The sequence below is a fragment of the Tachysurus vachellii genome, chromosome 12, assembly GCF_030014155.1.
Source record: "Tachysurus vachellii isolate PV-2020 chromosome 12, HZAU_Pvac_v1, whole genome shotgun sequence".
Lineage (NCBI taxonomy): Eukaryota > Metazoa > Chordata > Actinopteri > Siluriformes > Bagridae > Tachysurus > Tachysurus vachellii.
The window spans coordinates 4784340-4853432 of NC_083471.1; the positions used below are offsets into that span (position 1 = coordinate 4784340).

Here is a 69093-nt window from a genome sequence, read left to right on the forward strand (position 1 = left end):
TATATATATATATATAATAAAAATCATGGATGTTTTCTTTGAACTTCAGGATCTAACAAACTTCAGTTGCTGTCAGATGATCAAGCAATATCATAAGTCTTTTTCTGCTAAAAGAGCAGGGAATTCAAAGAGGCAGTCTTCTCGCTAGATCTTTAGTTATTTACTTGTCAGGAAGTCAAATTCTTGGTGTTATGACTTTGAAGCGAGTCTGTTTCATTACTCGGGCTACGCTACTGAAAGAAAAGACGATATACTTCTAAGTTCATTCATGTAATAAGAGTTAACTTAGAGCTTACAGGTTGCCATTGTATTGAATTTTACCAACACAACAGCTTCAACAGTCAGTACTACACAAAGACAAGGACCAGGCTACACAGACTGTATTATACTTACAGCATGCTTAAGTGTGCACATTTCATACAGGACACATCCCAAGGCCCAAATATCACTAGCAGACACAGGGACAAGAAAAGAGAAAAAACAAAACAATACAAAGTTTTCTTACATTAGGCACATTCAGCACGGAAACACACGCACACAAGCATCAAGCACAACATAAAGACTTATAACTTATAAAAGATGAAATGCGCCTCAGCGTTTAACCTGGTATACGGCTGCACTTTCCCGTCAGCACGTAGGATAGTTATGATATCATAGTGTATCGTGTACATCAAGCTGACCTTTCACATACATTTGAAGAAACCCTACCTTTTATTGTTGTACGGTTTATTTTCACAGATCTCAGGGGAAAGATAGTAAGGTGTGCCGATGCAGGTCCTGGCCAACTCCACGGTACTGCACACAAAAATAAATCGTCATAATATTACAACTTGTGTTCAACAGGTTCTTTTGTGCAAGCTGGTACTGTATATAAATGGTGTTTTACCTGTTTAAAACTCTGGCGATCCCAAAGTCTCCTAGCTGTACTGTACCATCCTTAGTCAGGAAAATATTCTGTTTATATATTAAAAAAAAGAAAGTATAATAATAAATTGACTGTCGATTCATTTGTATGCAAATAGATTTGACTGCTCGACTCTAACTGGTACCTGTGACTTGATGTCTCTGTGAAGGATCTTACGATCGTGTACGTGTTTGAGCGCCAGACAGATCTGCACGAACCAGTCAAGAATCTGCAGGAGAAGGAGAAAAAGAAAAAAACTAATGAGTGAGGTGCTGAAAATAAGACTTTTTAAAACTATAACGCATGTGGTATTATGTACAGGATCTAAAAGGTCCACAATTTTGCGCTCGTTTTCATCGAACATCCTTTTCTCGCCATAGAAACAACATGATGACGTTTTTCTCCTATTTCTACTTTATATAGTTTTGAAATTGACGTGTTCCTTTTAGCGGCAAGTAGAATGCTAGTTGCACAACCCGCTGATAAACGTGTGTTACTATAGCAACAGGTAGAAGGAACGGCTTTTCATGACTTCGTACGTGGGAACACATCAGCACTGTTAAATCACCTGACCCTAAGGTTTGTGTGATTTTCTTAACATATCTTTTGTATTGTTAATCTGGTTCCGTACTTCATATATACAGTGTGTTTGTCCCCCTTCCTGATCTTTTTTTTGCACGTTTGGTCACACCATGTAAGTTTGGATTTTGTTTTCCCTTTATAATCAAAACCTTCATTTAAAACCTTCATGTTGTGTTTACTTGTTATCTTTGACTAATATTCAAATTTGTTTGATGATCTGAAACATTAAAGTGCAACAAACATGCAAAAATAAATAAATAAATAAATAAATAAAGAAGGGGGCCAACACTTTTTGACACCACTGTATTCTTAGGTTAGAGTGAGTAGACTGGTGCTAGGATACCAATTTGTAGGTCACATGATTCTGCAAATATAGCGCCAGCACTGGTTAAGCTCAAATCTGTAAAAGTCAATAGCTATTGAAAGGCAGAACAAACCGCACACACAGACACACACAGACACACACAGACACACACAGACACACACAGACACACACAGACACACACAGACACACACAGACACACACAGACTCTCCATTAACCTGTTCCTCAGGGAAAGGTCCTTTCTGACTATTGATCTTCTTAAACAGGTCGCCTCCTTCACAGTAATCCATCACTATATACAAGCAGCCGCTCTCTGTGGAACAGAAAACAAAAGAGAATCGAGATGACGCCTGCTGAGTGCCGCATCGATGCACTTTCACGCTTTCTCACGTTCTCTCTTGAGCCATTAGTTCATGCAGATACGCTCTGTAACTCAATTCAGAGACTTGCAGCTTCCTCCAGCGCTCGAGCTGAGTGCTGAAATGACTAACAATTCTTATTGCCTGAGTCTTATGACAGGGTACATCGATATAAGACCTGAGAATCAGTGAGGAAAAACAGAGCAATTTGTTCTTTAACAAACCAAATGTTTGTTTTCCATTTCAGTCTAAATCAAGCTCAGCTCTGCACTAAGAGTAAGAAATGACTGCTCAGTACACATCATCACACACAGCATGTCCTGCATCTTCACCTCAGAGCTGTGTGGTTCAGTTACTTAGCATGATATAAATACATGGTTCAAGAGTTGCAGTGAAACGTGATTTAATTAAAAAACATGAAAGAATTTTACCTTCAAATGACTCCTTGTACTGGACAATGTTGGGATGACTCATGTTAGCCAACACGGCCACTTCTTTGCGTGACTCCTGTCTCTCTTTATTAGACATCTGTAAAGTGTGAAATAAAAGGTATCAGTGCATGCGCGTGTGTGTGTGTTTTAACATTCAAAGTTTCCAAAAGGTTGTGAGCAGCTCACCTTGGAGATGCCGATCTCCTTGATGACATACTGGTGACCATCCTCTCTGGACCTCACCAGGATGGCCTTCCCAAACGAGCCCTCCCCGATCTTCTTCACCTTCTCATATTTATCCATGACTGGCTCGATTGGTCATGCTGTAAAAGAGACAGAGAAAAAAATAAATAAATCATACTATTCAAACTATGATTCCTCATTCGCACCAAGTTCCTGGTTTCCATCATGTTCATTCATACTTCCTAAAAAATGTGAGGAAGTTCACTGGCTTTGCTAAATTGCCCCAAGTGTATGTGAATGTGTGTCTAAACGATGCCTTGTGAAGGATCCACCTCAGCCTGGTGTTCCTGGGACAGGCTCCAGATCCACTACCAGCATAAAGCTCTTACTGAAGAGTAATCTGTAGGAAGTGTTGTAATTTATGGTGCTTTTACACAAACCCAGCTTCATTCACGTCTCTTCAGCAAGTCCACATAGAGCTAAAGTGGAAATGCCAACAGAACCATTTACAACAGGATTACAATAACAAGTCAGGTAAAGTTGGAAGAATTTATAAAAACAACAACCAAATATTGTTATGGAAAAAAAAAAAACAACCCCGAACATTTCCACAAAACGACATGACACAGAAAAATGGTGGTCAAATATCATGGACTGATGATGATGCTACACATAAAATACTGAGATTAGAAAAGCGGGAAACAACAATACAAGCGCCTTATCGTAGTGTAGATCAAGAGACTGTTGCGTTAAACTTAAAGGGAATTTCATATCTTGAGATTTGCTGAATAATGAATCATGTTTAAAAATCACGGGCATTAACAGAGCTATTAAATATTCAGTGCAGGAGAAACTGAAGCGGCTGGATGATGGAAGGAGGCAAGTGAAGCGTGGATAATATTCAAGAATCCATATCTAAAGTGGATATACAACCAAGTACTAAAAATGACCATTACATTTATGATTATGTTCTTTTGTCCAATTAACAGGAGAGACAAACATGTATACAGTTTCCACACTGTTTACCCAATTTAGCTGTAAATACTGTACCTGATTTTGGATGCATTTGTCTATATACAGATATTTGTATAGCCTTCTGGTGCCCTTTGAAAAAGTTTTGGCCCCCCTAAAGCGAGTTTACACTCATGAATATTAATTAATTAACTAATTAATTAATTACAACTTCCAACCTCAACCAGAATTTACAGCAGTAAACAATTAAATATCTTCTGTTTTTCATGCTAAATGCTTAAGTGTCAAGAAAAAAATAGCCGTTTTTAACTTTAACTCAATTAATATCCTTAATAAATATCCGTTGTATCTGAAAGTCTGCTATATAAAGGAGGATATTTTGAGGCTGACAGGAGCAACACTATCGCTCTCGAGATTATATACAGATATATCATACATAACCTTTAGATTTGTTAGTTAATAGGTCGTTTTTAGGTAGTTATTTCTACCTAAATATATATTAGAACACACAAACAGGAGCTTCCAATCAGCTAAATTAGCAAACACTCATCTAACTAGCTAGCCAGCGGTACTATGGAAACAGTTTCGCAAAAAACAAATAAATAAATACAACATTTTTTTCAAAGTACACAGTAAGTACTTTGTTCAAAGTACAGTAATCTTCAACAGACAAGTGTTTGAATCCGATTAACAATTTTTTTGTTACCTCCTTTAACGTGGACAAGTCCAGCTGCATCAAAGCCTTTATACTTACAGCGTCCTAACGTGACGCTGATATTTCATTGGTTGATATCTGTTGTCCTGCTCTGTGATTGGTCCGTCAGCATGTCTGTTTATCTTAAACCGCAACGAGTTCGTGTGTCCGTGTTTGATACAAACGTCTCCTAGCAACCGTCACTGGTTAAGGATGCTGCAGGAGTAAATCACAGATACAGATATATATATACACAGATATGTATGTATATATAGCCTTCCAATGTATATATCTTTAGTATTATTAAAGATAATGGTGCAGTAGTCGGTTTGTTGTTGTTATTATTATTATTATTATTATTACTTGTAAAAATGACCTGTAAGAAAAAACGTTGGGAAAACTCGTTTGGATTGACTGCCGGTTTGACTTCCGGTTTGTTTGTGGACGTACTTCCTGCTTTATAAGCTATATCGTGCATGCCTCCGCGGATCCTGGGGTCGGAGCCAATTTTTTTTCTCTTGGCCGGCTTTCAGTCTCTTAACCAATCAGATCACACGATGGGGCACAAGCATGAACTGTAAACAATGAGTTGAAAAATGAAGGTCAGGGAGATAACATTAGGAGGTTTTTCACCAATTTTCCCTTTTATTTTATTAGTTCTCACTGATCAAAACCTGTCCTGATAAAGAAGACCTGAATTTAATGAAACCCCTGAAATCATCACAGCAAGTTTTATCCCAACAAACATGAGCATGGTGTGTTGTTGATGAGGAAAACAAGACACATTGCTAAGTCAGTCTGAATAAAGGCTTATGCTAAATATAAATGTAATGAAAACAAACAAACAAAAATGTGAACCACTTAAAATAGATGCCATTAAGTAAAGAATAGGAGGATAATTAATAGAAAAATAATAAATCAAATACAAGATTTAAGGTTAAATCAATAAAGTAATCTAAACAGATCCTAAAGCTGAATCTCTTTGGTTCTTTAATGCAACCACCACATTCTTGTGTACTGAGAAATGTCTTGTTTTCTTGGAAACAAATAAAATAACTGTAATACTATCCAACCTATCAGCAGGTGGCGCCCAAGTACTATAAATACATGGTTAAGGAAGACCTTTCTTTCTTTTTGTGTTTTTTTAACTGACCAACAAGAGTTTGGTTGGTTTGAAGACTGAATTGATTTTTAAACGCATGTCTGTATTTCTGATCAGAAATATGACTGATAAGATCCTTCAAACACACTTTCTTTTATACCTAATGACCTTGGACTTCCTCTGAGCTCTGAGACGCTACTGGACAAAACACAAAACATGTTACGCTCCTTAATACTGCTGATAAAGTAGACTTAAAAAAGTTTACACACGTTCAAGGGCTATTGTGTGATAGTCCAAACAAAATAATTCAAGAGGAAAACAAAACTTCTATTGGGCCAATGAACCAATCATATTCAGACTCGTGTTAATTTGCCTCTCATCCATAAAGTGATGCTGTTTAAACCCAAATAAAATCAACTGTTTCAGTTGGATTTTCTTGGCATCTGCTTCATTTCACGTGAACGCTGAAGCCAAAGCGCTTACAAAGTATATACAGGATTGCAGTGTTGAAATGTATCTGGAGTGGGGTACACAATAATTTCCAAACCATTAGATGTACATTGGAACAAGGTGAAGACCATCAGTAACAAGAGGAGAAAATGGGGCACCAGAGCCCTTGCAACAGATCGTCCCTGCAAAACTGACAAAAGGACAAGAAGAAATCTTATCAAAATGGCTGCTAAGAGACCTACAGGATCATTAAAGGAGCTGGCAGAAATATCTGTGAAGTAGTGCTCACTCCCTAGATGTGACCATAATCACTCGTATTCTTCACATCTTTGCTAACGAGTAGGGTGATTAGACCGTAGCCTTTCGGGAAAAAGCGTCCAAGTTTGCCTGAACCCTATGGCAAAATGTGTTACGCTCTAAAGAGTCAAAGATAGAACTTTTTGCATACACTTATAAAATATATGAAAATCTTTAGCCAAAGATCACCATACCCACAGTGAAGCATGGTGATGGAAGCATCATTCTATGAGCCTGCTTCATTTTAGATAGAACTGATGCTCTAGTCAAGATAGAGGGAATCATGGATAGCTCTAATTTGGCACAAAACCTTCAAGCCTCTTTTCGACAGCTGAAGATAAAGAAAAAAAATTCATGTTCCAGCATGATGATGAGTCAAAACAGAAATTAGAGAACAAGAAGAAAATCTCAGTGTTGGAACATCCCAGGCAGAGCCCAGATCTAAATTCATTTGCAAACCTGTAGAATGACCTGAAAAGGATTAACTACAGGAGATCTGGAGCATTTTGGCCAATTAAAGTGAAAGAAGCTGCAAAAACAAAACAGTGTATCACCCGAAGTATTCCATACACAGAGTGAAGCATAGTGGTGGCATTATTATACTACAACCGTGCTTCTTTTTCTCTAGAACTGGGACTGTAATCAAGATAGAGGGAATTGTGGATTTTTAACACAAATCCATAATAAGATCCCGCTTCTAAATCCTATTGAAAACCCTGTGGAATGACTTAAAGAGTGCTGAATTACAGGCATGAGGTACAAAGTAGAAGTTAAGGGAAGTACACAGTCAGTTCCTAAAATTAATGTATTTTGGTAAGAATTATTGATTTCAAAAAGAAAAAGAAAAAAACAACACAACTTTCAGTTCTACCCCCAAGCTTTTGTACTTCACTTGTCATTTCAGCTCTGTGAAGCTTTGACTTTCATGCAGTCACTTTTTAAGTCACTGAATGCAAATCAGCAGTGCCTCACACACACACACCTAGTAACTTACAGGTGTTTGGCATTCATCAACATACATACACGCGTGTGTATAAAGAGAATCAGTGTTTTTGCAAAATTTCAGCAGAAAATTTCACTTCAGCTTCACTTGTGCTAACTTTTACGCAACATTTTATGAAAAGATTATCAAATGCTGCTCAGTGTTCAGAACTACAGTTTAGTGTCACTTATCACATGTTGCTTGTTCTAATTGGTTTAAAGTAATCCAGATACACCATGGTGTATAAACCCCTAAATAAGGATAAATGACTGGTCAAGGCTTTAACAGATCCTTTCCTAGGAACTGCACATGACTGAGGAATACATCCTAAATGTGATCTCTATTCTCACACACTGGATTTGCATAGGGGGAAATTTAGAGCAGCTAATCTACCTAACTCTATTTTTTTTTAGATGTAGAACAAAAGGAAACTCACAATAGTCAAGTTGAGAAATTGTGACTCTTCCAAATTGTGGCTCCAACTCAGGGGAATGAATGAATGAATGATTTCATTTTACATGCATGCTTGATCACTAGTTCTTTTTCTTTACAGAGACATACGCAAAAGCATAACCTGATCGTGTGGAAGAAAGTTGTGTTTGAATTGAGATCTGAAGTGATCAGGGATATTTGAGGGGTGTCCATTACCAGGACAGGGTCTGGGGTTATTTCTGCACCTGGATCCATCCCTGGTTTATTGTTCTGACCAGTGCCTCTTACATCCCATTCTCTCTCTCTCTCTCTCTCTCTCTCTCCCCCCCCTCTCTCCCCATCTCTCTCCCCCCTCTCTGTCTCTCTCTCCCTCCACCCCCTCTCTCCCTCCCCCCTCTCTTTTCCTCTCTCTCTCTCTCTCTCTCTCTCTCTCTCTCTCTCTCTCTCTCTCTCTCTCTCTCTCTCAGTGACTTAGGGAGAGGGAGCTCTCAGGGCCGTACTGGCGGAATGCTCTGCGAGCTGAATTCTGTGCCGTTAAATCACTGATCAGGGTGAGGAGGTTGAAAGAGAAGGTGGAAATGGCTTCTAAAGACATCGCTGCACATCCGTGTTTCCAGAGCGTATCCAGAGACCTAACAGGTGAGGAAAGATGAAAAAAATTAAATAATAAAAAGCAACAACAACAAAAAATATGGATCAGAGCATCCTCGCTTACGTTTGCTTATTCTGCACGAGCTTCTAGAGCATGTCGGGTTCATGCTGATCGTCGGTACGGTGAGATCAGACGCAGTGGCGTTAACCTGAATGTGTAGATTCTATGAAAGGAAATACTGTATGGGGAAATATGCCATATGAACGGTGCATGGATGGGCGCGTATGATTTAATAGTAGAGCGTGTGTGATCGGTTAGTGTGTGTGTGTGTGATCTGTGTGTGTGTGTGTGTGTGTTCAGTGTGTGTGTGATCAGTGCGTGCGTGTGTGTGTGTGTGTGTGTGTGTGATCTGTGTGTTCGATGCAGGACCACTGCTCAGGTTAATTATTCCGAAGCGCAAAGGAAGGGCTACGTTAATAAGGCGCGGCCGGGCTTCCCTATGTTTGTGTGTGTGTATGTGTGTGTGTGTGTGTGCGCATGTGTGTGTGTCTGGTGTAGAGGATGCACGTAGGCTCGCTGCACGTTAATATACTGTTGGAGCAAATTCGCACGTGCGCTTTTTCCCTTCACTATCTCACATGAACGTGAGCTGTTGCGTGCTCTCATTCCTTAATTACTCCTAATCGGCCCTGTGCTAATAGGCTGTCATAAGTAACACTGGTGCATCCCGTGTCTCTCACTCTTTCCCCCTCTTTCCTACGTAATAGCACGTAAGATCACATAATACTACAGCAGAGTACAGTATGTATGTATGTATGTATGTATGTATGTATGTATGTATGTATGTCTTGGGGTTTTCTGACTCTAAACTGAGCATACAGGTGATGAACATAGGCCACATTTGCTCTATTACTACTATAGGCTATAATACGAGGACGTCAGGTGTTTGAGCTCATGCTATAACCAAGAACAGAGGTTGTTGCTGATTTCCTTTAGCCCAGACTATACAATCATACAGCATCTGAGTGACGGTCGTGACAGGTGATTGCAAAGACATAACACTTTTATTCTTCTGTTATTGAAAGGTGTAAAGAATCAGAACATGAGTGAGCAAAGTGTTCCCTAATGTAATCTTTTCCCAATGCACCAGTTTAAGTCTAAGGCAAATGATAAAAAATACTTTCTTTATGACATCATTAATCGCCTTCGCAACTGTATCTTTTACAACTGCTGGAATCTGACAGTGCGTCCATTTTTAAGTGGGAGGAAGAACGGAAACCTACATAATCACAGGAAGAAAGTCCACTCGGAGTATAACGAAGCTCAGGCGATCATAAGTTATGATGTTTAACATTTTTTAAATTGTTATTTTTACCTTACAGAAGATGTTTATGTGCATGCTTGACTTTTGGAGTGGCCACTTGGGTGGCCAGTGATATTTCAGGGGTGGCTACAGCCATCTCAAATGAATCTCTATGAACTGTTGCTCTTGCTCTGTCAGAGGGCTGTGGAACACACACGAGGAAGCACATTTTACTAGCTTTTGCATACATGAGCTGAAAAACACCCCTGGTTGGCCTGTGTCTTTGTGGTTGATGTTGAGGGGAAGCGCTTCATTCATTTCTCCCAATCAGACAGCACAGGCAATTTTGCTCTCTTGGTTCCTGGAGGTGTTGTGAGGATAGGATACATGCGATTTCTGGATGATAGAGTGAACATGTCTTTCTCTTATGACACCCAGAATCCCCAAGATTCATTACGTTATTTATTTATTTGTTTGTTTGTTTATTGCTTATTTCTTGTTCTTTTTTAATGTGAATTAATTTATTTAAAGTGCATTTGGAAGAGTTCCACATTTATTTATTTATTTATTTATTATTTTTTTGTCTTCTTCTTCTTCTTCTTCTTCTTATTATTATTATTATTAATTATTGATGTGAATTCATTTATTTACAATACATTCAGAAGAGAGTTTCACAGTTATATTTATTTTAAACCAAAAGGTTACAACTTGATATCTAATCCTGTTGACAATCCATGTTTGCTTTGCTTCCTCAAAGTGTTTATATTTCATGTAGAAATTGATGTGCTGACATCAGGCCCAGGCATGAAAAGTTCTTCGTCTCTGGATTGCTGATGCATATCTATTTGATGTACTTGGTCGACTCTGTGTGTTTCTGTCGATCCGATTGCCAGACGGAGGGCGCTTGCAGTAATGTTTTTGCTTTTTTTCTAAACAGACAGCATCAGGAAGTTTGTCGACAAGTCGGCGATCAAGTTCGCTCGTGGTGTCAAGCTCGAAACCAAAAATGGCAAGTCAGAAGACAGGATTCTGGTAAGTGTCTGAAATATATTCTACTCCAGGATAGCAGTCAGTAAAGGGAGTGTTTTTACATGCAGTATTTAGTCTGCCTGGATTAAAAACCACAGTGTTGGTGCAGGTGTAAATATAGCGAGTCTTAAAAAAACGACTACACTGCGAGCTGTAAATCTTGAGACCCCTGTCAAAATTGCAGGGTTTAATTTAATGTAAAATATAAACCATGTGAAATCTCAACCATGCCAGAACTTTTTGTATCTTTTCTCTGACATAGTAACCAAAATATTTCAAGCGAATAACAAGCTTGAATATTATTCAAGGGAAAAGAAACAAAAAACAAGAACATTTAGAATAACCTGCTTGAAAAAGTATACACATGCCTTAACTAATCCTGTGTTAAAGCACCTTTTGCTTGGAATACAGCTTTGATTTGCCAATTTTTCACTCAATGCTCCAAATCTATCAAACTTTGAGGGATCCTCCTGTGTCCATCTCTCTTCAAGTCATTCCACAGGTTTTTTGATATGATATAGATCTTAGCTGTGTCATTTTTCTTCATCTTTACCTGTCTGACAGAGTGCCAAAATTGAGCTATCCATGATTCCCTCCATCTTCATTAGCGCTCCAGTTCCAACTTTATGCTTCCACCACCATGCTTTACTGTGCGGATCAAGTTCATTGGGTGATAAGTTGGCTTGTTTTCTTGAGAAACATATCTTCAGCCCAGTGACGTGCTGTCTCGTTTTCTTTTGACAACTGGTTTAGCGTGCTTGGAGGTTTGTTTGGTGTTTTTTTTTGGACTAGCAACCCTACTCCGTAGCCCAGACATGCAAAGAATATGAGATGAATTCTGTCACAATTTGTCATATGATTTGTGGTGTGTGTGTTGTGGGTGTGTTGAAAGGGCTTTGGTTTAGCTACCGCACACACTTCAGCTAAAGAGATACAGCTCCATGCTTTGATGATGCCACCACCATGCTTCACAGCAGGTAAAATGTTCATTGGGTGATAAGCTAAAGATGTTTTTTTTTGTTTGTTTTTGTGATAAACAAAAATTTCTGTCTTGGTTTTTTTTAGAGTGTAAAGTATTTTTTTTGAGACAAGGCTTCTGTCTTGCCACCCTATCCTGTAGCCCAGACATGTGAAGAATTGGGAGTGACATGATTGGACAGGATTAGGAACGAGTACATCAGAGGGACAGCTCATGCTGGACGTTTGGGGGACAAAGTTAGGGAGGCCAGATTAAGATGGTTTGGACATGTTCAGAGGAGGGAGAGTGAGTATATTGGTAGGAGAATGTTGGACATGGAGCTGCCAGGCAGGAGGCAAAGATGAAGGCCAAAGATGAGGTTTATGGAAGTAATTAATGAGGATATGAAGCTAGTGGGTGCAAGTGTTGAGGATGAGAAGATAGGGATAGGTGGAGAGAGATGATTCGCTGTGGTGACCCCTGAAGGGAAAAGCTGAAAGAAGAAGAAGATTGTCACATCTAAGGAGTGAGAACTACTTGACAGATACTCCTACCAGCACCTTTATAGGTCTCTCAGCAGCCTCCCTGATAAGATTTCTTTTTGTCCTTTCATCAAATTATGAAAGTCCGTCCTGCTCATGGTCACATCTCTCTGGTGCCCCGTTTTCTCCACTCGGTGGTGTATACGTTGGCCTTCTTCTTCATGATGGTGTCCCATGGCACATCTAATCTATTGGAAATTCTTTTCAACGGAAATGAAATGATTTTTTTAATACTTTTTAAGAAGATCATTCTAGAGCATTACTGTGTAACGTCAAACTCGTCAAACGGCGATTAACACGCTGTCTTTAATATGGAAAACTTGGTTTCAGAGTAGATTAAGATGTACTGTAGATGATTGCAGTAACAAATTCAGCTTAAAATTCTAGAGATTTTACCTAAAATGGTCTGAGATGTGGTCTGCTCTGCTGACTCGTAGTGCAGTTAAAGGAAAAGAAATCCACCTTGGATTAACATCCATTCTTCAGTCTGAGATTTTTTTTGATAATGAAATGCTGAGTTGATTTTCGTTTGTACATAAAGAAAGCGATGCAGCAGCGCTTTAGTCATACAGTAAGTACCCTCCGCTCACCAGATCAGTGTCTAAAGCTTCACTAAGAATACTGTTGCAGTTACCGCCTTCGCAGTTGTCATCTCGTACGTCGCTAACTAGCCGAGCCGAGCGTCTGTTGTAACTATGTAACTGTGTCTAATATTTGTATTGCATTATGTGAGATTATTAATGACCTCATTAGGACATGGAACGGAATAGGAAAATGTCGAGTGAGAAGAAAAGTTATAATAATGTGCTTTGATCTGAGATATTTTTCCTTCAGGATGTGGACCCACAGAGCAAGAGATACCAACTAGAGTGATGCGTTCATTAGAACTCAAGATTTCTTTTGATCCATGAAACATGGCACCATGTGAGGTGGTGTAAAATTGCTCTGATAATATGATCTCGCTCTCTCTCTCTCTCTCTCTCTCTCTCAATTTCTTAACACTCACTTGCCCTGGCTGGGTACATTCTGTTTGTGTGTGTGTGTGTTGGGTTTCTCCCAGTCTGGTAAATGATTCATGGCTATACAACAGTGTGTGTGTGTGTGTGAGAGAGAGAGACAGAGAGAGAGGAACAGAGTGTATGTGTCCATCTGCCATTTGTTCTTTTATATACAGGGCTTTTCATGACTGTTTCTAACTCTCAGCGCAGACGTGTGTGTGTGTTAAAAAGAAATAAAGAGACTCTAATGTGCTGTAACCTGTGATAACCCAAGGTGTACATGTGTGTTTATTATATGTGTGTGTGTGTGTGTGTGTATTTTGTGGTTGCTTTGTGTTTAAGGCATTGGATTATTGATTGAAAGGTTGTGAGTTCGAATCCCTCAGTTGCATAAAAATGAGATTAAATTTGAGTCGCTCTGGATAAGGGTTTATAACAAATGCCATAAATGTAAAATGTTTGTGAATGTGTGTACGCACGTGTGTATGTGTGTGCGTAGGCACATGTGGGATGTGTGTGCTTCTAGATCCAAATCCCCTGCTACCCACTGTACCGCTGTGTTGCCTAAGTTATGGCAGTGACATCAATTTCTCCCCTCATACCCGTTCCTCTACTCGCCCTGCATGCCTCCTCTCCTCTTTTCTCTGCACCCCAATCCCAGAAGTCACTGCAGATTCACTGACACACATACAGCTGTGGCACCGGCAGTGTCATATATGCAGTATATTGCAACACATGTATTATTCTTATCTTAGACATTTTAGACCATTTTACTACACTTGACATCAAGAAAAAAAATCAGAAATCTCCAAGAATACAAATGTTTATGTAAAATTAGGCCAAAGGTAAAACTGCTGAGATTCCCAGAGAAAAGTAAACACTTTTTTCTTGGTCGTCTGCTATGCACACATCAGTGAACCGTATGAGAAGGATTTATGCAAATGTAAAAGAGAAAACTTTAGCTGGCTCACAATGTTAGCCTAACGTTAGCTAGCTAGCGCTATTTGAGTAGAACATAAAAATTCCAGAAGCTTTACTTTTGGCCTAAATTAAATTTTTTTAAACATTTTTTTGTATATATTTATATATTTATATTTATATATATATAAAAACTACAACTAATAATAATAATGATGTAATAATTTATATATAAGTAAAAAAAAGTAAAAAATAAGTAAAATAGTAATTAATAAGTAAAAAATGGAATTTATATGAAGGATTTTTTTAAAAAGTAACTTTGTATTTGAAAAAATCAAAGACCTTTTTTTAATAAAAAAATAAATATAAGGTAGTTTTACATGAAAATATTGAAAAATGAAAGTTTTTAAGAAATTAAACTGTCATTTTTACATAAAAAATTTTAGACTCATAAAAAAATGCTAAAATGGCAAGAGAACAATTGATAGTTTCATGATTACTGTTTTTGTAATTTTACTGTTTCGTAATTAAACAGTATTTTCGTTTTGAAACTTGACTATTGCTGCTTAAATCTGTGCAAAACAACATCTCCACTGATCTCCTCAAAGAAATGTAAACTTCCCCAACCCAGTCCTCGGCGCTGTCTGTGGTTTCAGCAATTTAAGAAGAGAGAGCGTCTGATTTATATTTAAATCTATCAGAACTTCAGAATCAAAGCTGCCCCAGAAAAATCATAACAAATGCAGCAAAGCAGAAATAATCCTCTTGAGCCTTAAAATGGGAATATATACTTATTCTAAAATATTTAAATGTTCTTCTACATATAAATACATATAAAATTTGGCGTGTAAGGCAAAATCATATCAAAAAGTAGGGTGCCAAGAGTTTTGAACTCTGTAGACATTTTTAACGGAACTGTTATGTTCAATTAAGGCTAACAGTACCATTTTGAGGTCCCACATGTCAATCCTGATGATATCACAGCCATCGGTGTCTGAAATACAAGACGGCAAAAATGCTGGAGAGAGTGAAAAAGCTTTTTGTTTATTGTTTTGCTTTTTGTTGCTCAAAAACTCTACCTGTAATTACATTTGCCAAAAAAGTACATTCTTTCATTCATTCATTCATTTTCTACCGCTTATCTGAACTACCTCGGGTCACGGGGAGCCTGTGCCTATCTCAGGCGTCATTGGGCATCAAGGCAGGATACACCCTGGACGGAGTGCCAACCCATCGCAGGGCACACACACACTCTCATTCACTCACGCAATCACAAACTAGGGACAAGTTTCCAGAGATCAAAAAAGTACATTTATATTGAAATTCATTCTAAGCATTTTTTACATAAAAATTAAATAAAAAATGAAAAAAAGGAATTTTACATAAAAAAGTAATCAAAAAAATTTTCACATAAAAAAAAAAAAATAAGTCAATTTAACAATAAAAAATAATTTTTACATTAAAAATATATGTACATTAAAAATGTAAACAAAAATATTCCTTTACTTTAAAATTTAAAAGTAACATTTACATAAAACAGTAATGTTTATTTTACAGAAAAACAGTAAAATAAAAGTCATTTTTCTATTACAAAATTTCAAATTACAATAAAATAAAATAAAATATACAGATGTTTACATTACTAAGTGTTTTTAATTAAAATTGTGAAAAGTGAAAATTGTGAAAATTTTTTTTACATAAAATTTAAACAAATTTTTAAATCAGAAAGTAATAAGTACATTAAAATAATTGTTTAAGTTAAGTTTTAAATTAAGTTAATTAATGTCACATGTATATGATCCAGATAGAATAAATGTACACAATATATAAACTATATATAATGACTATTATTATTATTATTATTATTATTATTATTATTATTATTATTATTATTATTGGTATTTAGTTTCATTGAAAAAACTAATTTACTGTATACTATGTATGATCTGAATCATAATGATTGACAAATAAAAAATTGCTACAAAAAAACAGAAGAATCCTTTATCACAATAATAGGAGGTCTTAATCAGACTGGTTCAGTATATTACACATTACCAACAGGATTAACACTGGATTGAATTTTTTATTTAAGTAATTAAACATACGGTAATTAAAAAAGCAGGTGAATCATCCAGTGTGTCGTGTCATATTGCTCTGAGGAATTGTGTTTGTTGTTAAGACAGTATTCTGGGCTTTCTGTTTTTCTGTTTATAAAAGCCAGAGATTTTTGACACTCTACCAAGAAAAGAAAAAAAAAACAGACGGTCCACAGTGAGAAAAAACATGCTTGCAAGCTGTAAATGTTTCATCGTTTTATAAGCCTCAGTGCTTGATATGATTTCTTAGCCTATCCGATCCGATCACTCTGCAATCAGTGCATACAGGCTTTCTGGTCTTTTGTTGCTTGTTTCATTGATTAATCTCTGGGAAATGAATGTCTTCCTAATAAATAGTTCAACCGAAAAAACCCCAATAAAAGCAGGCATTGTGTGTTAAGAGTGGGAGGCACAGCAAGTGTTAAAAGAGCCAATATTAGCAAATTAACTAAAATGACTCAGCTGATATGATTCATATCTGATTCATTATTAGAAATAAACAACCAGAAATTGTGTGCTGTTTTGTTATTGTTGTTGTTGTTGTTGTTGTTGTTTTTACCATATAATATTCACTAATATGTCTCAAATAATATGATTTCCAGGACCGTACAGATAGAAAGCACATCCTTAAGCGGATCTGAGTAACAGCTCAGTAAAGTGATCATTAGATCATGAAGTTATGGTTTGTAGGGCCCAACTTTCTAATCGTCTTATCAGTACAGTTTCCTGTTGTGCGAAACACATGAAGCTGTTGCTAATGTTTGCTGAAGCACTTGCTGGATGTTGAAAATGATGGACAAAAAGAAATACATCTTCTATATAAGCCATTTCCTTTTACTGTGTTTGTCTCAATAAATATACATTTTACTTCCTTTTCATAACAATATATGATATAAAAATAGATTCAATTAGCAAGAACTAGCAAGGTGTGTAATTAATTGAATCTGAAAATCACTTCAGGAACAAATAATATGACAGTAAAATATTTATCTTAAAGTAACATCTCAAAGTGAATACATTTCTTCCAATTATGGCAGTGTAACTTGGCAAAAATGTTAGATATTCAACACATTTATTTCACATTAAATGTTTTTTTTTTTTTAATTTCTTCTAAATCCAACCCAAACCCAACCCTAATAAAGTGTTTTAAACACTTTAGGAAAATAGATGAAGGAAATCTTTTGAAGGAAGCATATTAAAGACATTTTTATTTTAAATTAATAAACAGTTTAATTTTTCCTTTACATGATACAATCTCGGGGGGCACGGTGGTTTAGTGGTTAGCACGTTCGCCTCACACTTTCAGGGTTGGGGGTTCAATTCCTGCCTCCGCCTTGTGTGTGTGGAGTTTGCATGTTCTCCCCGTGCCTCGGGGGTTTCCTCCGGGTACTCCGGTTTCCTCCCCCGGTCCAAAGACATGCATGGTAGGTTGATTGGCATCTCTGGAAAACTGTCCGTAGTGTGTGATTGAGTGAGTGAATGAGAGTGTGTGTGTGCCCTGTGATGGGTTGGCACTCCGTCCAGGGTGTATCCTGCCTTGATGCCCAATGATGCCTGAGATAGGCAGAGTCTCCCCGTGACCCGAGGTACTTCGGATAAGCGGTAGAAAATGAGTGAGAGAGTGAGTGATACAATCTGGATTTGTTAGAGTTATTAAGAACAGTTAGCATCTACAAAAACCTGAAACAGAAGACTCCACCTTCTTTGTATGCAGTGTAATTAACCCAGTTGTCCAAGAAAACGTGTAATTTATAAGCTTCATTTTTTTTTTTTTATTTGACATCTTATTTAATACGAAGTACCTAGAGGAAATAAACTGGGAAAATCTTTCCGTTTTAGAGACAGCGGGCAGCATAACAAATGATAGTGTAGAGCAACAGAGCAGAAAGACAGACTGCGACAAACCTAGCGGAAGCGGCTTCGGTTTAAAGTGCAATAAATAGAGTTTATTGGAACAAGAAGCAGACAGTCCAAAATGGCAGACAGAACAGTAAATGTTAATGGAGCAAAAAAAGGTCAAAGTCATACAATCAATAAAGAAGCAAATAGTGTGAGGAGAATCAACCAGAACAAATAAAAGCAGAAATCAAATACTGGAAAAATGGGAAATGACATGGAGATGACAAAAGCTTTGAAATGTAGGCATGAGGGACAAGCAAGACTTGGCAGCAAAACTGCCTTAAAGAAGTAAAATTATATAAATTTTAATGAGCTATATTGTATCTGAGTTGATAAACTTATATACTCATTATAAACTTATACCAAGGCTGACTGACAGAGATTGGGGAAAGGGGGTAGCTGGAAGTGCCTCTGCCATGCAAATTTTCTCCACATGCTCTGACGATTTGCTTGTGATACTCTGGTTTTCTCCCCAGTCCAAAGACATTAGTGGTAGGATGATTGACATCTCCGAACGGTCCATATTGTGTGGCTGTGCCCTGCGATAGGTTGCCCACAATGATGTCCTTGCTTCATGCCGCCAAGTCCTTGATAGGCTCTGGGTTCCCCACAACCCTGTGTAGCATATTCAACGCAGATAAAAATGAATGGGAAAACTGAAATATCTTAATTAGATAAGTATTTATTCTAAGTTGAGGTTTGCCTAGACTTGTGGATCTAACTTGACTTGAGCCTACCTGTGGAAAAGGCAACTGATTACTATGCATGATTCTTAAACCAAACCATGAGGCTCAAGACATCCACCGACATCTGACATCCATGTTTTTCAAGACATTCCCAAAAAAATTTCAAAGCTTTGAATGTTCCCAGAACCTCAGTTGGGTCCATCAAGAGGTTTGGAACCACCTTAGAGCTGGCCAAACTCAGTAACCAGGCTAGAAGGGCCTTGATTTAAGAGGTGACCATGTGATCACTCCACACCAAGCCAATGATCACTCTAAACTTATCAGATATTAGAAAGTCTGTTGACAGGACTACCATCTGAGAAATACTCTACCTTAATGGTAGTGGCAAGATGGAAAGCAAGAAGTCTTAAAAAAATGAGGAAAAAAATCAATGGTTTAATTTAACTTACAACAAATCTTTGTAATCTCCTTGAGTGGCCCTACTGAAGCCAAGACTTGAACCCCTTAGAATATCTGTGGAGACACCTGAAGATGGCAGTTCACAGACACTTGCCAGTCAACCTGTATGAGCTTGATGAGATCTGCCCAGAAGATTGGGAGAAACTTCTCAAATCCATGTGTGGAACGTTTAAATATGACTTGGTTGTAAATGCTGCCAAAGGTGCTTCTTCAGAGTACTGAATTAAGAGTTAAAACACTCACATAAACTAGAGATTTTTTACTTTGTCAATATGAGTTATTGTGTTTAAAGTCAATTAAATCCAGTTTAATTCATGGCAGATAATGAGAGAGCTCTGAGGAGAATTGTCATGTCCTTTACAACCATCATGAGCAGAAAAATGTTGGGTAGAGGTGATTCAACAGTTCAGGCTCTGGGGTATTGATCAGTAGGTCAGGGGCTTCAATGCTTTGCACCACCAAACTGCCACTTTTGGGCCCTTCAGCAAAGCCTTCAACCTTCTCTAAGCTTGGTCTGCAGCATCGTGTCTGATTCTGCTCTCCGACCCTAGCTTTCTAACTAGGTGGCACATATGACAAATATGTGACAAATAAAGGCTTCGTCATCTTCATTTGAAAACATCTCAGAATACAGGGAACATAGCAAGAACTGCTGAGGACCAAATATTGTTGCTGCTTCACTTCTGTTTCTCCAAACATTCCATGTTTAATGTAAACATTATATAGAATAACAGGAACTGGTAACCTGTATCTGGATGACTTTCTGAATTGCTCTGCAGCAAACAACATTGGGTTGGTTGGCTGTATAATTGGGTAAATACATAGGTGTACAGATGGGCCAATTTCTGGAAAGAATCAGGTGCATCATATCAAGTGGATCAGTGTCCCCTGTGCTATTTGGCTATGATTTACGGATGCCTCTAGGCTCAAAACACCAATTGAAGAGGTCTTATAAGATCCAGTAGACAGCTGTACCACTTAAATGTACTGTAATCTCTTCCTAATCATCAGGGAGTCATTCTAACCCTGTCCTAAAGGCTGTTTTGAGATGAAATCAGGCTGATAGTTTTGTTGAGTTGAGCTGTGCAAGAGTTTTTATAAGATCTTATAAGATGCTTTCCCCAGAGCCTGAATTGTATTTTATTTTTTGCTTCGTTTTTGTTCGTTCTTTTGGGAAGAGAGTTTTCTCAATGCACAGGATATGAATGTTGATGCCATTTCTCAACAACATATTTCTTACTCCTTGGGCTACTACTGGTATGATAGTCAATATAAGTGCTGTATAGAGTGCATTATTGAATAAACCTAATTAACATTACTTGAAGATTCTTAAGGCTCTGAGTCAAGCTGTTATTTTGTCTGTGTTAAAAGAGACAAAGAGTTTGCATAGTATTGCCCCTAGAGGCATGTTTTGCTTTGTTTATGACTAGATTAATTGCAGATTTGAGATACATGCCAGCTTTATGATGTCTGCACTGTCATTACGTCATTTCTCCTGTTTATCTTTCTACCACAAGCATCTATTATCAAATGATTATTTCATTAAAACAATTTATACAGAGCAAGACTGCAGACTGGAACTGATTAAAACTTGTATTGTTTTGTACGACCAGCGTGAACAACTTTAGCAATAACATTTAGCTAATAGCTAATATAACACAGGGATAACCTTAACCATTGTTATAGCTAAGTTGCATCGAAATAGCTAGCTAGCTACAATATATATGATGTGCCGTTATCTTGATTTCTGAATACGAATTGTATTTCTTCTTTTTAACTCTCCTTGTGTAACTAGCAATCAAACATAGTCTTCATCTTAAAGCTACGTGTGCTCTCATGCTCTTACAGTCAAACGCAGTAGTCAAGCGTGTTGCAAGGCAATAGGAGGGCTTTCACCAAAATGTTACAAAATAAAATATTTATATATATGTTCCAGTTGATCATGGTATAAATATAGGGCTAAAGTTGTTGAAATCTTAAACCTGGTCAGAACGTGATAATTTTAAAAGTTTTATATTAATTATAATTATATTTTATTACTTTAGCTTTACTACTTAGCGTTTCTGTAGTAACAAATCATCTACAGGGACATGTCTGATGGATTTGTAAACAAATTGAAAGTTATTAAGTGTTAATATTTTGTATTGTATTTATCAGGCATTCACTCTTAGAAAAAAATTACGTTTATGGAATTTGGTAGACGCCGTTATCCAGAGTGACTTACATTTAATCTCAATCTTATACAGCTGAGCAATTGGGGGTTAAGGGCTTTGCTCAGGGACCAAGGAAAGGCAGAATAGTGGACTTGAGATTCAAACAGAAGCAAAAACATAGTGTTATACTTTTAGAAGACTCATCCATGAATGAATACACATAATCCTCACAGACTATCTGTATATTGGTTAATCCAGCATCTTTGATAATAACAAATAATATAACTAATCTTTTACTGTGTAAGGATAATCTTTTTACTCCTCACTTGTACCGTGTTTATACCACATAAAATATAGGTTTCCATTTGTGTGTGTGTGTGTGTGTATGTCCCTTTGCATTTGCACTTTGACCATTTTAATCAATAATAAACAAGAATTTTTTTTTATAAATGTATATCTTCATCTGTTTTTTTGTATCAGATTATCACTGCTTCATACAGAACATCCTTCTGTACACGTGAAGCTTAGCGCATGATTTATTCACGACCATTTGTCGAATTCTAATTAGCAGGTTCTTGAGCAGTTGGTTGCATGCTATTCTGTTATTGTGACAGAAGCATTGGACGGTGCGGGAAGCACATGCAGCAGCCAGAGAAAACCTTCCGCCATCTTGTAAAGAACAGAAGCCTCTGTTCTCAGTACCATGCCTTTAATCTCGAAGGTCTGAAGATATTCTGTGCGTGACGATCTGTGCAAACGATGCTGACGTTTTATTTTTGCCAAATCAAAATGGATGAATCACATCCAGTGCCAACATAAATATTACAACGACACCGACACCGACAGGCCATTTAGTGTATTTCCACAGTGGTAGTTTTGTTCGGAAAGATGACCAGATTTGAATAGATACAGCCAAGACCTTTTGAATGATTGTAGCTCAGCAGAGGCCTGCATAATTGTGGCACTCAGCGTCGATGAAAAAAAGGATCCAAAATCAATAGCGAGAAAAAAACAGAAAGAGCCACTAATGGTTTCTAGGGCAACCTGCAAATACAGTGTGTGAGTGAGTGTGTTTGTATGTGTACTATATCTGTATGTGAATAAAGGTTCAAATAAAGACGATGTGTTGTTTTTTCTTTCCAACTCTAAAGTTGCTAATATTTATAATAATAACCATCACATAGCATTTTATTCCACCTTTACAACAACAATGTAATAACAATGCTTTTTGTAAATTTATAGTTACAATAAATGTCCATTGACTTTATTCAGACGTTATTTCCTGTTCTCGGCTTTTTCTCAGTTACAAAAAAATAACAAAAATAAATGGTTGAAAATCCTGTCTTGAAGACACTGAAGATGGATTTATGACTCTTTCTAAAAGAGAGATGTTTTAACAGGGAATGAAAGAGTCGGAAAATATTGGCACACTGATAGACTCTTATCCAAGAAGACTGAGTGGTGTAATAAAATCAAAAGGTGCTTCAGCAAAATCTTAGTTCTGGGGTGTAAATACTTATGCAACCTGGTTATTGTTGCTTTTTTGCTTATTGTTTCCCAAGTTTCTTCACTTCATTTGTACACATTGCAATTTCACAATGAGGCTGGAAAACATTTTCCAGAAGAAAGATTTGTGAAAGATTTTTAATATCCATATAAACGTATGTACTAACTATGCTGACTATTTCCGTATGCTTCTGGTCTTATTTCAGGTCATCACCACATGGAGAATTTATCTTATGGCGTCAAAGGTGCCGACTAAGGTTAGTTTTGTGGTAGTCAGTGGTTCTGCTTGTCACAGTCTGATTTGATGTTATTCCACATGAACGATGATAAAACTGTATGTTTTAGGTGGAGACCACGTTTAATTTCCTGGAAATCCGAGCCATGAACACACACCCGGAGCTACAAGTGAGTCAACCTGCCTTAGTCCTGTGGTTTTTACCTGGCCACTGCTCAGAATCCTAATTCTCTACAATTACCCTTACCGCCATGATTTTAACTCTACAGGTGGTATGTTAACTGTGCTATATCCCACACCAGCAAAACACACATACACACACATACACAAACACACACATACACAGAAAACACACACACACACACACACACACACATTACAGGCATATACATTCATATTGTTGTAACTGTATACATTCGTATTCCTGAAACTGTATTCACACACACACACACACACACACACACACACATATGATGTTCTTACACACATTATATACATACTGTATATATTCATATTGTTGTGCAGACACACACGGGCACACACAAACACACACACATTACAGGCACATACATTCATATTGTTGTAACTGTAGACACACACCCGCACAACACACACACACACAACACGCAATGTTCTTACACAAATTATATGCATATACATAAGCTAAATAAAATAAAATTGCATGCATATACATATTCCTGAAACTCACACACACACATACACACACACACACACACACACACACACACGTTACAAGCATATACATTCATATTGCTGAAACTGTAGACACACACACGCACACACACACACACACACACACACATACACACACACAAGCACACGTTACAAGCATATACATTCATATTGCTGAAACTGTAGACACACACACACACACACACACACACACACACATATACACCCCCCCTCCCCCCCCCACCACACACACACACACACACACACACACAAATAGGTTCAGTTAAAGGCAGCTAGGTCAGAATTGACCTTTATACACTTTATCTGTCTGGTCTGCACTGAGTGCTTAATGAAGAGGAGCGTGTAGTTTACATTTATATACAAGAGAATATGTTTTGTGTGTTTTCATTGAAAACAGCTTGACGATTTTTTGTTTTTAATCTTTTTTAGACTAAACCAAACTGTCTATCTATAGACTGTCTAAAGAAAGACTAGTATGCATTTTTTTCACCTGTCAGAACCATTTGGAGGAGAAAATAAAGCCCAAAATAGCTGGCTTAATGTCCCAATTCCAAATGAATGTCTAAATTCATCTTCTAAATATTATGTTTTTATTTATACAATTTTATAAACTATTATAATTACACTTTTTTCTTCAGTTCAGTGTCAATACAGCATGCGAGTGACAGCATTTGGTGTCTTTTCTTCTCTCCTCCTCCGCAGGTTGTCATAGAAACCGACAAGTCTACCTATTCCCTCAGGCTTCAGTCACGTGACCATCGCGATCATGTGATCAACCACATCAACTTTGCCTTGTCACGAATATTTAACAACTCTGTGTTTGCGTGAGTGCATAAAGATCTCATGTTGTGTCCGGTTTAAGGCGGGTTTTTTTTGCCAATTGTAAAAAAATAAAACTGGTTTCTTTTTCTCTCCCTCAGTCCTTCACTCTGTCACTCAGACAGTGATTTGTCAGATGGAAGTAGGAAGTACTCTCCGAGCTCAGACACATCAGTGGAGACACAGAGAGCTTGTGGTACGTGTCAAAAATACAGCAACACACACACACACACACACACACACACACACACACACACACACACACACACACACAGATAAACGAAGTCTGTCTTTCTCAGGTGGCTTCTCAGAGACGTATGCTGCTCTCTGTGATTACAATGGTATCAGCTGCAAAGAGGAGGTGCAGTGGGTAAGCTGTAAGAGAGAGGGTGTATGTGTGTGTGTGTGCGCATGCGTGTACATTTTCAGCAAAATAAATATATATGAATAGAGTATGTAAAAGGATGAGTGTGTTTGCGTGTGTGTGTGTACAGTTTGAACATAATGAATTTACTGTATATGAATATGATGTGTGGAAGTGTGTGTGTGTGTGTGTGTGTGTACATTTTCAGCAAAATAAATGTATATGAATATAGTATTGTGTGTGTGTGTGTAAGAATAAGTGTGTGTGTGGAAAGACAAGTGTGTGTGTACAGTTTGAACCTAATGAATTTACTGTATATGAATACAATGTGTGGAACAATGTGTGTGTGTGTGTGTGTGTGTGTGTGTGTTTAAAGCTTTAGCATTATGAATATCTATGCATATGATGTGTGTAAGCTATTGTGTGTGTGTGTTTTCAGGATGTGGATACCATCTATCATTCCCAAGACAACCGTGAGTTCAATCTACTGGACTTCAGTCACTTGGAGAGTAGGTGTGTGTGTGCGCTTTGTTCTTTTGGCTTCCAGTTCTATATGTGAGTCTGAATGTGTGTGTGTGTAATTATTAAAGACAAGAACTTAAAAATATTTACCTGTATTGGCACAGTTATTGATGCCACTCTAAGAGGACTTATTATAACTATGTAAATAAATGTTCACATCAAAATGATTCGCTGTTGGAGTTAAAGAAAGAAAATAAATGCTTTAAAATACTTGAATTTTTCAGACTTACACAATGTTCAGACTTACACAGTGTTCAGACTTACACAATGTTCAAGTCGTTTTTAAGTCGTTTCCAAAAATACAAATCAATGCCACAAAATAAACGTGTTTTCCGTTTCGTGTATTTGACTTAGAGAGTTAGAGCGTTAAATAGATATTGTGGTTGATAATATTTATGTTTGTGTGTTGAGCAGGAAATTATGTTTTAGAATTATTTTGGGTTAATCCTTTCTGTCTTTCTTTCTTTCTTTCTTTCTTTCTTTCTTTCTTTCTCTCTTTCTTTCTTTCTTTCTTTCTTTCTTTCTTTTGTTCGTTCGTTCGTACGTTCGTTTTTTCATCCGTCCGTCCATCCTTTCTTTCTTCGTCAGGCGTTCATCAAGCACATAGGGATATGAAGGCCAGGGGTGCACAAACTTTTGGTTAAATAGTGTTGCTGTTATCCTGGAAACTGATGTTTATCAGAACTGGCTTTTCAATACTGTACATGACTCTCCTAAAGACCTTGAAAATTAAATGCTGGTGCTTGGAAAAAGTCCTGGATTTGGACTAGGTGATGTCTGTATCGTGTAGAATCCTTACACAGTCTTATAACTTCAGCAGAATGAAATGAAATAAAAGTCCAGCTACTTTACTACAAATCTGAGAAATCTGAGTGATTCAGTCAGCCAACCATGAAAACTGTAATAAAAAGAATGTATAAATAATGTAATAATAATAATAAAAACGTATAAAGAATACAAAATTATGTAAAATATTGTTTATCAGAGCAGTTTGTATGACTGTTTATTGCTTTATATACGGATTAAAAAAGAATTATATTCATGTTGTTTTCCCTCATTTATACGTGTGTGTGTGTGTGTTTTTCTTGCAGAGATCTTGCAGTAATTGTTGCATCTATGGCCTACAACACATGGTTCACCAAACTCTACTGCAAAGACATGCGCATTGTAACTATCCTGTCCTCTCTATATTTACCCAGCATGCACTTAGTCAATCAGTCAGTTGAGCTCAGATTGTTTAACCGAATGTCTTACATCATTGTACACAAATACTTAAACTAAAAGTAATTTACGCAAAAAGGCTTTATATATATATATATATATATATATATATATATATATATATATATATATATATATATATATATATATATAACATATACATAATACATATATATATGTGTGTGTGTATAAATAAACTATAGTTTTATAGTTATAGTATCACTAACATTTTATTTTATTATTTTCTTTTTATTTTACTAGAACTATTGTAAATATTATGATATTTCATATTTAATATCATATTATTAAATACATTATTGTGAAATTTTCATTTAAATTTTAATTGAATTAATGTAGAATTTGTAATTGTTTTTTTACACCCAAAACAATTCTTTATTTTACCTATTAATATTTTGTTATTATTTTAATTATGTCTTTATTTTAATGGGTAAATTGTATTTTAGAAATATTTATTTTTAGATTTAAAAAAAATTGATTTTCTCTGTTTTCTGCACCTTCTGGCTTCTTATGCTGTTTTCTTTGCTGTTTTTTTACACACACACACACACACACACACACACACACACACACACATATATATGTATATATATATATATATATATATATATATATATAATACAATACCTAAGTAAATAGTCGTTATTGCTATTATTACGATTTTTAATGAACAACAATAAGACACTCAGTGGAACTGCAATCCTAATCATTGTTCTTTTTCGTAGGGGTCAGAGGTCACAGAACAGGTCTTACACACGCTCAGTAAGTCCTCCAGTCTGGAAGAGCTGACTCTGGAGAACGTCGGACTCAAATCGTTAGTTTGATTCTCTCTTATTAAGTGGTTTGTAAGCTCTGATCCGGGAAGAACTGCGAGTCGTTCAGCTTGATTAATCAAGGAAAGAAAAAAAAGAACAAACTAAATCTAGTTAGTTATAAAACGGTTCACAATGTTGATCGACCGTTGAATTCCAGTCAGATAACTAATGAAGCGATTGTGTTAGTATTCCAGGGTGAAAATGTGTTTTGTTTTACTGCTGAAAAAGTGAGAGCTGATGTTTGTGTTTATCTTAGTGATTTTCCTCAGAAGATGTCTGTCGCGCTGTCTGAGAACCCAGCATCGGTGATTCACTCTCTCAATTTAGCTCATAACACCTTGGATAACCAAGGTATTATTTCACAGACACACACACAAACACACACACACACACACACACTTTTTATGAGTTTGCTCGAATAAATTGTGGTGATGACAGAAAAAGTATCAACGAGTCACAGTTGCACTTAGCAATAAGCTTACTGAAGACAATTTAAAACAAAAACAAAACTAAGAGCTGCAAAAATGTTCACTAGTTTTCCCTGCAGGCTACAATTTGAGCTGTAAATAAAATACAACATTTGATTAACAAATAACAGAAATTTTGACAATAAGTTAATTACTGAATAAATCTTTCCTTCCCTCGTTCTCTGAAACGAATCACTCACACTGACTCTTACTTCTTGCTATGTCTTTACAGGTGTGTGCAATTTGATCCAGCAAGTGTGCCGTCTTAGCAAAGGACTCCGTCTCCTTAACCTGTCCAAAACATCACTCTCGTCCAAAGGTGGGCCAAAGAAAAGTGTTTAAAAAAACAAGAACAACGAATTGTATACTACAAATCAAACTTTAGTGCTAAAAACACAACTCTGTGTGTGTTCTGTTCAGTAAATGCGTGTAGTAAGAATACGATCCGATCACAGTACATCCGCCGTATCATGCGACCGTACGACATCATAGTCACGAAATATTTTGTTAAAAACTTCAGCTGTGTTTTTTTGTTGTTGTTGAAACCTTCAGCAAATTTACTCTATAATTTATCCTACACACGAGTGCGGTTTAACCACTAGGAACATCGTTTAATACCTACAGCACTCCTTTTCTCTGCTGACTTCCTGTTGCATTATGGGATAACGCAGTGTCCAATAAGAAAAACAAGCCTGATGATAAAAATCATTCAGAAATGAACCAAAAAACATCATTCAGAAATCATAACAGCTACAGTTACTCATGACTGAGTGAGCAGATCAATGGAGAAAATTATGTACAGTTCATTTACAACAGATATATAATCAGATTTGATCAAAATCTGAGGATTATTTACATTCCAGAATGATCAGTGTTTCATTGGACAAGTCAGAAATGATAACAAATGGACGTACAAGATAATTTAAAAAAATGCGGACTGGCTGATTATATAATCGCACGTATATATGTTTGTATGTTTGTTCCTAATAAAGTGGCCAGTAGGAGTACGTTGTGCACTGGGCTGACTTGAATATTCATTTCTATGCAGGAACATTTTCAGCTGTAACTCCACAGTGTTTATCTTTTAATGTTCAGTCTTTCGAAACCTTTATGAATTTTTTAGATGTTTAAAATCGATTTTTTGACGTTTATATAATGCGTTCTGACCAGGATTCTTGCTTTCTGTTTGTTTTAGCATGACGTAATATTTCGTGCTTGAAGGGATGAAAGATTTTGATAATGCTTGCTTGCTTTGATGCTGGTTAAACCCCCACTGCACATCCTCACACACACACACACACACACACACACACGACTTATAACATTCATAATGCGACACATGTATTATTTATCTGAGATTCATATCAGTAGCAGATAAACTCAAAATTTTGAACAAAGGGTATCACAGTACATTTATTTATTTATTTATTCATTTCCATGTACACTTGATGAATTATATGTTACTGTTCTCGTTAAAATTTCACATTGTAAAAGTTTACTTTTTAATGAGTGACATTATCTATGTCTTGCGGTAGTCCTAAGAATCCTAATAAAAAATGATTATATTTTTTCTTTCTTGTTTTGTCGTGATTGACATGTTTCTCATTATCTCGACATAACAAAAGTTTGTTTTGAGATCACATTTTCTCGAAATAATGAGAAAAATGAAGTCATTATCACGACAAAACAAGAAAGAAAAAATATAATAATGCATGGCCTCTTATAACTTTGGGAATGTCCTGAATAACAGATTGTCTGAATTTCCTGTATGGCAAAATAATAATAATAACATTTAAAGCTCCTGATTGTCAGGGTCCAAGCACCCAGACTTGGTGGCACGGATGCTGCAGCTTTTGCTAGTGCTGTGACCTGTGGTGTTGTTTTCCTACTGTGGCATTTAGACAGTTAGACAGACACAAGATTTTGAGGAGGGTTAGCAACAATGATAGTTAGATGTAAACATTATAGTATGTTGTCATTTATGACCAGTAGGTGGCACTGGCAAATAAATTGCTATTTGCCTAGCCTTGTTGCACCGTCCTGAAGATGCCTACCAAATTGTCTGTAAATGCACAATGTCGTTGCTGAGATACAGCCTCACGTCCTGTTTTGCGGCCAGATTTGTTGACAATTACTAGCAAACCGTTGAGATATTCAAAATATTTTTGTCCAGGTTGGCTTGTAGATAATGCATGTTAGATTTGGTGTTGATTGGACATCATTTGGAGATGTAGCCAAAAAAAAATTTTGTTTTTGAAAAAAATCCAAGATGGCAGAAGAATCTAAATTGGTGGAAATTGATGTCAAAGTGTGTGGTGAATTTGTCTCAACCCAGGAAATCCAGTGAAGTCCACAATTTCGGACAAATTAGTCCCGAATTTGACTTGATGATGGTGCTAGAGTATTGGCATCACTTGAAAAATCTCCCCAAACTAACTTTTTCCAGACATTTTTATGGACTGCTAATGAAACCCTAGCAAGAAGAAAAAGACAGAAAGCAAGAAAGAAAAGAAGAAAAAAAGAAAGAAAGAAAGAAAGAAAGAAAGAAAGAAAGAAAGAAAGAAAGAAATATAGAAAGAAAGAAGAATAAGAAAAAATAGAATAACAATAGGGTGACTATGCAGCTTTGGTGCTTGGCCCCCTAAAAATGCAGTTGTGATTTCAGGTGTGTATGTGTGTCAAAGAAAAAAACAATTATACAAAATACGAGACAAAAAACATTACATTCTGCTGACATTGTGTATTGTGTGTATATGGAACTGCATGTGCATTAGAAGGTGATGTTCACCCACACATTTGGCCCCAAGGACTGTGTTGGATGTGTGTGGGATGCTGGGTTGTGACAGGCAGTGTAAACATGTCAGGTCATCAGCTGTACCTGGAGAGACGGCTTTGTCCACCAACAGAGCGGAGAAAGAGAATTAGAGCATGGTTTGACTGACAAACCGAACCTCGATTTTCTTCGCACGCTGCTCTTTTGTGCTCTGTCCCGTATGAGCTGCCAGCCGAGGCTGCTTGGTGTAATTACTAGCTTCCTGTGGTGCACATTCAGTCCCAGCGTTGTGCCGGATCCTGCTATTGGCAATGATTTCCTGTTTCTGGGCAACATTTATTTTGAAGGAATGTTCTGAATAAAAGATTATATACAATGTGCTTTTGCATATTAATATATGACATGGTTTCAATAATGAAGAATGACTGATGATATAATAGAAAATGACAAGGCAGATTTTTTTTTCTGTTGGCTTATTTAAAGAAAGATGTAGTTAGGGAGCCAAGCACCAGAAGGTGTGAAGGCATCTTATTGTTATTTTACATTTTCTTCTAAGTGTGTCATTAGCAGTCCATAGAATCTTGTTAAAATTTGGCACACTGGTTGAAGAGGGGCAAAGGAATATTCTGACCAAATTTGGGCCAAGTGCTGCCAACTCTGTAGTGCCACCATTGGGTCAAATTTGGGCCTAATTTGGAACTACATTTAAAGTCATAGCTTTTAAACCCAGTTCAAAATAAAATTTAATTGGATTTAGTTGGATCTCCTCCACTGAGGCAAGTTCAACACAATAAATTACGTTCATTTTCGTCTGATTTATTTTTCCACCATCTTGGATTCTTTTCCGTTACCCCTTCTGCAAAATCTGTCCAACATCATCTTCAGACCAACAAGGACAAAAGTTATCAAAAGAATTTTAAATATCTTAAACGGTTTGCCTGTAATGGGTCAACGAATCTGACGGCGAAGCCACCAAACAGGATGTGAAGCTGTATCTCTACAAGGACTTAAATGTGGGGTGCACGATGTTTGAGAAATGCTTCAGAAAACTAAGTCGGGCCGACAAACAAAACAAACGTGTAGCCGATAAGCAGAAAGGGGCGTGTCTTGTCAATATGCGGCGTAGAGAGTGTTCAGTGCGCATGTGTGACATTAGCAGAAAGCGATTGAAACATTGACATGGCGGATAAAAACGAAAAGCGGAAAAAGGCTTACGATAAGGCAAGAAGTAGGAACCGTGTTAATATAGGATCAGCTTTCCAGCACTGGAGAGAACTGAATGTCTTCCGTGTTATACAGAGCTAAACCTTTCACAGTACAACACACAGTACTACAAAAACACATCTGTATTACCATAGTATTACTCATTGTGTTCATTTATTGATAAAAATAAACCCTCGGCCAGCTGCTCCTGCAGGTTCCGCCATAATAGTTGCCTGGGTTGCGTATGTATGTGTGGGCGGAGCTATCAAAACAGGGGGTGACACTCATTTGAGTTAGGGGCGTGTTTGTTTTGGTGATTTCAAATGTCAACATTGGCTTTTAATCATCGTGTCCCCCACCTTTAATGCACTAACACAAAACTTGGTAAGCATGTTTAAGACCATGTCCTGAGGCTAGGCAGTTTTTTTTACACGAAATTACAATTTTGTTATTACATAATACATCAGAGTGTAAGTTATCAAGGTAATCAAGTATGTGAGAAAGAAGAGCTGTCTGACTTTCTGTATTTTTCCTCATCTGTATCTCTTTCTCTCTCAGGTGTGGTATCTCTCTCTCAGGCTCTTTGCTCTAATGATGATTATTCAAACTCACTCCTTCATCTGGACCTGAGCAAGAACCCTGGCATTCTGTCCGGAGAGGACGCAACGGTACACACATATACACACACATAACTCTGTGGAATGTGTGATGTACACACAATCTGCCTTCGTCACGTGATGTTCATCAAGCATCACATATGTAAAGCGTATACAATTTGCATTCATATAACACACACAAAACTGCATGATGTGCCAGAACTCCTTGTGTCATAGTGTCTACTTCACTCTGTTTCATCATTCATCAGACATTCACACATTTAACACAGTGGATGAAATGACACTGGTTATTTATGTTTGTGTAGCATCTGCATATGTTCCTGTCACAGCCCAACTGTTTAGTGCACTTGGACCTATCAGGCACAGACTGCTGCGTGGACTCGGTGAGTACTTCCTGTCTTTTTTTTTCTTTCTAATTGTTTTCTCTTAAGCCACAATTTATAGAGAAGCAAAAATAATCATGAAAGCTGTGAGAAGGGTTGCCAGATATACTATGAAATAAAATATTTGTCTGGGAATAGAGCTAGAAGTAGCTATTAGACAGCTTCAGTTCTACAAATTTTAATGGATTCATGAGAATGGTAGCATGTGTTCTTATTCTGCTGGACAATCCATCACAGCCTGTAAATCCCAGGGTAGACCAAATCACATGTGAAACTGATGGTCAAGAAGTCAAGAAGCTTTTATTGTCATTTCAACCATATATAGCTGACACGGTGAAATTAGACAACGTTTCTCCAGGACCTTGGTGCTAATCCACCGCACTTTAGGCTTCTTCAACAAATTTGACCATTTGACCCGATTTTCTCCCAACTTGGCCATTTTGCCCAGTTGCCTCTTGGACACATGAGGCTGCTGTATAAATTCTTAACCAGGAAGAAAGCACTATCCTCCCTCTATCATGTATACAGTATAAGCCCAGAAACTAAATTTAATTGGTTTGTATCACTCTGATTGAAAGGGGAGGAAATAATACAATTGCACCCGCCTAGAGAGCAAATTTATCTGACAATTGACCTCGTGGTCTTGCACCAGTCTCTAAAGGAACTACCACTTTTGGTGCACATTTCTTCCTAAACAGCAAATACATTATACCATTTTCAGGCAGAATGAAGCTGAATGTCTGCTGACTACTCCTGCAAAACTGCAACATCAGACCTTCAGAAGAAAACTGTTCCACTTCCCATTACCATCATGATTTTTGTCAGTTTAAAGTAGAAACATCGATCTCAAATATGGAGGTGGTTTGGTCAAGGAGGTTGACAGGGGGATGTGGTAGCCTAGTAGTTCAGGTTTTGGACTACTGAGCGGAAGGTTGTGAGTTTAAATCCCAGCTCCACCAAGCTGCCATTGCTGGGCCCCTGAGCAAGGCCCTTAACCCTGAGTTGTATAAAATGAGATAAAATGCTGTGCATTTACACCAAATGGTGTAAATGAGGTTGAATTCCTCACTTCCCTCTTTCATATTTTACAGCAAGCTTTACAGTATCTTTTCTTTCTCTACATCTCTTCTCACTTTCTTTGAATTAATCCCGCAGCTGTTTGGGGCTCTGCTCCGGGGCTGCTGTGCTGACCTTTCTTACCTCAACCTCTCCAAAAACTCCTTTGCTCACAGGTTAGATTCATTCTGTCTCTCTTTTCCTTTTCATCATGGGAATTGACTTATCCTTTTTGCACTGTGTCTGGGGGAGTGTACAACTGTAACAGAACATTTTCATTATTTATTTATCCTTAAAGATGCTTAAATGCACATCTCAACCAAAAAAAAAACAGCTCAACCAAATTATCAATATGATGGAGTACAAGCAACAGATGCTTAATTCTATTAATCTGATTCAGCGTATTATTATATATACCTACTCTATTATTGATAAAGATACGTCCACTGAATCAAATGCATTAATCAAAACTAGAAGATTTGAAAGAGTTGAACCATACAAAATACTTATTTCTACCAAACAAATCCGAAGTTACGTGTGTATGTGTTAACTGTGTCTAATGCGAATAGACTGTAACTCTGCCCCTTCAACAGGAAGGTAAAGGAGACCCTACCACTGTTCCGTCAGTTCTTCAGCTCCGCGTTCAGTCTCACGCACGTCAGTTTGGCCTCCATGAAGCTGCCACCAGAAGCCCTCAGGTGAGGTGTCCATGCTTGCATGAAAAATCCTAAGGTCCAATCCACATTGAGTTCAACAAGTTCCTTTTTTTGTGACGTAAAGGAAGCCTGTTTAGTGTTTAGTTATAACTCCAACAAGCATACGTCCCAGTTGAACAGTTACTTCAACTTGCCTTAGTTCATTTACTCACACATTTTCTTTGTTACCTTATTATAGTAATAAGGATTCATTTAGATTTATCATGTTCAAGATTAAAATCTCTCTCCCTCTCTTTCTCTCTGAAAGAAATTTGTTTTTAGGTCTGACCAACAACCCCCATATCAACGACATGCATCTTGACATCAGCAGCTGCGAGGTATCTCATAATCTGTGTAATCTTGTGGCACGCTATATTGCCTAAAGAAGACAACATTAAATAGTTAGAAAAATGCAACACACTGGAATCACAGCCTTGTTTTGCGGATTTGTTCAGTTAACCCAAACAATGCAGAAACACTGAAATGTCAGAAATATGTTTGAGAGTCACTTCTGTAAGGGTTGTAGCATGTTTGTATGTAGTCAGATGGGAAAATCTGGCAGATGTCCAATTCAGTGGCTGAACCAGAAACTGAAAATGAGGGAAAAAATGAGTCAGGGTTTTCTGTGAAAGATATCTTGACACTTTTAGAAAGCATCAATATGAATGTTTACCTTGCCATGGCTGTGCTGAAATATGTCAGTTGTAAATATGAACACTTACAAACATGTCAAATTTTAGAATTTATTTTTTAAATGTTTTTTCCAGCAGAGTTCAATCCCAAACCTTAATCCCAAACCCTAATCCTACCCTAATCCCAAACCTCAACCCTACCCTTAACCCCACACCTAACATCTAACACCAAACCCAAACCCTACCTGTAATCTCAAACCCAAACCCTACCCTAACCCCAACCCTAATCCTACCCTAACCCCAACCCTACCCTAATCCCAAACCCAAACTCTAACCTTACACCAATCCTAACCCCAAACCCAATTGGATACCCTTGATTTAAAAACATCTTTGCAAAAACCTAACCCCACTCTAACCCTAACCCCAACCCTACCCCTAATCTCAAACCCCAACCTTAATCCTACCCAAATCCCAACCATAACACCAAACCCCAACCCTGCCCCTCATCCCAAACCCAAACTCTACCCTACCCCTAATCCTTGCCAAACTCCAACTCTAATCCTACCCTAACCACAACCCCAACCCTACCGCTAAGCCTAACTCTACCCTTATCCCCAAACTCACCACTAATCCTAACCCTATCCTATCACAATAAAATCATGAAAAACCCTTGTAATGTTTATCTTCATATTGACGGACAGAAATTTAAACAGAATTTTATTAGAAAAATAAATCAGAAAAAGTCTGGTATAGCATTTTTTCAATTCTTTTCCATGCCATAAAATTCTAAAAGTTAAATAATGTTAAATGTAAATGTTAAATAAAAAACCGTTAAATAAGTGTTCAATGTCCTAGTTACGGTCAGCTGGAGCAGCTGTTATACAAGACCTGTTTCCACGAGTCACCTCTATTGCAACACTGGACATCTCAGACAATGGTGAGCTCGCGAGACTCCACCAATTCTAAAGACTTCATTATTAGTAGTACATAGTAATCTAACTATTGATTTTACACCAGGGTTTGATGCGGATCTGCTGATCGTGTTTACTGGTCTGTCCAGACATCCTTCACTCAGACACCTCCACCTGGGCAAAAATTTTAACATCAAGAGCAGGTATGCCATATTAACATCTATGCAGTTCTGTGTATTTGCAAAATAATAATAGGATGATGTCTATATTGTGCTTATACATTTTATTTCATTGGCTTAAAAATAGAAGGTACACAAAGTATTATTTAAAGCAAAAGGCATTTTAAAGCTGCTATATGCAATATTAGCAGCTCTCTAATTCTGTAACAAGCAGGCCCAATGGCTAACTTGAGCTAAATACAAAATTTTTTCAGCTTAAGGTCGAACCAAACATTTAAATAAAAGAGGCACAGAAACCTCTTAACATTTACCCAACTATAGCATTTTTGCTAAGATATTTAAATCATTTTGTCACAATTTTCCAGGCTAGTTTTACAGCAGTCTAAATACAATTGGCAATCCAGCAATAGTTAGGTTAGCTAATTATATATTCACACATTTAACTAAGCTGTAGTGAACTAGCTTAAAACGATTTTGTTTGATAGCAGTTTGATAGCAACCTAGCTATCATTAGACTAGCCTTATTATGCTTAAAATTCTAGCAAGAATTAGCCCTCATCCTCTCCTTATTAGCAGCTATTATGTTATAGAAAAAGCTCTAACTAGAAAATGGAAATTTTAGACTATATAATTCAGTAACAAATAGCCATAACTGATGGGCAAGGAGGAGGTTTCCTAATCACATAATGCAGCCAGACTGACTGCTAACAGCAGCTTTATCTAAGGTACAGAGCGTCTTTGAATCGATTTGTAGGAGTAGTGCCTAATGAAGCCCCCAGAGAACATCTCTCCATCTCTTACTCGTCCCTCATCAATCTCATCAGTGTTTTTCTATCCGCAGGGTGTTGGACGAAATTCTGCACAAACTGGTCCAACTAATACAGGAGGAAGAGTGTGTGAGTATTCATAGCTGAATTATTTCTACACACACTGAAGGATATAGAAACAGGCCAAGTGCTAATCAAGTCATATATGATATCCAATTAAATGGATTACAGTATGTGTGGTGGTCTGTAGAAAAACCTGGTGCTGGAGTGAGTTTAAGAAAATAATGCTATGTTAGTGAATAGATGCTAATCTCACAGATTTGGATAGATGCTAATCTCAAGTCTTGAATTCTCAGAGCTGATTGGTAAAAAGTTGTTGATTATTTTGAGTTTGATCACATTATTTCTGTAATAGACAAGACAACTTGGAGAGAAAACTAATTGTGCTTTGGGAACGCTCCAAAACCTTAAACGTAATTGTAAAGAGATGGGAGGGGCACAGTGGCTTAGTGGTTAGCACGTTCACCTCACACCTCCAGGGTTGGGGATTCGATTCCCGCCTCCGCCTTGTGTGTGTGGAGTTTGCATGTTCTCCCCGTGCCTCAGGGGTTTCCTCCAGGTACTCCGGTTTCCTCCCCCAGTCCAAAGACATGCATGGTAGGTTGATTGGCATCTCTGGAAAATTGTCCGTAGTGTGTGATTGCGTGAATGAATGAGAGTGTGTGTGTGTGCCCTGCGATGGGTTGGCACTCCGTCCAGGGTGTATCCTGCCTTGATGCCCGATGACGCCTGAGATAGGCACAGGCTCCCAGTGACCCGAGGTAGTTCGGATAAGCGGTAGAAAATGAGTGAGTGAGTGAGTGAGTAAAGAGATAGAATGTGTGACACGTTGTTCTTATAAAATAGTGAAAAAATCCAACGTCGTTTATTAATCTGGATCTTAACAGCTGTATGTGTAAATCTTTCCTATGAGTGTTTACAGGAGAAAATTATACAGGAGATAAAAAAGTACGTAACCTTAAGTGTTTGTAATTCTACACCTAAGAAGACAACTAACGAAATCATCAGCAGGGATTGCTGCATGTTCATATCTGGAATATACTGTCAAGTTGCTTATTTTTATTACTTTTACGGAGTTTAGCACCCTTATCCAGAGCGATTTGGAAAAAATTTGCATGAAAACCAGACATTTGTATTATTGGTATTAATTAAAGATTATAAAACACAAATCTGTAAATTAAGAGGAATATAAACAAATAAATATTTTTTTTTATTATCAAAATAACTTCCAGTTCTGATTTTCAGCCTTTACCCTGAGCATTCAATTCATGCTCCCAGTTGCATCTGTACTTTCCCTTTTATGGAGTTTTGTGGGCGTCGCTATATGTAAATGAGTCGTGTTCAGTATACGATTTAGTATGTTACAGTTGATCACCAAACACATGCAAATATAAAGAAAATATTCTTTATACATTTCTTTTAAATTAGAAGAACTTTTGCTGAGGCAAACATAAACACACCTCTACTTAAAGATTGATGAATGAGATTAATTTAAAGATGGATTAATTAAATGAATAAATTGATAAATGAGGCCTATCTAACAATAAGGGTCGTTTTTTTCCACTCAAAAAAGTTAAAGACAAAAATATTAACCGTATGAATAATATGAACGTTAAAGCTTTTGTTTTGTAGATTTGATATTGCTTGTGTGTGTGTGTGTGTGTGTGTCCTTTGCTCAATATCTTACTCTCTGTAATATAGTGTGTTAAAAGTAGTACTTGAAATAATAATGGAACTAGTGACATGAGAAAGAGAGCAGAGTTCTTCAAGTTGATAAAATCATATTGACATAATCTGAGAAACCCGTGAGGACACAGAGCACACTATTGATTTGTCAAGAGAAACCGAAGACAATGCTGTTTTTTTTTTCCACCAGACCTAGAAGTTCTTTAAGTAGGGTGTGGCACTGCAGCTTTCTAGAAGCTAACCCTCTTAAATCATAAAAAGCAGACAGCGTAATCAATAATCGTGTTATTTTTTGTAAGAACATTGTGTTTTTATTTCAACAGTGAGTGTATATGACTAGAGTGAAGAGTGATAGAAATACTGTATATTATTAGGTTCTTATTAGATTGCTGTGTGAAGGATAACCGTGAGGTTAACTAACTAACTAAGGTTAACTAACCTATACTTCAAATCGATAAACTTCAGATCATATCATTTGCATGGATTGCTGCACTTTTATATCGGGAATCATTTACAGAAGCTTTTATCCCGCGTATCCCACTTATAAAAGGGCTTTGGAGTCTTTTGGATCAAAAGCACGTCCTCATGCTAGCTCACTAAATCATGGACTAAAATTATACTATAATTTTTTATATATGAAAACAGAAGGAGTCTCAGACTTACTGTCAACCGTGTCCGAATAATTGGATGAGTATTTTTCCAAGGTGCAGACAGCTGACAGGAGATCGGTATAATTAGATGCAAGGTGTGTGATGGGGATGATGGCCATGCTGGAAGATTTAGAAGATGCAGCTCTAAAAAGATTGGCCCTTCAGATGTTGTTTTTTTACTGTAGTGTTGGTATATCGTTTAAATCCAGATTTAAAGGTTTTTAACTACAGGCTCGTTTAAACAAGAAGTTGGAGATTGGTTATGAAAACAACACATAAGTCAATCACAGGTTTTCTAAATATAAAATGTTCTTTTTTATTTCTTACACAAACTCTTTGTTAAAGTGCCTAAAGCATTTTTTGGTGCTATAGCATTGAATTACATTTTCTTCGATTTTTAACATGCCCCATGTCATCCTCAATCAGCAATGCAAGCTGTTTAAAGGGAAGTTGCTTAGCATATATGGTAATTTGGGGGCGTAAACAACTTCACACGCTTTGATAAATAGGACCCAGTGTAATGATGAACAGCTGCACAGAACATCTGGAAGACTAAAAATCCTTCTGGTTAGTATTCAGTGAGGATTTAGTGTAATGTCTAAACAGAAAGCGAACTACGACAACAAATCTTGTATACAATAAACTATGATTCTATCTAATAACTAGAGCATGTGAAGAATCCAAACTGTCATTTTTGTGTATTTCATTTCTAATCCCACCTCCATCTCTGACTTTGGTCTGCTCCATAGGTTCTGCACTCTCTGTCTCTGGTCGACTCTCGTTTGCGTTCACGTGGCACGGTGTTGGTGAACGCTCTGGGCAGCAACACCTGCCTCAGGAAAGTGGACCTAAGTGGGAATGGGCTGGAGGACATCGGTGCCAAAATGCTCAGCAAAGCTCTGCAGATCAACACCACACTACGGTGAGAGGAGAGGAGAGGATAGGGGAGATGAAGGGGAGGAGAGGAGAAGGGAGATGAAGGGGAGGGGAGGAGAGGGCAGATGAAGGGGAGGAGAGGAGAGGGGAGGATAGATGAGAAGAGAGGAGGAGAGGGGAGGAGAGGGGAGAGGAGGAGAGGGGAGGAGGAGGGGGAGATGAGTAGAAGTGAGCAGAAGAGAGGACAGGAGAGAAGAATTAGAGGAGAGATGAGTAGAGAAGGGGAGAAGAGAGGAGAGGAGAGATGAGGAAAGAAGAGGAGAGATGAGGAGAGAAGAGGAGAGGAGCGATGAGGAGAGATGAGTAGAGAAGGGGAGAAGAGAGGAGAGGAGAGGAGAGGAGAGATGAGGAGAAGAGAGGAGAGGAGTGCGTTTGGGCCAGGAAGACAGGAAAAGAAAGGATGACAGATAACTAGTGAAAAGTGATAAGGGCAAATGGTAGAGGGGAGGACAAAGAGGACATGTACAGAGACGGAGAGAAAAAGAGGAATAAAGTATGGAAATGTGACTGTAAATGTTTTTCTATCTGTGAAAGGAGTGTGACCTGGGACAGGAACAACACCACCGGTGCAGGATTCATGGATGTAGCACGAGCTCTAGAACAGTATGACACACACACACACACACACACACACACACACACACACACACACAGGTTTTCTGGATTGTCACAGCTAATAAATCCCACTTTAAAGCTTTTTATGATTTCTTAATGGAGAAGTCATTTTACTGATGTTCTTTTCTTTTTTCTTTTCTTATCTCTTCTCTTTCATCGCATCTTTTCTCTTCTCTTCTTCTCATCTCAACTCAACACATCTCATCTTCTTTCATCTCCACTTCATCTAATCTCTCCTCGTCTTTTCTCTTGTCTTCTTTCAGTAATTTCACTTTGCAGTACATGCCTATCCCCCTGAGCGATGTCACTCAAGCATATCGAAGTGCCCCAGAAAAGACAGAACAGGCGCTCGCCAAGGTACGACTCCTAAATCCTACCTGTATCTGAGCTACAGTAAACGTCTGCTTCGGTGCGGTTTGAGAGCAGAGCATTTGGTCTGAAGCTGTTTTCTTCTACTGTTCAGATTCAGAGAGCTTTACTGAGGAATAATCAAACACAACGCTTCTCCCAGAGGCAAGCTCTACGCTTACATCAAGGCTTAGTCACCAGCACTGCTGAGCAGGTGTGTGTGTGTGTGTGTTTTTATGAATGTGTGTATTGTTTCTTATAGAGTAACTGTCACTTAAGTACTTCAGTGGCTGTGTGTGTCAGTGAATTATGAAGTGTGTGTGTACTTGTAACTCACACAGGTGATGGAGCGATTGTGTGTACGGGTGCAGCAGCAGGTGTGTGTTCTCCGAGGTGCAGTAGATGCAGAGGAGCTCCAAGCGGCTAAACAGGTCCTGAAGGAGGCTCGCAACTCTCGCGCGGTGAGTGTGTGTATGGCTGAACATGATGTGTTAACTGACCTCAATGTAGCTGTTGAATGTAGATGATTTTTTATTGTATATTCACCCCTACACACTCGTCTTTCATCTCTCATCTTTCTTTCAGCTCTACCCATCTCTGTGTGAGTTGGCTCATGTTCTCTCGGTTGATGGACCGGTCAGACAGAGACTAGACTCACTGGCTGGGGAACTGGCCAAGGCTGCAGATAAAGAGCTGCAGGTACTCACACACACACTCACACACACACAGACACACTCTCTCTCTCAGCCACTCTTTATTACCACCTACTGGACAATTTAGTATCAATAAATTGCTTGATTGAGCCATATGCTGATTGGTCGGTGCCACACTGGGTTGCCAGATCTCTGCAAAACCGCCTCTGTGTGTCCTTAAACTTTCCCTTTGTCGCTCATGGTACACGTGTATGTGTTGTTAAAACTAATGAAGTCATCACATCCTCAGCTGAAACACACATGCAGGTTACTCCAGTATGATAACTGAATCTTGGCACAGATCCAGTGCAAATGAGACAAAAGGGAAAAAAGTGGAACTGATTTGTTTATTGTTTAAGTGACTCTGATTCGTTGACTGAGACATTCGTTAAAGATTCCTAATACATTACAAAAAACAATTCTAACTTGTCAATGGTAAGAAGAGATGTTTATATATTTATTCTTTAATTTGTTGTGACAGAAAGCACGTGCTTTTCTGTTGCTAGGAAACCAGGAAGGCAAAATGAACATGGGGTGGGGAGGGAGGAAAGGAATGGAGGGTTGCCACAACTGCCGTTGTTGCTCTTGGTCCCACACACCAAAATAACGTAGTCCATGTGCTTGTAATGCTTTTGGGCACAACTCGTTTGGTTTATCCTCCAAAGTCTTTTAACTTCAAGTGCATGGAACATGAGTAAAGCTCTCATAGACGATTATTACAGATGTGTCCTGGAGAATACTGGGCTTATAATTTCACCAATGATCACAAAAAAAATCTCTGATCATGGATGGACTGATTTATAGACTTGATTGATTAATGAATTGCTTGTTTGTTTGTTTTGATTGATTGATTGATTGATTGACAGGTGATCGTGGACTCGATGGTGTCTCTGTGCCGGGAGCTGTGTCCACTGTCCTCCGTGGCGGCAGAGCGACTGAGTCCTCCTCTGTCCTCTGTTTCAGAGCGAGTGTCCATCCCTCGTTCGGCTATTCGCACCGCGCTGATGGAGAGAGCAGCACAAGACATTCATCGAGCTCTAGAGTAAGGGGGGAAGAAAGAGCGACCGGGGGATTGGCGATGACCGAGTGAGAGAGGGAGGAGGAGAGAAAAGGAGAGAGGAGAAGAGCTGGTGGTTTGCCAGTAATTCAACTTGTACATCAGTTATTGAATTAAATTGAAGCTGAATTGAATTTCGAGAGGGAGAGGAAGCGAGAGAGCTAAAAAGAGAATTGGGAATAAGAGTGGACTGGGAAAGAGGGAAGTTATAGAATGAATATTGATTTGAACAGCTGTGAAGAGACGAAAGCGAATAGATAGAATAAAAACTAGAAGGAAGGGAGGGAAAAAAATCAGTGAGGCAAAAGAAGTCAGTGAAAATGGAAGACCAGAACAGATTTGTTTTCTATGTGTGTTAATTCACCATGTCGTCCTCTGTCTGTTCACTTCCGGATTTCATCTCTCTCTCACTCTCTCTCTCTCTCTCTCTCTCTATCTCTCGCTCTCTCTCTCTCTCTCTCTCTCTCTGCCTCAAAGGGAGGTGAAGCTGTCAGTAGTGTCGTATCTTACCAACTCTATCGTGGATCAGATCTTACAGGAGCTCTACTCAACTCACAAAGCTCTGGTAGGACGTCTACATCCCTGTTTCTATTCCTCCTTTCTTTCTTTCTTTCTTTCTTTCTTTCTTTCTTTCTTTCTTTCTTTCTTTCTTTCTTTCTTGTTTACACACACTGCTCCTTCTTTCTTTCTTTCTTTCTTTCTTTTTTCTTTCTTGTTTGCAAACACTGCTTTCTTTCTTTCGTTCTTTCTTTCTTTCTTTCTTTCTTTCTTTCTTTCTTTCTTTCTTTCTTTCTTGTTTGCACACACTGCTTTCTTTCTTTGTTTCTTTCTTTCTTTCTTTCTTTCTTTCTTTCTTTCTTTCTTTCTTTCTTTCTTGTTTGCACACACTGCTTTCTTTCTTTCTTTCTTTCTTTCTTTCTTTCTTTCTTTCTTTCTTTCTTTCTTTCTTCCTTGTTTGCACACTGCTCATTCACGGGGTGCCAAATTGTTTTTTTTCATATCCACCAGCATATGCTAAGGTGTTTGTGCCAAACCTCCTGCTTGGATTTCTATAGTGATGTAGTCTTTGTATCTGCAGGCATACTACTTTGTGTGCACTACTTTATAGCCATGTTATTAAAATGAGATCAAAGTTATTATATGCAGAATGCTGTGTGTGTGTGTGTGTGTGTGCGTGTAACAGACGCAGCAGGTGTCTCAGGTGAAACAGTGGGATGGCCTATGTGATGGTGGCACAGGTCGAAGGTCACACAGACACAGAGACTCACTCGAGATCACTGATGAGGAGCTGGGCACGAGTATTGTGAGTGTGTGTGTGTGTGTGTGTGTGTGTGTGTGTGTGTGTGTGAGTGTAGAAGATCCAACCCAAGATAAATTTGCTACTGAATAAATAACACTAGGCGCTCTCACTGATGTGGGTGGAGCCACACAAAAGAGAATGTGAATCCATAATATATTCATATATTAATAATATATTCAGTTACTAAGCCCCGCCCCTTTCCCCAGCGCTCTGTGAGTTCTGCACTAGATATATTATACCATATATACTATATGTTAATTGTGTGTGTTATGATTGTGAATATATTCCACAGGGTGCTTTGAGTCTGTGTGTGTGTATAAGTATTAATGTTGTGCTTTGTGCTTGACTGCAGGACACCATCGCCATTAAGAAGCGCAGTGCCAGGACCAGACGAATCCGACCTGTATCCACTAGACTGAGTGAGTGTGTGTTCTGTGTCTCTTTCCATTCCTCTACTCGTCTACCAATTTCCTGTTTTCCCCTCAGGGCTTCCATTAGGTAGAGAGCCCTTTTAGTCTCTCTCTCTCTCTCTCTCTCTCTCTCTCTCTCTCTCTCTTTTTCTGTCTCTTTCTCAATTTCAATTCAATTCACCAAGCTTTTAATGGCATGATCATATACAGTATAGTATATACTCTCTCTGTTTTTTTTTCTCTCTCTCCTAACTTTTTGTCTCTCTTTCTCATTTCTTTCTTTCCGCATCTTTTTTTTCCTTATTTCTTTTCATCTGCCGGTCTCTCTCTTTTCCTTCTTTTTTTCATCTGTCATTCTATTTCTCTTTTCCTTCTTTTTTCCATCTGTCATTCTCTCTCTCTCTTTTCCTTCTTTTTTCCATCTGTCATTCTCTCTCTCTTTTCCTTTTTTTCATCTGTCAATCTAGTTCTATTTTCCTTCTTTCTGAAAAGTTTTCTGTCTACCTGTCTTTCTCTCTTCCTTCTTTTTTCACTTGTCATTCCCTCTCTTTTTTCCTTCTTTTTTCGTCAACTGTTTTATTCTATATTCTCTCTCTTTCTCTCCTGTCTATCTTACAAATATACAAAGAAACTAAAGTACGGCACTTACTTGCTTTCTCTCTCTCTCTCTCTCTCTCTCTCTCTCGCTCTCTCTCTCTCTCTCATATAATCTCAACAGGTCTGTGTGATGACTCCAGCTCATCTCCTCCCACCTCAGGCGCTCAACTCTCCTCACCCCTCTCTCGCTCGGCATCATGGGAGGGCTTGTCTGCCCTACCGACCCAGGGGGCACCTCTGCATCATGTGACCCGCGTCAGACCGAGGCCACCGAGAAGGCACAAAGGAGGCATCCTTTCATCTGACTCGGTGAGAGACACAACCAGATCCTGAATCTTAATCCAGGTCTTAATGCAAATTCAGATTCATTTACATTAATATTATTTTTAATACTTTGAAACAAAGTACATATACACAAAAGCGTTCATTCATACAAGCAAGCGCACAACAGTTTTGATCATTTTTTAAAAAAAAGTCACTGATCTCTGCTGGATTAAAATATTTATCATCTTAGTTTTGCTACGTCTGCCTTTTTTAAATAAGTGCCTTCGAATGATGGTGGCTCATGAACTACAGTCATCCCTCATGAATATTCATGATATCTGTGAACTCATGTAATCCTCTTTCAGTATTTTATTCCCGGGAAAAAGACCGGAGCACATGGCTGCACAGGCACGGATGTATTACTCGATGAATAATGAACCGAGTGCAGAAAGTAACTACGGCGCATAAGGAACGCATTAATAAACGTTCATAAGTCAAACGTTCGAGTTGCACTAATGCATCAAAATGTTTTATTCATTAAATTTAGCGTCGCTTGCAATTGGTAATAGAAAGCATCGGGTACACCAGACATATTATATATTTAAAGAGCCTGCAGTTATGATTACCATGTTTGTGTGTGTGTGTGTGTGTGAGAGAGAGAGAGAGAGAGAGAGAGAGAGAGAAACCTTTTTGTGAAAAGAAGATGCTTATGTGGTCTACTTCTACTACTTACTTTTTTTTCTATCATCCTTCCATCCATTTTCTCTAGTGCATTATCCTACACAGGGTCACAGGGAACCTGGAGTCTATCCCAGGGCAACCTGGACACCATGGACATAAAAAGGCACGATCACTCCCACACTCATTCACACACTATGGACAGATTTATGTAGAGATGCCATTCAGCCTACAAGGCATGTCTTTGGACCGGCAGAGGAAATCAGAGTATCTGTCAACCCTGTGTAGGATTAAAGTGCTACAGAAAACAGATGGATGGATGTTTATAATTTAGCTGAGCGTAATGCTGATGATATTTGTATACTATATTATTGCACTGAATAATTCATATGTCATATACAATTGTGGTGGTCTCAGGGATTATCAAGTGTGAGCTCAGCATCAGTCAGTTCTACATTATTATTGCACATGTTCTTTTCACTGCTCTGACTCTGGATGTCACATCGACCAATTTTAATTTATTTTATAAAAATGTAGAATAGACGACGTGGCTTTATCTTTATTAGATCAATAGATGTTGACATGCTCACACATAGTGTTGAGCGATCAGGAGTTCACCTGATCACTCTGTATGTTATGTACTGTCTTAAAAAACATAAACAAATAAAAGAAAAAACAAACAAACAAACAAATAAATTAATTAATTAATAAAAGGAAACAAACAAATTTTTCTTAAAAAAGGATTTGTACTGAGTGGCTAAAAACTTATTTTGCACATTAATTTTCTAATAATAATAATAATAATAATAATAATAATAATAATTTATATTAACTTTATAATCATTACAATTTAGATTATAAACTATGTACATAATAATAAAAATAAAATATAAAAAGAATAAGTATATTATTATTATTATTATTATTAATAATAAAGAATTTAAGTATAACAATAATAATAAGTATAACAATCCTACATCTTACCCATTACATCCTTCTTTCTCTGTCAGCACTGTACTGAAAATGGATCTGTCACACCGCTGGATGATGGCCTGCCTGATTTTTACAGCAAGCGAGTTCTACCTGATAGGTATCACACACACACACACACACACACACACACACACACGCACACACACACACTTCACTTGCCAGACAGATGAGTCTCTAGAGAAATAGCGTAGATGCTTTTACTGTAATTACATTTTTTCCCCCGTTAAACACATTTCTAATGAATCTGCTCTGAATGTGCCCTCCTGTGCCGGTGCACGCTGTTGCCTAGCAACCTGCCAGGCTCTTTGAGTATTCATGCTGTTGCCAGGCAACAGCTGCATGGAATCATGGGGGTTTTTGTGGGCCGAGAGGACGCCATCCCAGATAAATAATGCAGCGGTTCTAAATATTCAGGTCATAAATAGTAATGTTAAACTTTTAAATATTGAACTTTACCTTGTAAGATGCATTAATAATAACTCAACAGTGGTATCTTACCAGGTTCGAATTTGTTCACAAGAACACCGAGATGTAAATATTGAAAAGTAAATGGCAAATTTTGGAATTCAACGAAAGAATTCGATAAAAGACGACAAACCATTAAAAAAGATAATGATATAAGCAAAGATTCCAGTACGATATCTTTGGATTGCTCAGAATATTCACACAACTGTATTATTTCTTACACAACATTATTTATGGGAACATCTGTGCACCAGCCAATCACGTCGCAGCAGCACAATGCGTAAAATCATACAGAGCTTCAGTTAATGTTCACATCAAACATCAGACTAGGGAAAAATTTGAGAATTTGCTTTCTGTGATTTAACCAGGACATGGGTGTTGGTGCCAGATGTGCTGGTATGTTATTCAGAAACTGAACTGAATCTCTAACTCTCACAATCACTCTTTATAACCATGGTGTTCAGAAAAGATGAGCTGCAACAGCAGAAGACATCATAAGCTTCCACTCACAAACAGGAATAAGAGGCTATCATTGACACAAGCATACCCATATTGGACAGTTGTAGACTGGAAACAGACCAGGAGATTTTTTTTTATCTTCAACTGCCTAGTTTCTGTGATCCTGTGCCCATGACAGCCTCAGATTTTTGATCTTGGCTAAAAGGATTAGATCCTGCTGTGGTTTTCTGTTGTTGTAGCTGGTCTCATTGGAGAGTCTGAGCCTAACATTTCCATGGACCATGTTTCCTTATTCATGGTCCATGTGTCCTAGTTCCTGGTCTTGACCTAAGAAAAATAAACAAGCATTATACTTACATTTGTGTTTGGGAAAAATAAATATTATTGAAGCAAAAAAACAGAAAAAACATACACAAAAATGTCATCTTCTTGCTCTCTCATCCCTTCTCTTTAATTTTTTTTTTTGCTATCTCTTTTTCTCAGTCAGTTATCCTCCCTTCATAAGGCCCACTCCCTCCGGCGAAAGAAGAGACGCAACATGCTGGCAATCTTCGGTTTCCGTAGGAACCGGAATTCCACACTGTCCAATCAGGAAGCGGATTCATTGGGCGTAGCCTGTAACGAGGACTGTCGGACTGTTGCCACGGCTCCCACTGGGTCAGTTACTAATGTAGCAGCTATACAGTGGGGTAATTTACTCTGGAATCGGTATGACCTGTAAAAACACTAAAAAAAAACACTCCCAATATGTGTCTATGTTAGTGTGCTGTACATGTACACATGTTTTGTGGACAAAAGGACATAATGTGTTGGGAACCGCAAATTTGATTGGTTGGAGCAAATGAGATATTTTCCCCTGACACAGTACAGTAAAAGTAAGAGACATAACGGATCGTAACTTATGTAACTGTTGATAACTGGCAAAGCATTTGACTCGTTTTCATGACCTTGCATGGATAGTTTAGAGGCTTAGTGGTTAGCAACACACCTCAAGGATTGGGGATTTGATTCCAGCCCCCCTGTGTACATGGAGCATTTGCATCACCCCGTGCTACTGGGGTTTCCTCTGGATACTCCAGTTTTTTCCCCCAGTCCAAAGACATACCTCGTATGCTGAGTAGCATCTCTAAAAACTTTGTCATTAGTATGTGAATGGGTGCATGATTGTGGTTGCCAATGGTTTGTCCTCCTGTCCATGGTGTCCTCTGCTTCCCAGGATAGGCTCCTGCTACACTGTAAAGGATAAGTATATAAAATGGAACAGAATTTTTTGCTCATCCCCACCAGCAAGACTAACCAAGCTATCCTGCTGGTCATCTACTTTATTTTGACTTTCCTTACTTGTAGACCATTCTTCCAGGGCAGTTTCTTTCTGGGTTCCTTCAAGGCTTCTTCATTATGCGGAGTAATGTACATGGTTGTGGAAATATTTGCTTAGGAAGTGGTTTAAAGAGGGATTTTATTACATGTATACAATTACTGACCTTACATTTTTTTTTACTTTATCTAGAAATGCTCTTGAGAATGTCTACACTTTACTGCAGCCACCCAGGATACCTGGTAGAGGTAGCTGCCCAGGTGAAGCTGATGGGAGTGTAGAGGACCAGAAAATGGACGAGCCCAGAGTAGGAATGATGGAGATACGCTCTGTCCAAGGAATGCCCCTCTCCACATTCAGGACAAACAAACACCCGTTTTACACTGGCAAAATGGTACGGTCTAATTCCACAGCCAACATGCTGAAGGAAAATGTTTGTTGAGGTTTGTGAAGAATCAGGGGCGGTTCTAGAGGCGGGGCCGCAGGGACTTTGGCCCCTGCTGAAATCTGATTGGCCCCTGATTGGCCCCCGTTCCATCAATCGTCGACGAAAAGAGCGACCGGAGAATTTTTCACAACGATCACAGATGCAATTCCACCCCCAAACAATTGCCGTTTGAAAAAGGAATGACTGCCGAAATGTATTTGCACCGTACTGAATAAATTATTTTGTATGCTTGAATGTACCCTGTACTTGGCCCCAGAATGTAACATGTGGCCCCTTAAAGGCCCCTGTTACAGAAAATCCTAGAACCGCCACTGTGAAGAATTGTGAAGCTTCACAAGCTATTAATTTGATATAAATCTGAGAAAATGAGAATAAGTGTAAAATAATAAGAAAATAAATGACCATTTGTTAGTGAAATCAAACTAAACCTAATAGTGGAATCCTAGCACATGAAAGTTGACATATTTACTGTAATTCCCTGGGGGTTTCTGAGCTGACAAGCAGGAAAGTTGTCAGTTCGCATCAGAGTTAGAGCTTGAGCAAATAAAAATGAAAAATCCCAGCTGCTCAGGTATGTTAGCAATTAGCATATCCTAAAACCCCCCAAAACCAGATACAAAACCAGATAAAACAACAATAATTTTGCTGTCAAGTGCAAGTGAGCAGAGCTTTTTTTTAAATCCCCAAGTATTCGCTTGGTTCTCATAGGTGAGTAACATCGAAAAAGTCTGGAATACACACAAATGCTAATGCTGCTATAGGAAAATAATAAATGACAGGCTTGTACACAAAATGGAGGTAACATCCCAAGGTGATTTGTTCCTCATTATTTCTAAAATATGGCCTTTGTTTCATTACAAAATATTGACCATGTCCTGTTTTTTTTTTTTATTACAGAAATCTGACATGGAGCCTGACCATGACCCATCTTCAGGAACAGCTGACAGAGAGCTTGATAGGCAGACATTACGGCCAGGAGACAGACAGGCGAGCTGGGAGATGGACAGGCAAAGACAAATCGATAGAGAGCTTGAGTGGCAAAATCTCAGGAAATCTGAGAGTGAGACAGATGGGCAAACTGTGAGACATATAAATAGAGAATTGGAAAGGCAAGCATCAAGGCAGACAGACAAAACCTCAGAGAGAGAGGCAGACAGACAGACCCTGAGGAAGACAGAAAAAGAGTTAGACAGAACAACACCAAGGCAGATAGATAAGCCTGCTGAGAGAGAGATAGACAGACACACTTTGAGACAGATCGACAGGGAGTTAGACAGGCAGACCCTATGGAAGGCAGAGAGAGAGTTAGACAGACAAGCTCTGAGGCAGATAGACCGAGAGTTAGACAGGCAGAGCCTATGGAGGGCAGACAGGCATTCAGAGAGGGAGTTAGACAGACACACCCTGAGGCTGATCGACAGGCAGGCTGAGGCTCAACAGAAACAGTGGTTAGAGATGCGAAAAGGGGCAGAGAGGAAGTGGGCGGAGCCAAAACAGCAGACAGACACACAGTGGACAGACCTCAGGCAGGTGGACAGGCAGTCTGAGAGGCAATGGATGGACAGACAGGTAGACAGACATGCACACGGACAGCACAGGATGCCATCCCCCATTGCTGAGAAGGAAATCTGCACAGATTCAGATAAGAGAATGCACTGTGAAGCATCTATAATCACAGACACACACTCTGATTCAGGCTCCTGGGAGCATCCGATGGACAGAAGCCCACCGTCAGATCCACAAATGGAACACCAGACTGAGCCATGTCCATCAGAAGAGAGATGTAGGGGGGTAGGCACCAGAGGAACGTCAGTGGGGCGTCTCATCCTTTGCCCATCCAAACCGGAGCCACCTCCGCAGAGCAGTAAGCCCAGTTTAGCCAAACTCAGACAGAGACCTCTGCAGGAGAGCTCAGGTACTGCAACATCTCCTAAACATTTACAATAGAAAACAGACTTGAATTGGCTGTTCATTTTTATAAATGTTACACCATTTCTAATGACATTTTTATTACATTATACTTAATTGGAAGTGTTTGAGTGTTTAAATATGTGTTTTAGGTACAGAGGATGAACTAGGAGATAGTAATAGTTTCCGAGTGGAAAGGAAAGACAAAGATGGTGGGATGGAACGGGTAAAAGAAACAGATACACACCATCCACCTATCCCAGCAAAGGTATGTGGGTATCTGTATGTATAGTTCAGGGTATAGTTCACTATTAGCAGTTTATTGATAAGGGATCCAGTTTACAAATGCAATAATATTATTACAACCTGATGTCAAGTCATGTGTTTGTTTTTTTTAAACCTTCCAGAAAATCTGTGCACACAGTTTTATTAATTTTATTAAACACACAGGCATTAATTGATCACCTTCTTCTGTCTAAGACAACAGCAAAACTAACGACACTTTACATACCCTTGGTCTGCTCTAAAACATTATTCCATTGGGTTACAAAGACTAAAATAGCACCCCAGAACACATCGACGTTTTCACACCATCGATGGAGCATCAACCAAAACTGTTGCAGGATCCTAGTCACTGTGGCAAAGCAGAACATACACCTGGAAATTATTTATCCTGGGAGTGACCCACACATACTGGGCGCTTTGCAAGGGGTCATGTATCCCACAGAGAGATTTGGATTTGGAGATGTGCAACTTTCCATTCTATTGGATCTTCTTCTTTATCCTGCAACTATTTTAAGATGCAAAAATATAACTTCTACTAAAGACAGTCTTAATACTTGCCATTATTTTGGAACCGTAGCTCAAGCATGTTGTGCTGTGGCCAAACTCGGCAGTTTGATCAAAGATAACGACAGAACATAGTAATAAACCATCAGCCCTACTGAAAACAGTGCTACGTATTGGTTAGAAATACAACCAAGCAACTCACATATTAACATCTGACATCTGACATGGTGAGGGTTATGTAGCAGTGTGGAAAATGCTATGTTGACTGATTTTGATGCCATTTTCCCTACTAAATAGCCAAAGACTACTCCATATGTGCTGTCACCCACCGATTCAGCCAGTGATAGGAAGATCCTGCCAGCTACACCACCAGCACCAGCAAAACCTACCTTAGCGCTGACTGAACGTTCCCATACTCAAGGTCTGCCTTTATTTTTATTGGCCAACATTAAAGGTGGGGTGCACGATGTTTGAGAAATGCTTCAGAAAAATGAGTCGGGCCGACAAACAAAACAAACGTGTAGCCAATTAGCAGAAAGGGGCGTGTCTTTTCAATATGCGGTGGAGAGAGTGTTCAGTGCACATGTCTGACATTAGCAGAAAGCGATTGAAACATTGACATGGCGGATACCTGCTGTTACCTCTGCCTCGGGTTCTAGGTGTTGAACGTTGTCTTCTGCGTGAAACCGAGCTAAACCTTTCACAGTACAACACACAGTACTACAAAAACACATCTGTATTACCATAGTATTACTCATTGAGTTCATGTATTGATAAAAATATCCCCTCGGCCAGCTGCCCCAGCAGGTTCCGCCATAATAGTTGCCTGGGTTATGTATGTATGTGTGGGGCGGAGCTATCAAAACAGGGGTGACACCCATTTGGGTTAGGGGCGTGTTTGTTTTGGTGATTTCAAATGTCAACATTTTTCTTTCAAACATCGTGTCCCCCACCTTTAAGTGTAACATTGATTAGAATTGTACTGTAAATTTTGCTGTTTGTGATGAAAGAATTTATAAAGAATGTTAGGACTGTTATAATAAGTCCAAACAGAACACTAAATGCTAAATAGATCTGTGGTAATTGACTAAGATCTCTTTAGATGCATAATGTCTAATGCAGTTTATTATACATTTATGATGCGTTCACACATACAGTACAGTGACAAAGCGACAGGAGATCATTCATTTTGAATGAGAGCTGGCTGACTTCCAGCGACATGAGCAAAGGCATCATATGGTGACTAGATGTGTAGTGTGTTTACTTCAGAGTAAAGTGACTGCCGACACGCAGTGAATAAATCACTGCATGTGTGAAAGTAGTTTTATTACTTATTAGTAGACTAGAAATGAACTGTAGGAATATCGGCTGACTATAAAGGTTTTTCCTCATGCATCCATTCCTCATTTTTATTTAACTTGCCACACACAGTAGTTGTAAACCATGTAAATCAATGCAACTTAGTGATACTCATTGCTAATATGGGGATATTTTGAAAAGTCAGAGAACCAGAGATAATGTATGTTTTTTCACGTTTGGCTAAATCATTTTTAAATAACTTACAATTGAAGGAACGCAGGCTAATTAGTAGTTTATCCTTAGTGGTAATGAAATACTTGATAAATGTACTTCTAAAAAAACTGAAACTTATTCTGTTAGTTATTAACTCTCAGTGTAATGTTATTTGATAACTAAATGAATCTTGTGTAATTAGTAGTTCTGTGTGTACATGTATGGTGGGCAGGTGAGGAATGTGTGAGACCGCAGGCTCCAATTAAACCACAGAGGAACAGAAAGGCTTTGTCCTGTGACACAGGTTTGTTGTTTGGTTGTTGCACACACCACACACACACACACACACACACACATTAATTTTGTACCATGGCTTCCAATATGTGTCTATGTTAGTGTGCTGTACATGTACACACACCTATAGAACACATTTACACCTGTACCCTCAGACACACCATTCATATTGAAGACAAATATTTGGAATTGTTGTTTTTTTTTTGTCTTGCTGATTACTGTGTGTGTGCTTTATTTATTTATTTTAAGTGAGAAGTTATTCATGTCTGTGTGTGAGACTGTATGTGTCCTGACCTTTGTCCTTGTGCAATGTTTGTTGCTACAGGCACAGACAGGGACAGCCCTAATAACCTGGAGAAGCCCCCAATCCCTCGCAACCCCCCTGTGAAAAAACCTAGAGCCCCTCAGAACAGAAACCAGTCCCTGGACCACCCTGGTACTGTTTGTGACTGTGTGTGTGTGTGTGTGTTTCAGATTTGTGTTACAGATCACTTCACACAAATGCTGTCAACTTTCTCTCTCACTGTCTCTCTCTGTCTCTCTTTCTCACACACACACACACACACACACACACACACACACAGACACACACTTGTTTCTGATAAATTCACATTCAGACAAAATGCTCTCCTCTTTAGATCATACTATCACATATTTATAAAATGCTCTCACATTTACATTGAACATCATTTAATTGAAAATAAAAGTATTTTATATACAATAATATTTCTTAATTTACAGGTTTTTTAAATTAAATATACTTTCAGTATTCTGAAATATTTTTAGGCAAAAAAAAAACATTTTTGTGCCAAACGTGTGACTTGTATCTGTTTTGACACTTTACTATAAGGGTTCTTTATTGGAATAACATGTTGTTCAAATGATATTTAGCACAACCCTTCTGCAACGTTTTCACAACATTTCCTCATCTAATTTGTTTCATTGAAAAGAGATTCTTTTACTTTTAAAAATTCACTGTCTCTAAGATTTGTGAAAAAGCAAGTTTGAGTAATGTTCCTGACAGGCAGTGGAGATTCTTTTTTAAAAAGACAGACAGACAGACCCAAAACTTAAGACGTCTTGTAGAAAAAAGAAAAAAAATCGAGAAAAAAGATCAGACAAAGATCCTGCAATCAGCAATCAGAGAAGGGGAGATAAAACGCAGAATCCAGAGAGAACACCAGAGAAGTGAGATCAAAAGCTAGAATCACATAACCAAGATATTACAATTGGCATGTTGACTGTGGGCTTTAAATACATATATATATATATATATATATATATATATAATATAATATAATGTGTATGTATGTATAGGAAATATATTTATTAGGAATAGAAGGAAATTATTTTGTATTTTGCTATATTTTGTTCATTCATAAACACTATTATATGCATTTATATATTTTTACATACAATTTATATAAGCTGCTTTGTGATAATGTTCACTGTTAAAAAGAGCTAAAGAAATAAATTAATATTTTTTGTGGTCCAGGTCAAAACATGTCTGGGTACTGGATTCGATTTACTGAATCAACATGACAGAAATGATATTTGTAGAGTCCCAAATTTAGATAATCCAAAAGTAAACTATTGTTTAGGAGTGCCACTTTTACGATGCAGGACAAAGGCGAGTGAGGATCCAAATGCAGATTTTTGAGTTTTAATCATTCAAAACACAAATGCAGCTGAACAGACAGGCAGACAGAACAAGGCAACAAACAGGGCTAACAGGAAACGGGAACAGGCACAATAACATCCAACATGCAATAACGACCAACACCAGGGAAGTGAACAAACAGAGTATATATAGCTGACAGGAACCAATGACAAAGCAGAGACAATCAGAGACAAAGACAACACACCTGAGGAGATGAATGAGTACAATTAATGTCCATGGAAACCAAAGAGTGGGCGGAGCAAACAATTAACAACCGGGAAAGACAGCAGACAGAAACAGGACAGAAACACAGACAGACTCATTACAGCCACTCACAATTTTCCTTCCCATAGTTCCATGAGGTATTTGTAATTAGACTAGCTATGATTAAATTATTCTGGAAGTACTGACTTTTTTCACCCATTTATTTTTTCCCTTTTGCTGACTTTCTATCTATATAGATAGTGTTGGAACGTTGCCTAGTAACAGTGAGCCCTTGTGACCACTTACCCACTGATGGCTGACCAGGAGGTTGTCATGACAACAGGGATGATGGAGACAGTGACGACGACAACAACAATGTTGAGGATGATTGTGATCAAGAAATAATAGAAAAAAAATAATAAATAAATAAATCAAAGTTGTGATTACACAGAGATCAGAACTGTGACAGTATTTCAAAAAGGCTGATGATAGCATTTATGTAAAGCGATATGCACTCGAGTTGACATTGATGAATGTGTACTCGCAGGGCTTTTTTCAGTTTGTATCTTTTATTTATTTTTTTTTTTACATGCATTGCTATCTTTGTCACATGGGACAGTGTATCACGAAAATGTAGTAATATGTTGACTAAAATGCTTGCAACTCAAATGCTAGCTTACTATTGCTAGGGGGCCAAGCACCAAAAATAATGTCTAAATAATTTATTATTATTATTATTATTATTATTATTATAAATTCTTATTTGTTAATGACAACAAAATTATGATAATTGCTATTTTCTTTCATTTTTTTATAGCTGTGTTTACTTGAAATGGAAAAAAATATATTTGTATTTGTTTATTAAAAAGAACTCTAGATATTCTGATGTTTGCGCTCACAGATTATGTCTATGACCGCTCTTAGCATTCTTTGCTATGAAATTTGATTTGTTGATATTTATGCCTATTTGCTTTCCTGAGCTGATGTCTAATATATTTTGTACAAAATGAGGAGGATATATATGAATTAAAAACTTATGTTGAAAAAACCTAAGAGAATATCATTGTTTTTGGCTAGAAACACTCTTGGATAATAAACATAGTAGATATGTTAAGTATGCTACTCAACTTTAACAGACAGGAATAAACTACAGGGTATTTTTTTACGTTTAGCTTGTTCATCATCATTTAAATTTTTTAATACATATGAGTTCCTAAAGGGTTGGGCAAGGTGAATGACACAACTCCAAAAGAAACGTACCTTCACCTATTCATTTAAGGATGAAAAATCGAATCCTTCTAAACACATAATGGCAAATCTGTCCACCATTAGGAGTCAACCTGCATTAGCCAAAGCATGTCTAAGATGCTCGACATGAACCAGAAAAGGTTCCCTGAGGTATTGAATTTGATTGTATGCAGCACTGAACCTTCCACCTTTATGTGAATTTAACAAACCTAACATCAACCCAAGACAAAAACCAGAACCTACTACCTCTGGATACGCTGTTGTGCCTGTGTTCTGGATTACATGGCTGGCTTAAGAGAACTCCCATGAGAGCCACCTCAGCAGGTGTGAAACAAGTGCTTTCCTGGTTTGTAGTGTTAATGGTAAATCAGAACTCTGGTCCCATAAGCAATAATACAGGCAATTGTTGTTTTTAGGGTCCAGCTGATGCATATAATTAAAATGGTTTGTAGATGTATGGGCAGCAGGTAGTATCAGTATTTTGTGGACAAGGACCTGATAGACTGGTGTACTAAATTAGTCCTTGATGAGGATCTGGGCTATCTGTGGAGCTTTTGTTGTTTGAAGGAGAGACGTCTTACCCTAATAATCCACACTGACAGCCACCAATATTTCAGTGTTCTATATTCACATTTAGTTTGTAGTTAAGCCTTGAGTTATACCCAAAACCACCTCAGCAGGTGTGAAGCCAGGGCTTTCCAGTCATGTAGTGGGAATAACAAATCAGAACTTTGGCTCTGTAAGCAATAATACTGCCAATCATCATTTTTAAGGTATTGATACATCTGGTTAATTTTTTTATTTTTTTTTGTGGATGATATAGCCAGCAATTAATATTTGAAAAAGGATCATTTTAATGATAAGCTGGTTTACGCAATCAGGTGAATATAAGGTATCCCAATCAGTCCTTGATGAGGTGTACCCAATCAGTCCTTGGTGAGGATCTGTGGAGCTAGTTAGTTGTTTGAAGAAGCATGTCTTATCCCACTTGCTACAATAATCCATAACCACCAATGTATTCATTTTGACATGGGGTTTTTAGTGGGGCCTTGAGTTATTCTTAGATCCATCTCAGCAGGTGCAAATCAAATCAGCAGCAAATCAGTGCTTTCTTGTCACCTAGTGTTAAAGGCAATTCAGAACACTGGTCTCATAAGCAATAATACAGGCAATAAAAGTTTTTAACGTCTGGATTATGCATATGGTCAAGTTTGTATATGGATTGTACAGGCAGCAGTTATTGAATAAGTTTCTGAGTGGCTGGTGTACCCAATAAGGTGAAGATGATGTGTACCCAATCTTTTTTTGATTAGTCCTTGCTAAGATGTACCCAATCAGTCCATGAGTACATGTGGAGCTTTAGTTGGGACATATCTTATGCCACTTACTGAAATAATGCACAACCACCAGTAGGTCTTTATTTTTACAAGTCATTTCTAGTGGACCATAAGATCAATATCTAATATATATATATCCGTGTTTAATGGTTATAAGTGATGGCACATTCTCTAGCCGATCACAAACTAGCCGATCATGCGCAGATAGTACCTTCCTCTGAATGTGCAAAACTTCACCTAGATAAGCAGCTTCTGGCTTTATGTGTCTTTGAGGAAACATATGTATATGGCTGTTTCGGGTTATTAACAGATGACATCATGGATACACTGTAAAAAGTGCATTATAGATCCAAGCTGGTATCAAAATTTGTCTTGCAATGTTTCACTTTGCTGTAGACCTGGTAGTGAACAAAAACAAAACTTGGCTCTTGGAATTGACAACCCACTGTGCGGTGATGTAGGAGAGTGCTGCGTGGTTGGAAATAACTTCAAATCATGTCCTTTCAGATACACTGTCATTTATTTTTGTTACACTGGCAGCAATGCCCAGACACCTTTACACAGAACTACTTACAATACTGATTTGTAGTGTCCATCAAAACATATCCTAGCTAGTATTTTATTTTTGAAAGCATTCAGCGAAGCATACAGCTTTTTCAGAGAAGTGAAAGGTGAGCTGCTGGTACCAGACCACTAACCCACTATCCAGGTACATCCCACACAGTCTGTGTTGGCTATGATTGTATGGCAGCTCTGGAAATCTGTGGACCAAGAAGGGTTACTTGAGGGTAAGGATAATTGGACAATGTGCTTTTTGACTATTCCTGAATAGACAACATAGACTAAGTAAGAGTTTCCTTTTAATGAAAGGAGGCATTCATGTATATAAATATGTACAGATTTATGTATAAACACTTCATATTGTTTCTGCACATATTTAATATATATATACATATTTAACCTGCACCTTTACACATTCAGTATGTGATATGCGACATATCTGCACTAGATACTAAACTGCTAGCAAGTGTTAATTGTTAGCATAGGCGGCGCCTGAGAGGAACTAGCAGGTGCTTCAGCATCCCCAAGAAAGAACAAAGCTCCCCATAGCACCTCCAAACATTTTTTTTTATTAAAGCAATAATATATATATATATATATATATATATATATATATATATATATATATATATATATATATATATATATATATATATATATAGGAACTGATATTCTGTAGAGCCACCAGCAGGTGGCAGCAGATACCAACAAAGAGCAAATGTTCCAACATCTCAGGCACACAAACACCCACCCCAGTCATCTCACAGTCATTCTTCAGGTTGTTAGGAGCAACCAAGCAGTAATACCCTTTCACCTAGTGAGGGGATGAGTCAGTCGAGGGGAAGATAAGGACCTCTGTGGCTGTTTGGTCCCTCTGCCTCGCTTCCTCTTCATTTTACATAGCTATTTAAGTATTAAGTTGTATTATTTAAGAGTTAAGTGTGTGGGTGTTTATGTGTGCAGTTAATTGCTGATTGATTTTCTTAGGCTTCCTTTAACTAGATTAGACATAGTTTTATACCGGTAGATTGACTAGATTTCTGGTAGTCTCATATAAAAACTTACATTGTATTTGAGTCTATCACACTGATGCAGCAAAAATTAAACCCATTTTAATGTGTCTATAGCGCTCTTAATCTAAAAGATAGCAAACAATGACCCTGACATCTCTATCGCAATACGGCTAGAAAAGCATAATACTGGCTGTGTAATAATGTCTAGAAGAAAAGTAGACCAATCATTAGACCTGCTGACCTGTGTGGGCAAGTTTGAGCTGTGAAACATGAAATGTGGGTGACATATGATAATAATCCAGCATTTATTATGTTATGACCGTTCACTATTTTGAACCGGGTATTAAATGCATTACTTAACATTCTGGAAATCTTATTTCTGCAGAACAAACAGGCTTGTTGATGGTGTGACAGTCAGCTGCGTGGATGTTCTCTGTCTCTTTTTCTATCTTTTCACCTAGTCATCCATATCCAGGACCTAAATATAAAGATATTTAACATACAGAAGTAAATAGAACTGATCACTAAATTTTTTGTTATTTTAAAGCCTATGATCAATAACAGTTTTCAGGAATTCTGAAAGTAGAGCATTTAAAGTCATTAAATATCCTGATTAAAAAAGTTTGTCACCTATATTATACTAATACAATATAGAGAACTACACTATCATTATTTCAAGGTTTTGTCCATGTACGTTTTGTCTTGTCATTTTGTTCATGCATCATTGTATTAGTCTTAATTATTTTCTTTGAGAAACTGTCTCATACATTTAACCGCAAAATTTTTTTTTGCTATATTCTATTGAAAAATGTCTTAATTTTACTTAAAAAAAATCTGACAACCCTCAGCTTTATGCAGGTAATTCATGTAATCTTCTTAGTCATGTGTGTAGCTCATCTGAATACAAATTACTGTCTATGTAAACTGTGATGTAAATTTAAATTGTCTAGGCTCGAGTTTGAATGAACCCTAAAGGTTTGCAATTTTGGTGGTCACAGAAGTTTAGTGGATAGGACATTTGCCTCGCATCTCCATTGTTGGGGTTTTGATCTCCACCTCAGCCATATGTGCACTGTTTTTGCATGTTCTCTCTATGCTGCATGTTCTCTCTATGCTTTCCCTCAGACAATCTGCTTTCCTCCCATAGTCCACAGACATGCACTGTAGGCTGAATGGCATCTTGTCCATAGTTTGTGAAAGGGTGTACGATTGTGCCCTTGTGAACCTTGAGATAGGCTCCAGGGTCACTGTGACACTGTATAGGATATGAAAACAGATGGACAGTTGGTCCAGTATGCCTTTATACATCATTCCAAGATAGAAGCAAAGCGTACAGTATAATCACCAATCATCCCCATGCATAGGTTCCTTTCTCCATAATACTCTTATTCTAATGATTTCTCTGTTTTTATTGAAGATACAACATGCTCTTGAGATCTTGAAAAACTCAATTTTGAGAACGTTCATTCTTCTATTAGGGGCCATATATAATAAAAAACACCATCTTGACACATCAGCGCCTCTGTAAGCTATTGATGATAGGAAAATTGTGTGAATAAAAATGAGAGTGCCTATGTACCAGATTCTCAAACTGTCATAAGTGTGAAAATCTGTGGTTTATATTTAGATGCTGTATATAAAGCTTGTACATGTTGTACATGATGTTTTTTTAGATGTTCATTAAAAATAAGCTTGTCAAAGTTTTACAAATCTGTAGAAGGTGTTACAGTACAAGTGCTTATTTTAGATCAATCATTATACTGTACAGATATTTTAGTCTGGGAAATGTACAATGAATTTTTTGTTATTTTGCGAAGGAAAACAAACACTACATTCGTCATTGTGTAATTTTCTCCAATTTTCAGGTTGAACTGTAAAAAGTAGAAAAGTAGAAAATGGCAAAATTCTGAGCTCTGACTTCTCACTTCTCTAAGATTGTATTGTATTTGTGCTAGCAAGACAATTCCATTTGAAGCATTAATTTACAAATACATACAGTAGCATATTAGCTACTATTGTTACTCATATTGTGCTGTCAGTGATGAGACGTAAAATGAGTTCAGACAAACAAAACAGACACCTAATCAGAGGATGCGATGCAAGAGGGATCTCAAGTGATGCAACAGAAAAAGGTTCATGCTTAATGCTATGGTCAAGTTCATATCCCAGAAGCACGACAGTCATTCAAAGCAAAACTGGCCATGTTGTTTGGGTTGGATGGATGGCATTGTTTCAGACTTGCAAATCATGAGCGGGATGTATGGGGAGCGGGGCAGCTAGTAGTATCCTGTAAAAGTGTTACGCTGCATATCAAATTGGCAGTGGATTATAAATAAATAATATAAATAACACCCATGGATAAAATATATTGTTGCAACAGTGTAAGCTGTGTGTGTGTGTGTGTGTGTGTGTGTGTTTCTTGGGCGGCAGGGGTATGTGTCCTTGTCACAGAAAGTGTGATTAAGCATCAACACACAAAAGAAAAAATGAGCAGTGACCCATTTAGCAAAAGGAAAAAAAAAAAAAATCTTTCATGCTAGTAATTACGTAGCGGTTACTTAGCAACCTGACTTCAAATTCTAAAGAAGGACAGGAAAGAAGAAGCACGCGGGATAAACATGAGTGGGTACAGAGATGGTGCAAGGGATGAAATGTGGAGTTTCTCAACAAGTGTATCCTCCTGAAGTTATGAAACCTTGTCAGTACAGACTATTCTGGAGAAAGCTTATTTCTGTCAGGGGATGTCTCCAGAAACGTCACGGCAACCTGCTGAAAAAGCCACACATAGGGTGCCTAGTGATTCATATGACAAGCTAATAAGATACCAGGGCCTGTCAAAGCCATGAGCCATGAGTCATACTGTGATGAGGCTAAGAAAGGAGGAATTGGACATAAAGAGTAGAGCCATGCTGTGTATCAAAACTGCAATGCATTGTGAAGCAAACTGGGTGAAACGGAATCAAGAGAATATACTATCAATGCTAAGTGCTAATACAGTACATATATAATGGATTGCCAGCTTTGTCCTGAAAACTGAAGACATTTCTATTGCATGTATTTTAAACACAAGTAAATTCGTGTCATTTCAGAACAAACGATCATTGAAACATAATTCGCAGATTGGTCATTGTGGACACAGTGGGCGTGGCCAAGCATCCGTTTGTGATAGTGGGCTTTTCGAGTTGGCTGCTTTAGAATCAACACGTATCATAGAAACCTAAACACACACTAGATGGTTGGTTAACAACAAAAGACAAACCATAGACAACGTTTGCTGTGTAAGACGTGACTTAAATACCAGGTGCAAAAGTTCACGTGACGTTATCCAGTGAGGTACAGTGACTGAAGGGAAACGTAGAAATGCTCGAAGTCAGCGTAACAGCATTCCAATAAACTGTATTATATTTGATATTCAGCTTTCTGTTCTCTAATTTCAGCAGAAACATCAGAAAGGATTCTCTGATTACAGTCATAAAGGTTCAAATTTTGACAGATCAAAAATATATAATTGTACCTACCGTTTTGGAAGAATCTCAAACTTTACTAATGTTACATCTCATTTGATCTTATTTGGAAAAAATATTTGAAAGTGCCTCCAACATGTCGACACACAAAAATAAACGAATCACAAAAAAACATGAACACGTAAAAAGTTGAACCCTAATGAACCATAATGTGAGGGTGTTGAAAAACATTTGTTTCTTACTGTGAAAATGAAATGTATGTATCTACTAATGATCAGTGAGTCCTTGATGTAAAACATGTTGATGTGAGATGGCTAGGGATAGTTAGCGGTTAGCATGTTAGCCGCACATTTCCGGCATTTTCGGTTCGATTCCTGCTTCTGTCCCCTGGTGTATGTGGAGTTTGCATGTTCTTCCTAGGTAAATTGTATGATGATTACATAGACACTAGGATCCCTGTATAGGAGGAGTGGTACAGAAAATGGACAGATGAGCAGAAATGTTAATGTTCTTAAGCCTAGTCTGGAACTTTCTGGAAAAAGAGGCACAAGTTACATCATCACACTGTATAAAAGCAGCTTCACCAAGTTTCACTAAGAAATACTTCTTCTTCTTCTTCTTCTTCTTCTTCTTCTTCTTCTTCTTCTTCTTCTTTTACCTGTGCCTATCCACCAAACCTATGGGAGGTCTGTAAGTCTATACTTCTCCTGTAATCATTCTGTAACCATTCGGACAGGATGTATATACCGTACACACTTGACCTACAGAATACTAGACACAATGCAAAGCACAATAATGTGAGCATGTTGTAAAGTAACACCAGGATTTTGCATGTTGTTTGAATATTTTCCAAATTTTCCTTCCCAACATGTAAAAGCTACCACTTGATATATATTCCAGAAATACCTTAATCCATCGGCTGTTATGAAGTCTTTGTGTGTACTCTATCAGTGCAGCTATTAACATTTACCTAGCTGTGCTGTAAGAGTTAGCAGCTCAGCAGCTAATATTTGAGGGATTATGAATAAATCTGGTAGTTGTTTGAACTCATTTTGACTCTTCAGTTGTGTGTGATTCTTTTCTAAATCTTTCTATACTTACATGAACAAAAATGTCTGATAGTCTTAAATGGTACTCTTCATTGAAAACAGCAGTCATAAGGTCCGCATTCGCACAAAAAAGTCTTTATTTCTTGCCTTTTTTATATTTAAATGTGTAGAAGACGAAGTTACACAAATCCATTTTAGAAATATAGTATTTCCTAATTAAATCCACTCTAGTTTTATTATAGTCCAATCTAGCTTGCTTTAAAGTTTAATTCATCACCTATCCAGCGCTCCAGGCACTGTTAAAGTCAACTTAATAATAGATAGGTCTTATTTCCTATGTGCTTTTATTTTGAAACAAATGCGTACAAATTCGATAAATAAAATAGTAGGTTCCAAGAAAATCTACTGTTTGAATATTTAATATCACCCCAACCATAAGCTTTCATATAACATTTATATATAATGAACTATAAACATGATAATAATATCTAGTTCTACTGGCCAAGTACAGAACCCCAGTATTTCTATATAGAACAGCAAGGAACCATTTTTGTGGAACCAAGTGTAGTGTTTTAACGCATTATTTTGAATAACATTTTAAAGTTTTCCAGATTATTCTTGTACAGTAAAATTGTTTTTCAGCAGAAACTATTATAATCAGAATGGAAATGGAAAGACAACATGAGACTAAAACCAACATTAGAAAACAACAATCAGGTAAAAATCCAACAACTAAAAATCGTCTACTTTATATATATATGATAAACTTTGAACATGTTAATAATATCTTATAATAAATTCATAAGGCAGTACACATCTGATACAAATGATTTATATGAAAATGTGTAATAGCACATATAAATAAGTGTATTGTAAACAGTGTTAATAACGTTGCATCATATATTCATAGTGCATTATGATAAGATACAGTATAACTGCTGTGTTAATATACGACTTTCTATATAACGCTTTGCCTTTTATAATGTGTGGAATTCCTTATGAATGTATTTGATGAGACCAGGCTTTTGTTCACAGAAAGCATTAGCTCAGCTCAGTCTGATCTGATTCTGAGGTCTCGCCATTTCTGCACAGCTGAGTGATCCGCTGCCTGAACAGAGACTGTCCCACTCCCAGGTTTAAACTAGTGGAAAGGGAGTAGACACTGAAGACTGTCCAGAGGATATTTTGATCGCACTTGTATTGGTAATATATGTGATACAAATCCAAAAACATCCCCATTGTGCAGAGAAGATAGAGGGGACCTTGTACAAGGCCAGTGATGGTGACTCGAACCTGGTTTTGGAGGACCTGAGAGTTGATGCTTTTACCACTTTTAGTCATCTTCCTAATGTGCTTGTACAGGTAGCACACTGTGGCACCGTTTACTGTCAGCATGGTGATCAAACCAAGAAAAATCAGCACTATTGTTAGAATATCCACCTTGCCCAGAATCTCACTGAGTTGTGCCCTCGCACCAGTAGTGACGTCACTACTGTCGAAAGTAGTGATGTCACTACTTTCTACAGTGCTGTTGCTTGTCTGATTGAAGTTCAGTAAAAATTGTAAAAAAAAATTGAAAAGGAAGTAGATGTTTGTGAAAATGAAGATCAAATAAACAATGATCCGGATGTTCCTTTTAAACCAAGCGAACAAGGCAGTCCGTCCAGGGACAATCTGCGTGCAGTAGAAGATGTTCAGCCAGAGAGTAGTGGGCATGCTGACACGAATCGAGTAGTACATGAAGATGTTCATGCTGTATTTAAGCTCCATGCTAACAGCAGATATGTCCAGGCTGATGTAAAGGATCTGGCTGACCTGGAACAGACTGGTGCAGAAGATCATGAGCACCAGCAAGGTTAACAGTGGCTGTCTGATTTTCCTTGTCTGGCCCGAAACCAAGCAGAAAACATAAAACATGTTTATCATGAAACCCAAAGCTGAACAAAGGATGTTCAGGATGGCAGCACAAATCAACTCCATAGGGAGAACAGGACTGGAGGCTGCAGAGGCTGGATCTTCTAATGAGCAGATTTAGTTTGTCGTTCACTTTTACTGCACACAGGTGTTCATGGTGCCAGACGTCTAATGGACTGTTACTGATTTACATACAGTAAACAGGCTTTCTTTGCATTTTCAAACCCGCTTAAGCATTTATTACTCCCAGTGGATCTTGAACGTGTTACACACATGATAGAATGATTTTTTTTTTTTTAAATATTCAACACAACTGAATACCCTATACCCCAAATACATGTTTAAAAGCAATGGTTCTATATAGAACCTGAAATGGTTCAATCACATGCTCCATATACACTCTTAAAAAAAAAGGTCCCAGGAAGAATAAAATGGGGCTTTCACTGTGATGCCAAAGAGGAACTATTTTTGGTTCTTCAAAGAAACTTTAAGTAAATCGTTCATAAAATAACTTATTTTGTTCTTAGTGCTATAAAGAACATTTTTATAGTCTAAAGATCCCTTTTTCTACTAGAAACAACCTTAAAAGTCAATTTCCTTCCATTTAAATTGTCCTTAAAAGTCAAACAATTTCCACGCATGTCCTCTAAATATAGGTATAATAAACTATGAAGTTGTTAATAATATCTAATAATACATTCATAGAGCAGTACACATCTGTTTTGAATGATTTAAATAAAAATGTGTTATAGCACAATGCATTAGAAATAGTGTTAAAAACATCGTTTGATCATAGTGCATTATGAGAAGATACAGTTTAACGGCCATGTTAACATGCGACTTTCTATATAATGCTATTAACTGTATTGCCTTTTCATATTGTGTTTAATTCCTTATGAATGCATTTCATCTGTCCCTCCAGGATTTTGTGAGTTTGCTGTTACAGAAATGAACAAAAAATGTAGTGATATTAAGAGGCGCTTGCAAAAAAAAAAAGGGTTTTACACAGAATGAGGGCAGCTCATTCTGATCTGATTCTGAGGTCTCGTCTTTTCTGCAATGCTGACTGATCCGCTGCCTGAACAGAGACTGTCCCACCCCCAGGTTTAACGTAGTGGAAAGGGAGAAGATACTAAAGATTGTCCAGATGATACTTGCTTTACAAGGTTGATCATAATATATGCAATACAAATCCAAAAACAGCCCCATAGAGCATAGGAAATAGAGGGGACATTGTACAAGGCCGGTGATGGTGACTCGAACCTGGTTTTGGAGGACCTGAGAGTTGATGCTTTTACCACTTTTAGTCGTCTTCTTAATGTGCTGGTACAGGTAGCACACTGTAGCGCTGTTTACTGTCGGCATGGTGATCAAACCAAGAAAAATCAGCACTATTGTTAGAATATCAATAATCTCACTGAGTTGTACCCTCGCACCAGCAGTGATGTCACTACTTTCTATAGTGCTAAACAGTGTACTAAATATGTAATGATGGTTTCCCTCTAGTGGTCTGGTGGGGAAGTGTCCCAAATATCTGTGACACATTTTTAAAACCATTTAAGCTCTTACGTCAGCCAGTGAATCTTGAACATGCTACATACTTAACAGAATCATTTCTTTACAATCCTTGACAATTGTTGGAGAGAAGGTCAGATAAAAATGAATTCTACATACATCCAGACATGGCAACTGTGGAAATCACTTTTAGATTAGCTATTAATGCTCATGGGAGTCCATTACAATACTACCAGAACCCAGATTAACACTCATAGCTAGACCTGGGTGCCTAAAAAGCTGAGAAGCCTGACTGCATTTTCCTTTATTCTGAGATTATAATAGTCTACACACACAAAAAAAATGTTTACACACTGCCTAGATAGACATATAACAGAATTACATTCTGAAAAGTAAAGCATGTTCAGG

General features: G+C 37.8%; 3 protein-coding genes across 9 annotated transcripts in view; 1 reads left to right on the forward strand and 2 right to left on the reverse strand.

Moving 5' to 3' along the window:
- The window catches only part of nek1 (NIMA-related kinase 1), an 18321-nt gene extending 13677 nt beyond the window's left edge, over nucleotides 1-4644 (reverse strand). For 4 of the 6 annotated variants that reach the window (XM_060883322.1, XM_060883324.1, XM_060883323.1 and 1 more), the window contains exons 1-8: nucleotides 4461-4604; nucleotides 2786-2922; nucleotides 2600-2696; nucleotides 2028-2122; nucleotides 1050-1133; nucleotides 887-954; nucleotides 709-795; nucleotides 394-448 (exon numbers count right to left, since the gene is read on the reverse strand). In XM_060883322.1, coding sequence (XP_060739305.1) covers nucleotides 394-448; nucleotides 709-795; nucleotides 887-954; nucleotides 1050-1133; nucleotides 2028-2122; nucleotides 2600-2696; nucleotides 2786-2902 — 603 coding nt within the window. In that variant the 5' untranslated portion in view covers nucleotides 2903-2922; nucleotides 4461-4604. Of the gene's footprint in view, nucleotides 1-393; nucleotides 449-708; nucleotides 796-886; nucleotides 955-1049; nucleotides 1134-2027; nucleotides 2123-2599; nucleotides 2697-2785; nucleotides 2923-3114; nucleotides 3265-4460 lie in introns of those variants that run through there. The other 2 variants (XM_060883320.1, XM_060883321.1) reach the window with 2 other exon arrangements.
- Nucleotides 4645-8192: 3548 nt separating this feature from the next.
- LOC132855303 (capping protein, Arp2/3 and myosin-I linker protein 3-like) lies at nucleotides 8193-57331 on the forward strand. 2 transcript variants are annotated; one of them, XM_060884168.1, is made up of 40 exons: nucleotides 8193-8350; nucleotides 10544-10638; nucleotides 23057-23107; nucleotides 23196-23255; nucleotides 24502-24623; nucleotides 24720-24814; nucleotides 24918-24988; nucleotides 25422-25495; nucleotides 26596-26671; nucleotides 27469-27557; nucleotides 27815-27909; nucleotides 28258-28344; nucleotides 32560-32669; nucleotides 32924-33001; nucleotides 34157-34233; nucleotides 34651-34755; nucleotides 35021-35090; nucleotides 36240-36321; nucleotides 36402-36498; nucleotides 37316-37370; nucleotides 40387-40559; nucleotides 41108-41176; nucleotides 41452-41545; nucleotides 41652-41750; nucleotides 41878-41997; nucleotides 42122-42235; nucleotides 43095-43270; nucleotides 43763-43850; nucleotides 44469-44588; nucleotides 44938-45004; nucleotides 45714-45901; nucleotides 47545-47624; nucleotides 48935-49108; nucleotides 49962-50163; nucleotides 51115-52132; nucleotides 52278-52393; nucleotides 53212-53335; nucleotides 54659-54730; nucleotides 55046-55156; nucleotides 56842-57331. In XM_060884168.1, exons 1-40 carry the CDS (start codon nucleotides 8290-8292, stop codon nucleotides 56880-56882), a joined length of 4896 nt encoding a protein of 1631 aa, XP_060740151.1. In that variant the 5' UTR covers nucleotides 8193-8289; the 3' UTR covers nucleotides 56883-57331. The 2 variants fall into 2 exon arrangements, with proteins under 2 accessions (XP_060740151.1, XP_060740152.1); XM_060884169.1 differs by lacking the exon at nucleotides 55046-55156.
- Nucleotides 57332-66297: 8966 nt separating this feature from the next.
- LOC132854995 (taste receptor type 2 member 40-like) lies at nucleotides 66298-68535 on the reverse strand. Its single transcript, XM_060883687.1, has 2 exons — nucleotides 68469-68535; nucleotides 66298-67274 (listed from the first exon to the last, which is right to left on the reverse strand). Exons 1-2 carry the CDS (start codon nucleotides 68533-68535, stop codon nucleotides 66298-66300), a joined length of 1044 nt encoding a protein of 347 aa, XP_060739670.1.
- Nucleotides 68536-69093: the final 558 nt, after the last annotated feature.

Coding starts and splice junctions, on each gene's coding strand:
- LOC132855303 (XM_060884168.1), top strand. CDS start 8,290: ATGGCTTCTAAAGACATCGCTGCACATCCGTGTTTCCAGAGCGTATCC. Junction 10,639..23,056: donor AGTCAGAAGACAGGATTCTG/GTAAGTGTCTGA, acceptor GTCTTATTTCAG/GTCATCACCACATGGAGAAT. Junction 47,625..48,934: donor AAGCGAGTTCTACCTGATAG/GTATCACACACA, acceptor TCTTTTTCTCAG/TCAGTTATCCTCCCTTCATA.
- LOC132854995 (XM_060883687.1), bottom strand. CDS start 68,535: ATGCCGACAGTAAACAGCGCTACAGTGTGCTACCTGTACCAGCACATT. Junction 67,275..68,468: donor TAAGAAGACGACTAAAAGTG/GTAAAAGCATCA, acceptor TCTGCTCATTAG/AAGATCCAGCCTCTGCAGCC.